Genomic DNA, 72,089 nt, shown 5'->3' with positions numbered 1-72,089 from the left:
TTATATTTGTTATTTTGTTAAAAGAATGAGTTTTCAATCATTTTTATTTGAATTGATATTTAATTAATTTATAACACCAATTGAGTTAAGCATTTAAATATTATTAGATTATAATACACCCATGATATGAATGAAAAGGAAATTATATATAAAATGTATTTATGTAACGCCCCAATTTTCGGGAATTCTGTGAATGTTGACAAAATTTCATGCTTTGATTTTATCATTTGCGAGTGAAATTATGAAATAAGACCTATGTGAAAATGTTTAAAAATGCTATAGGCTAAATTGAAGTGGCCAAATAAATAGGAGTGCAAAATAGGAGGATTTGCATGATAAACCTCCCATTTTACATGAAGTGGCCAGCCATCATGTTGTTGTAGACAAAATGTACACTTGATATCCATAATTTATGGTACAAATTGATACAAATTGATAATGGGTTAGGTAAATGTTCCATGACAATGGATTAGGTAAATATTCCATGATAATGGGTTAGGTAAATGTTTCATGATAATGGGTTAGGTAAATGTTTCATGATAATGGGTTAGGTAAATGTTTCATGATAAGAATTACATGTCTTTTGTATTAAAGAATTAAATGAATGAAATATGAAGTTTTATTAAAAGAAAAAGGGGTGAAAAGAACAAAGTTTTGTCCATCTTTGTTCATCATAGCTGAAAGTTAGAGAAGAGAAAGGAGAGGAGAAAGCTCTTGAGTATTCGGTCATTAGGAGGAGGAAAATTGAAGGTAAGTTCTTGGTACCTTGCTTTTATTTTGAGGTTCATGAGTTCTTCTTGATTCTACCTTAACTCTTGAAGTATATTTTGATTTTGGTTGTGTTGTGAGCATTTGGTCATGAATTAAAATGAAGGAAATGGTTGTTGTTTCATGTTCTTTTGATGAAAAATGGAAGATATGTGAAGTTGAGCCAAACAAATGAGCATGCATGTGCCTTAGATGCTAAAGGAAATCGGCTAACATGTTGTGCTTTAAAATGATGACATGGAGATTATGCTTAAGTAAAATCATAGATATGTGATGATTGATTGGTGATATACATGTTTAAATAACAAGCATGCAAGTTAGGTGTGAAAGAGTGATTTGGTAATAAATCTGCTTGGGACAGCAGCAGTAACGTGACTTTGGAAAATCACCATAAATTGTGGGAGATGAATTAGAAGCTGAATAAATTATGTAATTAAATCTTAATGAGTCTAGTTTCAAATGAAATAAACTAGAACATATTTTGAATTCTGTATAATGAGAAATTTGATTCGTAATAAAGAGTGGTCAGATTAGTCAAACAGTGAAACATGGGAAACTTTGAGAAAAATCTGGTATTTATTGGCTAAACCAAAAATTCTGAAAATTTTATGGATAGAAAATATATGAGTCTATTTTCAGGGAAAATTAACGGCACTTGATTTGGAGTTTCGTAGCTCCAGTTTTAAATGATTTAGTGACTGTTGCTCAGGAAGACAGCTTGCAGTGAAATTATGATTATGTGGTAAACATTGACAAAAATTTGTTAATGAGTTGCTTATTAATTTCTTATAAGCTCACTATGATCTGTAGGTGTGGTTGGCCGAATATTGTAAGGGGTTAATATGTAGTTTGTATTTAAATAGTTAGATTAACGTGTTAGTAATCCAATTGTAGGCGGTTCGTGTGTGGATCTCGTCAACATATCGTCGCAAACAGGTGTGTAACTAACACCCTCTTTCTTAGTCTAGATCGGAAAAAGTCGAAAAGCGAAATGCGAAAACCGGTATTTTGTAGATTTTGAGTGTGCGAATGCTCGTGAGGTAAATCGATTAATGTTTTGGTAAGCTGCAATGTTTGGACCGCAAAGTGCATGATTTTTGTGCCCTCGATATTTTTGGGCTTAATGGGCCAAAATTGGAATGATGGGCCAACGGGCCCAATTCGGTAAGAACCCTCGATAGTGATTCTGTTAGTACGTGAAAGGTAGGAATATGCATGAAAACCCTAAAATAGATAAATTACTGAAATACCTTTAAAAGTGAAAATTTTATAGTTTTACCCCGGAGATAAATTACCAAATACCCTAGGGTTAAATTGACCTAAATGCATGTTTGATGTTGTTATTTACTACATGCCATGTTGTTATTATCGATGCATGGGATGGGATATTGACGGAGGAAGTATCGAAAGTGGCTTGTCCACGTCTTGGAGGCTTTGCCTCAATTCTTGATAATCGAGCAGCAAGGTCGCAATCTGTGGAGTGTTAAATTTGGGTGGGTTGAGCTATTCCCACATGGAGTGTATGGCTGGTACGGGTGGAGTGTAGTGGTTGGTGGGTTGAGTAGTCTCCCAAATGGGCTTGCATATGTTTCTTGATGTTGCATGTATTTTGAAATGGGCCTGGGCCACATCATTATCTGAATAAGGGGCTAAGGCCCGTTTATTATAATCTGAAAAGGGCTCGGCCCAAGACCATTATTACTTGAATGGGCTTAGGCCCAATGGGCTTGAGTGACTTGGGCTTTGAATGGGTTTTCCTTACATACTGAGTTTCCCTAAACTCACCCTTCTTTAACCTTGCAGTGAGTCTTGATGTAGGTGACTTGGAGCCGGAGGGATTCAGAGTGGCCATTGTGAACACTTTTGGGTTTGAAAAGAGACTGGTTTTCTTAAGTTATTTTTAATTACTATTTAAGTTTTGGGGTTGTAATAAGGCCATTTTAACTTTATTTTCTTCTTTGATTTTCGAGATTATATTATTTTAAACAACTTTAAATTGATGGATAATAATAATTCAAATGGGCTAGATTTAGGCACGATTTCAAAACGATATTTTTAAATAACACGATGACACGAATATTCAATTTACCAAAGATAACCACTCAAAGAAATTTCAACTTGTTATAACCAAGTGTGGCAATGGATGTGGACATGTCAGGATTGGATCCAATCGGAGAGCTTGGTACTTAGCGACCTTCATGGCTCACCTCCTCGTTATGGATACCTACACGGTGCCCGACTTCCATTCACTTTAACCTATAATGAAATTATCTTTAAAACACTAAAAAGGGAACACGGGTTTTGACTTCAAAGTGGCATGTCGGATTTGGCCTTAACGTCTGGGCGGGTTTGGGGTGCTACATTTAGTGGTATCGAGCCTAGGTTACAATAACTCGGTACGTGGATCGGGTCCAAAAAGGGTTTTCAAAACTTTATGCCAAAAAAAGGGTATTTTGGAAAAATCGACTTTTGAAAATTTCCTATTTAAAGGAGATAATCTCCAAACTTGTTTTTTAAAACAAATGTTTGGAAAATGGATTTCAAAAGTCTAAATCTTTTGAGTTTATCTGAAAACCGATGAGGTGGCACATGAATCCCGGCACCAAGGTCGTAAGTACTATTCTGCTTTTATATCTTGAATCTGCATCAGTAGTTAGTACTAAACCTTAGAGATAGTACTATAGATAATATAGCGTAAAGGCTATGAAACCGAGGACCGTAGGGTAAACTAAGCCCTAGAAACCGAGCAGTGAGCTAAATTATGGTTACGCGAGAACAACCCTGAAACTTTATCTGTTCATAAGATATTCTGTAATAAACAGTGGAAACAGTAAACTAACTGCATAAAATTCGTAATCAGATAAATCAATATGAGTACGAGAGCTACTCGAGGTAGAGGCCGTGGTCGAGGCCGTGGTCGAGGCCGAGGTAGTACTCAAGCCGGATCTTCGTCTTCTGAACACATACCCGCTGGAGTAGCACGACCACCACCGGTGGATGAGAATGGGCCGTATGATTGGGCCGCGGGGGATGACGCTCGTCCCGAGCCATGTTAAGAGTTTTGGAAAGGGTGGTGGAGCTAATATCGGGCCCATGAATAGGGGTCCATTTCGAGTGACTCCGCCAACGGAGCGGAAGTTTTAGGGTGTATCTGGAGTAGCCCCAAATGTGGTGAAATCTTGGTGGAAGCCACGGAGCTAATTATGGATGACTTAGACGCTTCGAGAGAGCAAAAGTTAAAAGGAGCGATATCCTTACTACGGATGAGGCGTCGGTGGTGGATCATTTGTGAGAGAGGTACCCAGTGAGAGGGTAACACAGGAGTTGTTTAAGCAATCCTTCAAGGTGAAGTATGTCGGAGCTAGCTATGTGGATGCGCGAAGGAAGGAATTCCTGAACCTGACCTAGGGTGGTAAGACCGTTGCTGAATATGAGGCAGAGTTTCTACGATTAAGCCGGTATACTAATGGTATTGTCTCTACCGAACACGAGCGCAGTGTTCGTTTTGAGGATGGCCTCAGGGATGAGCTAAGGGTGCTCATAGCTCGCAAAGAGAGCGCGATTTTTCTTTGACTGGTAGAAAAGGCTAAGATAGTCAAGAGGTGAAGCAAGTGAACGAAAGAAGCTGTGATAGGGATCGAAATCGGTTCGGAGAGATCTTGGACCAACTGGTCCGCAAACCGGAATGTTAAGAGAGCTAGGATGGAAGAACCGATTCGGCGGTTCCGGTGAATCTTGTTAGACCACAAGCTTGTGGAGATTGTGGTAGAATGCATCTGGGGAATGTTGGAAACGTTCTGGGGCTTGTCTTCGTTGTGGATCAAAGGAACATAAGATCAGGGATTGTCCTAAGAGGCCAGCTCAGGCTCAAGTGGTTGACCAAAGGGCTGTGTAACCCGTGCAAACAGCGCGAGGTAGACCATCGCCGTCGAGAGGTCATGGCCGAGGTCGCGGTGGCAATGGCCATGGACGTGGGGCACCTGGCAAGGGTACTATTAACACTGAGGCTCGTTAGCCAGCTTTGGTATATGCTGCTCGTCGCCGCGAGGAGGGTGACGCACCTGACGTTATAATTGGTACGTTTTTTATTTCTAGCATGCCGTATACTGCCTTGGTGGATGTTGGATCTACTCATTCCTATGTTGCATGTGCCATATCTGGGTCGTTGGGTGTGCACTCTGAGGAGATTGTGAGTGGGGTATCTGTACTAAGTCCTTTGGGTCACTCGGTTAGGGTAGACAAACTGTATAGGGATGTACCCTTAGAAACTCAAGGTAAGATTTTCCCTGGAGATCTGATGGAGTTACCATTTGGAGAGTTTGATCTCATTTTGGGAATGGACTGGCTTGTTAAGCATAACGCGACTCTGGATTGTGCCACTAAACGAATGGTATTAAGGACCACAAAGGATGAGGAGGTTATGGTGATAGGTGAGCGAAGGGATTATTTGTCCAATATGGTGTCGGTATTAAGAGCCGAAAAGTGGATTCGGAAAGGTTATGAGGTCTATTTGGCATTTGTAAGTCAGTCAGAAGAGGAGGGACTGACAGTGGATAAGGTTAGGACCATAAAGGAGTTCCAAGATGTTTTTCCGGAGGAGCTTCCAGGATTACCTCCGAACCGAGAAGTTGAGTTTGGAATAGATTTGTTGCCTGGAACAGCGCCTGTGTCCATCGCACCGTATAGGATGGCACCGAAGGAGTTAGTGGAGTTAAAGGCTCAAATTCAAGAGTTGTTGGATAAAGGCTTCATTAGGCCAAGCCTGTCTCTATGGGGAGCACCGGTGCTATTTGTGAAGAAAAAGGACGGGACAATGCGTATGTGCATCGATTACCGCCAGTTGAACAAACTGACGATAAAGAACAAATACCCTCTGCCAAGGATTGATGATTTATTTGACCAACTTAGAGGAGCTTCGGTATTTTTCAAGATTGACCTTCGATCTGGATACCATCAGTTAAGGGTAAAGGAAGTGGATATTCATAAGACAGCATTCAGGACTCGATATGGTCATTACGAGTTCCCGGTTATGTTGTTTGGGTTGACGAACGCACCTGCCGCTTTCATGGATCTAATGAATCGAGTGTTCCAACCTTACTTGGACCGATTCGTGGTAGTTTTCATCGATGATATTCGGTATACTCGAAACCGAGGAGAAACATGAGGAGCATCTACGATTGTCTTTGCAAGTCTTTGAGAGAAAAGGAACCGTATGCAAAGTTTAGTAAGTGTGAATTTTGGTTGCAGAAGTGGCTTTTCTAGGTCATGTGGTTTCTATTGAAGGAATTAGAGTGGATCCTCAAAAATTGAGGCGATTCGGGATGGAAGCCACCAAAATCGATGATCGGAAATTTGGAGTTTTCGGGTTTGGCGGGCTATTACCGAAGGTTCGTAGAAGGATTTTCTCGATTCTTTGCACCATTGATTAAACTGTTAGGAAAGGGTAGCATTTGTCGGACCGAGAGTCGACAAAAAGCTTTTGACCATTTGAAAAGGTATTGATCAAGCACCGGTGTTGATTCAACCGGAGTTTGGGAAGGACTTCATCGTGTACAATGATGCGTCACATGTGGGGTTAGGATGTGTACTGATGCAAGAGGGTAAGGTGGTCGCTTATGCTTCCCGACAGCTTAAGTCTCATGAAGCAAACTACCCTACGCATGACTTAGAGCTAGCAGCAGTGATATTCGCGTTGAAAATCAGGAGACATTATTTATATGGAGAAAAGTGTATCATATACACGGACCATAAGAGCCTAAAGTATCTGTTAACTCAGAAGGAGTTAAACCTTAGGCAACGAAGATGGGTAGAGTTGCTTAAGGATTACGACTGTTCGATTGAGTACCACCTAGGTAAGGCTAACGTGGTGGTCGGCGCGTTGAGTCGAAGGGTTGTTTCGATTTGAGAGCCTTGTTTGCACGTTTGAGTCTGTTTGATGATGGAAGTCTCATTAGCGTAATTGCAAGTGAGACCTATTTGGACTGAACAAATTAAAGAAAAATAGTTGAAGGATAACTCGTTGATTCTTCGGTTTCAGCAAGTTGAGAAGGGTGAGAATGAGGATTTTGGACTGAATACTGAAGGAGTTTTATGCTTCCGAGGAAGAATTTGTGTTCCGAAGGACTCTGACTTGAGACAGTCAATATTGAAGGAAGCTCATGGAGGACTTTGTGCCATGCATCCTGGAGGAAATAAGTTGTATCACGACTTGCGAGAACTGTACTGGTGGCCTGGGCTTAAACAAGAAGTAACGGAGTTCGTGGGGAAATGTCTGACATGCCAGCAAGTGAAAGCTGAACATCAATTTCCTTCTAGATTACTGCAACCGGTGAAAATTCCATTGTGGAAGTGGGAGAGAGTCACTATGGACTTTGTGAGTGGGCTACCTTTGACACCCACCAAGAAAGATTCTGTGTGGGTAGTGGTGGATAGGTTAACAAAATCTGCCCATTTCATACCGATCAGTCTTGATTACTCCCGCAAAAGTTGGCTAGGTTGTATGTGGCAGAGATAGTATGACTACATGGAGTGCCAGTGTCGATTATTTCCGACCGAGACCCTAGGTTTACATCTCGGTTCTGGAAGAAGTTGCAGGAGGCATTGGATACACGTTTGGATTTCAGTACTGCCTTTCACCCACAGACAGATGGACAGTCGGAGAGGGTTATTCAGATTTTGGAGGATATGTTAAGGGGTTGTATCATCGATTTTCGTGGGAGTTGGGAGGACTACTTGCCATTGGCGAAGTTTGCATACAATAACAGCTACCAAGCAAGTATTCAGATGGCTCCATATGAGGCACTTTATGGGCGGAGATGTCGTACGCCTACGTGTTGGACAGAGTTGGGTGAACGACAAGTGCTTGGACCAGAGTTGGTGGTAGATACTGAAAGTAAGGTTAAGTTGATAAGAGATCGATTAAAAGAGGCATCTGATAGACAGAAGTCGTATGCGGACCTAAACCACAAAGAGATAGAGTTCGCGGTTGGGGATATGGTTTTCTTAAAGGTTTCACCTTGGAAGAAGATCTTGAGATTCGGCAAGAAAGGCAAATTGAGTCCGCGATTTATAGGGCCTTGTCGAGTTCTTAAGCGGGTAGGGCCAGTAGCGTATCAGTTAGAGTTACCACCAGAGTTAGACAGAATCCATGACGTTTTTCATGTGTCTATGTTAAGACGATATCGATCGGATCCCTCACATGTTGTGCCGTGGAGGAGATCAAGTAAGGACCGATTTGACCTTTGAGGAAGAACCCATACAAATTTTAGATCGAGAGGTTAAAGTTCTAAGAAGGAAGTCGGTTCCGTTGGTAAAAGTACTGTGGCGTAATCATGGGAGGGAAGAAGCTACTTGGGAGCCAGAAGAGACGATGCAACAGCAATACCCTCATCTGTTTGGATTAGGTAAATTTCGAGGACGAAATTTCTTTAAGGAGGGTAGAGTTGTAACGCCCCAATTTTCGGGAATTCTGTGAATGTTGACAAAATTTCATGCTTTGATTTTGTCATTTGTGAGTGAAATTATGAAATAGGACCTATGTGAAAATGTTTGAAAATGCTATAGGCTAAATTGAAGTGGCCAAATAAATAGGAGTGCAAAATAGGAGGATTTGCATGATAAACCTCCCATTTTACATGAAGTGGCCAGCCATCATGTTGTTGTAGACAAAATGTACACTTGATATCCATAATTTATGGTACAAATTGATACAAATTGATAATGGGTTAGGTAAATGTTCCATGACAATAGATTAGGTAAATATTCCATGATAATGGGTTAGGTAAATGTTTCATGATAATGGGTTAGGTAAATGTTTCATGATAATGGGTTAGGTAAATGTTTCATGATAAGAATTACATGTCTTTTGTATTAAAGAATTAAATGAATGAAATATGAAGTTTTATTAAAAGAAAAAGGGGTGAAAAGAACAAAGTTTTGTCCATCTTTGTTCATCATAGCTGAAAGTTAGAGAAGAGAAAGGAGAGGAGAAAGCTCTTGAGTATTCGGTCATTAGGAGGAGGAAAATTGAAGGTAAGTTCTTGGTACCTTGCTTTTATTTTGAGGTTCATGAGTTCTTCTTGATTCTACCTTAACTCTTGAAGTATATTTTGATTTTTGGTTGTGTTGTGAGCATTTGGTCATGAATTAAAATGAAGGAAATGGTTGTTGTTTCATGTTCTTTTGATGAAAAATGGAAGATATGTGAAGTTGAGCCAAACAAATGAGCATGCATGTGCCTTAGATGCTAAAGGGAAATCGGCTAACATGTTGTGCTTTAAAATGATGACATGGAGATTATGCTTAAGTAAAATCATAGATATGTGATGATTGATTGGTGATATACATGTTTAAATGACAAGCATGCAAGTTAGGTGTGAAAGAGTGATTTGGTAATAAATCTGCTTGGGACAGCAGCAGTAACGTGACTTTGGAAAATCACCATAAATTGTGGGAGATGAATTAGAATATGAATAAATTATGTAATTAAAGCTTAATGAGTCTAGTTTCAAATGAAATAAACTAGAACATATTTTGAATTCTGTACAATGAGAAATTTGATTCGTAATGAAGAGTGGTCAGATTAGTCAAACAGTGAAACATGGGAAACTTTGAGAAAAATCTGGTATTTATTGGCTAAACCAAAAATTCTGAAAATTTTATGGATAGAAGATATATGAGTCTATTTTTAGGGAAAATTAACGGCACTTGATTTGGAGTTTCGTAGCTCCAGTTATAAATGATTTAGTGACTGTTGCTCAGGAAGACAGCTTGCAGTGAAATTATGATTATCCGTAAACATTGACAAAATTTGTTAATGAGTTGCTTATTAATTTCTTATAAGCTCACTATGATCTGTAGGTGTGGTTGGCGAATATTGTAAGGATTAATATGTAGTTTGTATTTGAATAGTTAGATTAACGTGTTAGTAATCCAATTGTAGGCGGTTCGTGTGTGGATCTCGTCAACATATCATCGCAAAGCAGTGTGTAACTAACACCCTCTTTCTTAGTCTAGATCGGCAAAAGTCGAAAAGTCAAATGTCGAAAACCGGTATTTTGTAGATTTGCGAGTGTGCGAATGCTCGTGAGGTAAATCGATTAATGTTTTTGGTAAGCTGCAATGTTTGGACCGCAAAGTGCATGATTTCGTGCCTCGATATTTTTGGGCTTAATGGGCCAAAATTGGAATGATGGGCCAACGGCCCAATTCGTAAGAACCCTCGGTAGTGATTCTGTTAGTACGTGAAAGGTAGGAATATACATGAAAACCCTAAAATAGATAAATTACTGAAATACCTTTAAAAGTAGAAATTTTACGCTTTACCCCAGGAGATAAATTACCGAAATACCCCTAGGTTAAATTGACCTAAATGCATGTTTGATGTTGTTATTTCTGCATGCCATGTTGTTATTATCGATGCATGGGACTGAGATATTGACGGAGGAAGTATGAAAGTGGCTTGTCCACGATTGGAGGCTTTGCTTCAATTTATCGTTAAGCTGAGCAGCAAGGTACGCAATCGTGGAGTGTTAAATTTGGGTGGGTTGAGCTATTCCCACATGGAGTGTATGGCTGGTACGGGTGGAGTGTAGTGGTTGGTGGGTTGAGTAGTCTCTCCAAATGGGCTTGCATATGTTTCTTGATGTTGCATGTATTTTGAAATAGGCACATGGGCCATCATCATTATCTGAATAAGGGCTAAGGCCCGCTTTATTGTAATCTGAAAAGGGCTCGCCCAGACTACCACTGTTACTTGAATGGGCTTAGGCCCAATGGGCTTGAGTGACTTGGGCTTTGAATGGGTTTTCCTTACACACTGAGTTTCCCAAACTCACCCTTCTTTAACCTTGCAGTGAGTCTTGATGTAGGTGACTTGGAGCCGAGGGATTCAAAGTGGCCATTGTAAACACTTTTAGGTTTGAAAAAGAGACTGGTTTTCTTAAGTTATTTTTAATTACTATTTAAGTTTCGGGTTGTAATAAGGTCATTTTAACTTTATTTTCTTCTTTGATTTTCTGAGATTATATTATTTTAAACAACTTTAAATTGATGGATAATAATAATTCAAATGGGCTAGACTTAGGGCACGATTTCAAAACGATATTTTTTAAATAACATGATGACACGAATATTCAATTTACCAAAGATAACCACTCAAAGAAATTTCAACTTGTTATAACCAAGTGTGGCAATGGATGTGGACATGTCTAGGATTGGATCCAATCGAGAGCTTGGTACTTAAGCGACCTTCATGGCTCACCTCCCGTTATGGATACCTACCGGTGCCCACTTCCATTCACTTTAACCTATAATGAAATTATCTTTTAAAACACTAAAAAGGGAACACGGGTTTTTGACTTCAAAGTGGCATGTCGGATTCGGTCTTAACGTCTGGGCCGAGTTTGGGGTGCTACATTTAGTGGTATCAGAGCCTAGGTTACAACAACTCGGCTGTGGATCGGGTCCAAAAAGGGTTTTCAAAACTTTATGCCAAAAAAAGGGTATTTTTGGAAAAATCTGACTTTTGAAAATTTCCTATTTAAAGGAGATAATCTCCAAACTTGTTTTTTTTAAAACAAATGTTTGGAAAATGGATTTCAAAAAGTCTAAATCTTTTGAGTTTATCTGAAAACTGATGAGGTGGCACACTGAATCCCCGGCACCAAGGCTGTAAGTACTATTCTGTTTTATATACTGAACTGTACTGTAGTTAGTACTAAACCTTAGAGATAGTACTATAGATAATATAGCGTAAAGGCTATGAAACTGAGACTGTAGGGTAAACTAAGCCCTAGGAAACTGAGACAGTAGCTAAATTATGGTTACGCGAGAACAACCCTGAAACCTTATCTGTTCATAAGATATTCTGTAATAAACAGTGGAAACAGTAAACTAACTGCATAAAATTCGTAATCAGATAAATCGATATGAGTACGATAGCTACTCGGGGTAGAGGCCGTGGTCGAGGCCGTGGTCGAGGCCGAGGTAGTACTCAAGCCGGATCTTCGTCTTCTGAACACATACCCGCTGGAGTAGCACGACCACCACCGGTGGATGAGAATGGGCCGTATGATCGGGCCGCGGGGGATGACGCTCTGTCCCAGGCCATGTTAAGAGTTTTGGAAAGGGTGGCTGGAGCTAATATCGGGCCCATGAATAGGGGGTCCATTTCTGAGCGACTCCGGGCCAACGGAGCGGAAGTTTTTAGGGTTGTATCTGGAGTAGCCCCAAATGTGGCTGAGTACTGGCTGGAATTCAATTCAATATCAAATATACTATACTTACCTTAATTTTCTCACCATAAACATTTAAATTAAAATATAACAATTAATAATTAAATTCGGATTATAGAAATACAAGCCGCAATTTCCGAACTAACCCCCGTCGACTTTGCCTTTTTCCTTGTTTAGCCGAGGTTTCCGGCACAATGTTAGCTACGGAAATCAATTAAAAATTATCAATACACTACCATTTAATTTCACATTGAATATTACAATTTTTTTTATTCAACTTTTGTCTAAATTCCAATTTAGTCACTAAACCAAAACTAACTTTTATTCTTCACATTTAACTCAATACTTTCATTCAATTCCCACTTTAAACTAACTTCAACTCTCTAATTTCACCATAAAACCATAATTTCAAAATTCTTTCAATTTAGTCTCTACTATTCAAAACTTATAATTTTCTTTGTAATTCAATATTTACTTCACTTCTAGCTAACTTGAAATTCTATCAATTTAACCCTTAATTCTTCAATTTATTAATATGAACCATATCTAGAAATCTAATATCTTTCAAAATATCAACTTAATTTCACCAAAACCTTATTCCAAGGCTTCTAAAACATTAAAATTAAGTAAAAAGGGCTAAATTGACTTACCTATTATAGTTTAAAGCTTCAAAACCTCAATTTCTCCCTTTTTTCTTTCTTTCCCCTTTCTTTCCTTCTTTTCTTCTCTGTTTTCGTTTCATATTCTGTTTCTTTGTTTCTTTTCTATTTCTTTATTTCTTTTTATTTCATTTGTTTCATTTGCTTTATAATAATATTATAATAATATAATTTAATAATATACTTATATAATAAGTAAACATATATGTATTTTACAAATGTATGTATATTAGTATTACACATGTCACAAATTTTACCATACATTTGTTAAGATTTAGTTAAATATTACATAATAATATAATATAAATATATTTAAAACATAAAAAAATCTAAGATTTTATCATACTTATGTCACCTCATTTGTGGGACTTGGTAGATTTACCTATTTAGTCCCTTTAACTTTTCTTTAATTTATAATTAAACTTCTACACTTTATTCAGTTTAATCCTTATACCTAATTTAACCTTAATTTAAGCTAAATTCACTTAATTAAAGTCTAATTAACCACTCGATTAACTTTATAAATATTTTTAATAAATATTTATGAATTCATTTTTCAGAAACGGAGACCTGAAAATACATTTTTCGATAACCGTAAAATTTGGGTCATTACATAACAACTAGTAGTTAGCTGGTTTGTCAAGTCAGTTAGTAGTTAGTTGAAGTCAGTTGGTTGTTAGCTAGGTAGTTATTACTTTATTATGATAGTTACTACTCAATGTTGTATAAAAGGGTGCTAATGACTTGGTCTAATCAAGATCAGAAAATGATTTGTTTCTTTATGTGAGTTTCTGTCATTTGCTGTTATGGTATCAAAGCTAGGTTTCGATCCTGGGACCTGTGGGTTATGGGGCCACCACACTTGCTTTATAGGATGCTCACGCAATGTGATTTCTGCCCAGTGCTTTGAATGTCAAAGTGTTATAATTGACAACTCATTTGTTGTTGAGGTTTGTAGCTCCTCTCCCTCTAGTGAGAAGCTTCAATATGTGGAACCTAATGATACAGATTAGAGTCTCGACACTGGAGTCCAGTTCTTGCCTAAACATGTTGCAAATGTTGAACTTGAGCATGCTACAGGTCCTGTTGAGTCTAGTTCTTGCCTAAGCATGTTGCAAATGTTGAACTTGAGCATGTTACAGGTCCTGTTGATGTTGTAAAATCTTTGCCTAGTAATGTACATCCCATGGTCATAAGAAGTAAGGTGGGAGTGTTTAAGCCTAAGATCTATATTGCTAAATTAAGTATGATTGCACCGAAGAGTGTTCATAAAGCCATGATGATCCTTTCATGGTAAAAAGCTGTTGATGAAGAGTATCATGTTTTAATCTAGAATGGGACATGGGAGTTGGTACCTGCTCCAGAGCATCAAAATTTAGTAGGATGTAAATGGTTGTTTAAAATAAAGAGGAATTCGGATGGGAGTGTTGCTAGGAATAAAGCTTGATTGGTGGCACAAGGTTTTTCTTAGACTGCTGGTTCAGATTACTATGAAACCTTCAGCCCTGTTGTTAAAACCAACACTATTCGCATGATGCTTGTTGTAGCAGTGTCTCAGTAGTAGAAAATTTGCCAAATAGATGTGAACAATGCCTTCTTAAATGGCAAGCTTGTAACAACCCATTTTTCAGTAGTGTCGGAAATAGTGGTTTTGGGGTCACCAAATTCAATAAGTAAGTTCTTAAATATTATTATTTAATATTTACGAGTCAAATGTGATTTTTAAAAATGTTTTGATTTGATAATTTATGTTATATAAGTGATTTATTAAGTTTAATTAGTTTTAGAAAATGAGGTATCGGAATCTTTTTTTTTATAAACCGAGACATAAATATTTTTATAAATATTTACAGAGTGTCATTAAGGTGGTATTAAAGTTTCGTTGAGAAATTTTAATGTTTCAATAGTTAATTAATTAAAAAGGACCAAATTAAAAAAAATTACATTTTTGGGACTTGATTCCTGTAAATCAGACTCGTAAATATTTTTAGTAAATATTTACGAAGCTAGTTGTGTAGTTAATTAGATTTCGGTTAAGTGAATTTGCATAAATTAAAAGTAATTAGGTATAAGGACTAAATTGCATATAGGGTGAAAGTTGAATTATAAATTAAAGAATAATTAAAGGGACTAAAGAAGCAATTTTACCATTGTTTCTTTAGTAGGACATTAGGTAAGATATTTGTAAATTTATTATATATATTATAATAATTAAAGTTTTCTTAAGTATTAAGTATATATATTATATAATTATAATAAAACAAAAGTAATAAAAGAAATAAAGAAAACAAAAGCTAAACCAAAATTTGAAAGAAAAGAAAGAAAGAAAAAGAAAGAAAAGGGAAAGAAATAGACGCGAAGGCTTAGGGACTTCAAAGTTTTCAAGTTCAATTGGTTAGTTAATTTAGCCCTTTTTTTGTAATCTTTATGTTTTCGAAATCCCGGTGTTAAGTATTACGTGATCCATGTCAAAATTTTAGTATTGATTGAGTTTTTAAATGTTGTTAATGTTGAATAATTTCAGTAATAGGGATTAAATTGATATATTTTTAAGCTAGAAGTGAAAAAGGATTAAATTGTAGAATAAATTGTAAATTTTGAGTTATAGGGACTAAATTGTGAAAATTTTAAAATTTAGGAATTTAAGTGAAAATAGGGAGTTAAATTTAGTTTAAAGTGGAATTTATATGAAAATATAGAATTAAATGTGAAGAATAAAAATTAGTCTCGATTTAGGGGCTAAATTGAAATTTAGGCAAATATTGAGTAAAAAATTGAAATATTCAATATGAAATTGAATTGTGTTATATTGATGAATTTTAATTGTTTTAATTCCATAGCTAACATCGTACCGGAATTCTCGACTAAAAAGGGGAAAGATAAAATCGACGTTGAATAGCTCGAAATTCCTGACTTGTATTTCTATAATCCGAATCTAGTTGCTAATTGTTGCAATTCAATTTAATGCATATGGTAAGTATTGAGATGAGTAATTGACATTTGATAATTGACTGAAATGGATTGAATTGGTAGATACATATTGAATGTATTGATTATTGAATTGAAATGAATATATGTGCTAATGTGAAATTTGGATATTTATTATTATAGATTGAATCTAATTCATGTGTATATATGTAATTATATGAAAAATTAGTATTGAATATTGGTTATATCTGAAATGTGAAATTAAGCCCTATTAACTATATCGGGCTAAGTTGGATATAAATGGCATGCCATAAGATAGGAAGAATTCAGGGAATTCTTCGATTTCGAAGTCGATGAGGCACTGGGTGCTAATTTACTTCAGTTTAACCGATGAGACACTGGGTGTCAAATTTATATAGCGCTGGGCACAGTTACTACTTTGGATTTATCCGATAAGGCACTAGGTGCCAAACTGGTGTGTTGGTTGGATCCATGTATCTGTCCGAGTCCGAGTCGTGTTAATAGGGGTAAATAAATAAAGTTCTATAATTGATATTGAAATGACATGGTATGAGAAATGGAAGTGATATAGTGAATTGAAAATAGAATGTGAAATATGTTGTAAATACATAGAATATATGAGTTATATACTCATTAATTGAATATGGAATAGCTAATGCTATTGTTTAAATGATATGTGGATCAAATTGTGAAAAGCTATTGTATAGCAAGTGATGAGAATTGAGTATGGTATGAAATGATATATTCATGAATTAAGTATTGAATGGCTAATGTCATTGTACAAATAAATATGGTTTGATATGTGAATAATTATTGATATAGCAATTGTGTGAATTGGGACATTATTTAACAAATGAAATATGATAACATATGATAGTCATGATAGTAGACATTAATATGTGCTTAAAATTCAATTGTGCATATTATATTATCTTGTCTTTAAAGATTCGGATTATAGAAATACCACTGAGTTTTACTCGCATACGGTTTTGTTTTCTGTGCGCGGGTTAGGTACTTAACTTTTGAACGCCGATTCAACATCTAACAACGATTCCAAACTCAAATGTGGTGATGTTTACCTTTGTGTTGGCATGTACCTAGGGTGTCTAAATAATAGTTATTTTGTGGATGGATTGTAAATGAGGTTATAAGTTTAATATTTGTTTGGTATATATATATATATATAATCTTGTGTTTGTTTTTGAAGCCATACTATGAAATGTAATGCCCCGAAAATTTTTACAGTAAGATATTATCCTTGATATAGTAAAATAAGAAAATAAAGTGACAAAAAGGGAAATTTTGAGTTATGTCAATATTGGGAAGTATATTATGATATATTAATTCAAGAAAGGACTAAATTGTAAAAGAGAGAAAAGTTTTATTGCACAAGAGTAAATACTCAAAATTTGAGGGGTTAAAGTGTAAGTATAAAAAAGTTGAAGGACCAATAGTGTAAATATTTTAAGGGTGGAATGACCTAGAAACTAAGGAAAATGGATGAATTAGGACCAAATTGAATAGGTGAAAGACTATGATGGACTAAATTGTAATTTTACCAAATTAAATGATGACTTAAGGATGGAATTTTAAAAGATAATAAAGGGCAAAATGGTCAATTGGAAGAGAGAGAAATCTAGAAAGTAATAATGATGCTAGAGATATTTTGATATTTTATTATTATTTAATTAAATAAATATTATTTTATTAATATTTTAATAAGATATTTTATTATTTTATTATTATTTTATTAGCATATAAAGAAAGAAAGATGAGAAATTCTCATCCTTTTTTCCCATGCAAAACCAACGTGAGAAGAAGAAGAAGAAAAGAAATTTTTATTTTTTTACAATTTGGTCCTTTTACCAAAAATTCACCATTTTCACCCAAAAATCAAAAGAATTTCCATAGCTACCAAGAGAGAAAAATGTTAAGGAGACTATGGTAAGTTAGAATATCAAGTTGGATTCAAGAAAGGGAGCTGAAGGGGAGAGAAAATCAAGATGAAGATTGAAATCAATAGAGCAAGGTAAGAACATCATGATTTCAATATATCTTTAAGTTTGATATTATTGAAAAAGCATGGGATTAATGTTAATGTAGAGTTTCCTTACATATGGTCCTATGTTATTGATATGTTAGTGGAGATAAAATAAGAGAAAGTGATGAGAAATAGTGTAGAAAAAGAAAATAAGGGTGTTATAAACATGGTAATTAATATCTTGCACTAAAACAGTTTTGGACAGCAGCAGTAGTCTAACTTTGAAAAATCACCAAAAATTTTAGAAATCAAATTATAGGATGAATAAAATATTAAATTAAAACTTATTGAGTCTAGTTTTTTATAGAATAAATTATGTAAGCAATGGAATTGTAAATAATGATATATAATAAATGTTTTGAGACAAGGTCAGAATGATTTTGAGTTCCCCTGTTCTCAATTTGGAAAATCATAAAAAATTGGATAAAAATAATTATGGGCTTAAATTTATATTTTTAGAATCTTGAATGAGTCTATTTTCAAGAGAAATAAATGGTAACATCATTTGAATTCTGTACGAGGAGATAATTAATTTTTAGTGAAGAAGGGTCAGAACTATTAGACAGCAGAACAGGGGTAACTTTAAAGAATAAACTGTACTTATTGGCTAAACCAAAAATTCTAAAAATTTTATGGTAAGAATATATATGAGTATAGTTTTAGGGAAAATTATAGGATCTTAATAGCTCCAGTTATAAATAATTTAGTGACTATGACACAGATAGACAGCTTGAATATTCATAAAAGTAAATAATAAAAATTATAGATAATGTTACTTACAAGTGTGTTATATACATTAAGGATGTGGAATAGAGAGGAGGAGGAGGAGGAGGAAAATATATATGAATATTCAGCTAGCATGGCTAATTTGCATGTTTTAGGCTTAGGGACTAAATTGAATAAAAGTAAAACTTGAACGGGTAATTTTGTAAAAATGTCAAAAATGACCAAATTGAAGGGAATGAATTGTTTTATTATTTAAATTAATAAATTGAATGAAATTATCAATTTAAGATCGAGTGAAAATTAGGAAAATGGTAAATTACCAAAATGCCCCTGAATCTTGATATTTCTGCAATTTCGCCAGGTAAGTTCATGTAACTTGAATTATATTCTTAAATGCTTGAAATGTATGTTATTGATGTGAATATGATTTGAATGTTCATTGTATGAAAATTGATGAAACATTGATATATTTGATAAAAAGATAAAGAAATCCTGGTTGAATGAAAGGAAAATTCGATGGATCTCTGAAAAGGAATTGACGATAAAAAAGGATCTGGCCCGGATGGGTGATCCTATCCTGATATAGCCCTCTCAAAGAATATGTGTAAAATGATTTAGCCCGGACAGGTAATCCAAATTAGGGTCTGAATTTAGCCTGGACTGGTAATTCAGATCCAAGCTCATTAGAGTAATTGTCGTTACAGGGGATTTAGCCTGGATTGGTAATCTCGACAATACTCTATGAGTTTATATTACAGGGGATTTAGCCTGGACTGGTAATCCCGCTATAAGGATGAGGTTCGCGGGAATGTGCTCTCTGAAATGAAATGTGTAAGACCATGGTTGAAAGCTACCAGGGTAGCATGATATGAAATGTGTAAGACCATGGTTGAAAGATACCATGGCAACGTGACATGAAAAGAATAAGACCATGGTTGAAAGATACCATGACAACATGACAAAAAATGAGTAAGACCATAGTTGAAACACACTATGGCATCATGTCAAAGATAAATAAGACCGTGGATGGGAGACGCTATGACAGTTGTTGAACAATTGATATTCAGGTAATATGTATCAGATGACGAATGGTTATATGAAATGGTTGTGTGAAATGTTTACAAGAACTGGTCATATGAAAATATATGTACAAAATAGTTGTATGAAATAATTATGAAGATGGATAAACGAAATAAGTATAAGTACATGGAATATAATTTATGTTAAGTTTGATATAAACTATTACCGGAATAAATATACATAAAATATATGGAAATGATGGAGCATGAAATATTGATATAATGAAATGAATGATATATACTTATAAAGAAACGGTAAGAGAATGATATGTTTCATGACATGTACATATATGATTATCTTTGATATGTTGATATAAGAAAACTATGTAGGTAAAGACAATTATTAAACTCAAGTGTGACATGTCGAGAAAATAAGTATATCAATGTTGAATTTATATGAAATATGTACTAGTATACTAACAATGTCGCTGTTTGATGCTTATACAAGTGCCAAGCTGTTGATTGAATGGTAATATATTTATTTATATGATATATTGAATCAGTAAGTATTTAATTGAATTTTTTTCTTAAGTGATTTGCAAATTCTAGTAATGCCCCGAAACCTTGTTTCGACGTTGGATTTGGGTTAAGGGTGTTATATGGCATGATAAATTGAACCTAATTTAGATATGTGCATGTGAATTTAAGTTAGTGTTTAAGTGCTTATGAACTAGGCAAAATGGATTGAATTTGGCATGTTTATAATTTGGATTTGAATTATGCTTTGATGATATGTTTTGATGATATAAATATGATACCAATGATAGTACATTGGTTAGGCACCTAGAATGATTGTTTTGGTATGTTTTGAATGTATTTGATCATGTTTTGAACTGGTTAAACGAATGGTTTTGAGTTGTTTAATGACTGAGCATGTAGAGAATGGTAAATTGGTTATTTAAGGCATCTTTTAAAAGGGTACATACTGCTAGCACACGGGCGTGCGAGGCATTTTAAAAGGGTACATGGTCTGGCACACGAGTTGTGGCTTGGCCGTGTGACCCAAGTCAGAGAGTTACACGGGCAAAGACATGGCCGTGTGTCCCTATTTCGGATGCCCACACGGCTTGGCCACACGGTCGTGTGAACCTTGCGGCTTTGAAAAAATTTTTAGTGTATTTCGAAAAATTCTTTGAGTTTCCGAATTAGTTTCGATTTGTTTCTAATGCGTATTTTAGTCCTCGAGGGCTCGAATAAAGGACAGTATGTATGAGTTTGATTGGTTTCTGACCTGGATATTATATGTTATGAAATGTTTGAATTTTTTGTCTGTTTGATCTATAAATTCTGGTAACGCTCCGAAACCCTATTTTAGCGACGGATACGGGTTAGGGGTGTTACAAAGCTATTTGAAGAAATATATATGAGGTAGCCTCCTAGGTTTGAGGTTTGTGATTCTGAAGGTAATTTTCTAGTGTGTAAGCTAAAAAAATAACTATATGGACTTAAGTAAGCCCCTCGTGCTTGGTTTCATACTCACAAGAACTTCTTGACTATTGTATTGGGATTTCAAAATTGTAGAGCTGATTCCTTTTTATTTTTTAAGAAAACCTCAGTTGGATGTGTGTTTTTGCTTTTGTATGTTGATGATATACTTGTCACAGGAGCCTAAGAAACAGATATAACTGCTGTGGTTCAAGCCTTGCATCAACAGTTTTCTCGTAAGGATGTTGGGGATCTTCATTATTTTCTTGGTCTCGAGGTCAGTAGAGAAGTGAGTGGCATGTACGTCTCACAGCAGAAATATGCTCGTGAGTTGTTGGAACGGGCAAATATGAGCAATGCTAAGCCAGTGGCTACTCCAATGGTTAATGTGCCTACATTGTCTTCACTCACTGGAACCAAGCTGTCAGATGGAACTTTGTATCAACAGGTTGTGGGCGGATTGAGTATCTGTGCTTAACTCAACCGAACATTTCCTTTGCTGTCAACAAGGTCAGTCAGTATATGCACTCTCCTCATGATGAAGATTGGTGTGCAATACAAAGGATACTAAGATATGTTGAAAGCAATACTGATTTTGGGCTGAAGTTTCAACCATCTGTAGTTACCTTAACAGGCTTCTCTTATGCAGATTGGGCAAGTTCATTGGATGAGGACAGGAAATCAATATCTAGTTACTGTGTGTATCTTGAAGCTAATCTTGTTGGTTGGTCCTCCAAAAAGCAAACTGTTGTGTCTCATTCTACAACAAATGCAGAATATTAAAGTCTAGCCAATACCACTTCCGAGCTTGCTTGGTTTCAATCTTTGCTTACAGAAATTGGAGTTATGTCTACTGGAGTGCCAACAATTTGGTGTGATAATGTGAGTGCTGTCTCATTTGTACCAGATCCTGTTTTTCATGCTCGAGTCAAGCATATTGAGATTGACTAGCACTTTGTTTGTGATAGAGTGTTGTATGGTCAATTACAGGTTAACTTTGTACCAGAGAATGATCAGGTTGCAGACATTCTTACTAAGCCTTTGTCTGCTGGGAGCTTTCAACGCTTTAGAGATCAATTAAGTGTTATAACTCTTACTGTTTTTGAAAAAGAGAGTAGGGAGAATGTTAGATAACAACTATCAGTTAGCTGGTTTGTCAAGTTAGTTAGTCTGTTAGTATAAAAGGGTGCTAGTGACTTATTCTAATCAAGATAAGAAAATGATTTGTTTCTTTATGTGAGTTTCTGTCATTTACTGTTGGTGAAATTTACTTACACTGGTGTATAATTAAAATGGCTTTACACCATTCCATAATTTACTTTAATATATATATTTTAACAATTTAACTGTCATATTTTATACTCTATTCATGTGGTTCATATATGCGAGATTGAAATAAAATAAAAATCGATTGAAATAAAATAAAATCTACTTATTTTGTGCAAAAATTCTAACTATTATACATATATATATATATAGACAATATTTTCAATCGATATAATAGAAATATCATATTGATTAAAAAATTATATGCATAAAAAGTATAACTATCTTAATGAATTCAACAATTGAATTATTCAAATATTATTCATATAAAAATTATGGAAAGATGTAAAACTTAGTTTTACAACTGTATATATTAAAATTTGGTGTTAGTATTTTATAAAATTGACAAGTTAATTCAATTGACTAACATTGTTAAACGTTGATTTAAAAATTGTAATTCAACAATTTATATGTAAATGCAAAGATTAATAAAAGTAAATAATTTAATAATATGTATAAATTAGTAAAAATAAATAATTTAATCATTTATATGTAATTCCTTTCAACAAAAGATGGATTAAATTTATCGAACAATCAAATTATAGTAGGTTATAAGCATGGATTTTGCGTAAGTAAAAAATTAATAACATTATTAAATCCGAAATCAAATTTTAGTAGCAATAAAACAAAGTGAAAATAGAGTTTCACGATTGGAAATTTTGTTGTACATACATTCATTCAATTATATTTTATATAAAAGGAGTTTAAAAGCCAATTAAACACAGTGATGCATCTTTCAAATATTGCAAATTCTTGTATCTAAATTCCACAAGAACACATCAAGGTTTCTAGTAACATCTATATGTGAACAAAAATTACTATTTCCTTTTTGTATCTGCCATTAATACATTTACATTTTTATACCTTGTATTACCGAACAAATATATGTATTCCCAACATACTTTTCACCCAACCTTTTACAACTCTTTTTTGGTATCAGAGCTCTCGGTTGCGCACCCGAACATTGGTCTCGCTTGAACCTTGTGTTTTAGGATGATTCTCTTCTAAAATACCAAAATTTGCAGCATATGGTCGTTGAATATCTTCTTTGTAATTACTGTCCAAACTGTTACTGCCAGAAAGAAAAAGGGTAAGAAAATGATGAAAGCAATTATAAGTGAATGCTAAGAGAATGAAAGGGTTTCAGGATTACGGAAGCCTGTTGCAATCCGCCGATATCCAACCAATCCGCTGCTCCTCATTGTCGTAGACCACCATTTTGCCTATCAACGAGATGTCTGAGGAGAAAAAATAACAAATGAGGAAGAGTTAGATGACAAAGAACAACGAAAATGGTGGAAACGATTCTTAATATTATTTATCACCTCCTATTACGTTCAAGTCTCCCAATCCTGCTTCCGTGCCATTCAAGATTCCAAAGCAAGCATTGCCATCTTCCTGAGAACGGAAGAGCATGTTAGAAATGTTGTTGTAACCGTGTCCATTGATATCATTTTGTTGGAGAACTAGGGATCTGCTTACCGTGACAATAAGATACGCTTCTGGCTGTAACTCTAGCTGAATATTCTGGGTGTCTTTAAACTTCAATGTCAAGGTGCTGAAATAGTTCTTGACATCATGAACAGATTTGAAAGGTTTCGTTCCTTTCCAGCAGATTGGGAGAGCTTTATCCTGCACTGTGTCCAACGTCTTCTCGGTTAAGCTTTCCCTTACCTGAGACATGAAATACAAGATCAGTTCCTTAAGAAAAGCTTAAAGATTACTCTCAACAGGAACACTCCCACTCGTTTACTTACCAGATTGAGCACTCCTTCGTAAACTTGGAAGCCAAAGTAAGTGTACGAACTCCCACTGTCAAATACTACTTTAAGGTCCTTTATACCAGTCGGCTTTCCGTCAAATAAGACTTCTGCTGGACTTGACAAATAATGTTTACTGAAACAAAATGATCAAGGAAACAGAGATGAGAAAACAAATGTTAAGGGTAGGAGGAGTGGCTGGAATTTAATAGTACTTACGAGTTGGCCGATACAGGCATCCAAGACATTCCAGAAGGGACGAGATCATCTCCTAGGAACAAAAATCCTCCACCTTTCCCACTTAAACAATGGCCTAATACATTTCTTGTGAGATCAAAGCTTCGCAGCTGTGACAATATGCTTGCTTTGCCATTGCCAAGCCCGAGGACTCCAGCTGCTGGAGGATCATATGGGCCAGGATTTTTCAGATCATAAGCACATCTGTTGAAAAAGGATAAGAAAATATGATATTGGTTATAAGGAAATGTGCACTTCCGCAGCCATTTCAACATATCAGGAAATTATATTCATTATGGTTTAGGTTTCTTATTGAGGTAAAGAGCAAAAAATACACACCCGAAAGTCAATGGGAGATGAATAAGAGAGCCATTCATAAATCTAAGAGAAAAGACATCAGCGACCACCACACCAAGAACTGAACCATGATCAACGTAGTCAATCTCAAAGTCACATTGGTCATCCGGTTTCTCGCAGTGAGGACTTTCAGGGAAGTGAACCACGCCGCAGGAAGGATGCTCACAGCTTACAAGGATGTGTTTTTGGGGCTTGTAAAGATGATCGATTGGCTACAGAGACAAAGACATAGCAAGATATAATTTAGGACATGATAAGATTCAACATCTATCGAAAATTTTACCTTGGTGCAACCAGTGCAAGGCGCATCGCATTGGACCCATGTGAGGTCACTGCCAGTATCAATATCGAACTCGAAAACCTTGGGTGGATTGCCTATGGACAGTGATATAGAATAGTACCTGCACAAAAGCATGGTTTTCAACCCTTTGAGACAATGGCAAAACAATAGCACTAAAGATTCTAGAGACAAACAGAGGAACTATATTTCAATGAAACTACACTCTCATAGACCCTAAGATAAAAAACCCAAGGAAAATTTTCAAGAATTTCTTCCAAAAGGTTAAATAATCTCTAAAAAGAGACCAATTTATAGCCAAATTAATATACAAGATTCAGAAGAACATGTACATATAAAGCCAAACATGCACAAAAATTAAAACTTCAAGAAACCTAATTCAAAGAAAGAGCTTACCCAAGAGCTAATCAAGTTGATCAAATAGTACTAAGATTTCTCAGTAGAAAACAAAGACTGAGAAGAAAAATCAATAAAGAATCTCATTCATGCAATAAAACAAACAATTACCAGACTTAAAAAAATTTAAAAGAAACCCAAAGATCGAGCGAAGCAAACATAAACAAATTTCACATTTCAAAGAAAATGAGAAAGTACCCAAGAGGATAAACATTCCCAGTGACAGGAAAAAGAAAAGATGATTGAAACCCATTATGAGGCTTAAGATGGGTTGACTTTTTATTGATGGGTTGCTGACTGGCAGCCGAGAAACACCCTGGAAAATTTACAAGAAACAACATCATGAACATCATCATCAGTGCCACTGTTGCTTTGCTTTTCTTTACATCCATCTTCTTTTTTTTAAAACTTGGACAGAAAGTTGTATTCTTGGGAAACTAACAAGCTAAAAAGGTCAAAAAGAGCAAAAAAAAAAAAAAGAAAGCAAAAGGGCGTTTTGTTTGGATTAAAAAAGGGGATTTTTGTGAGGAAAGGATTTAGGAAACAGCTAAAAAAGGAATTTAATTTCTGGGTTTGAAGTGAATTTATAAATGTGAGTTTGCAGCTTCCTACAGCCTCCACGTTTCTTTTTTGCAAATAAAATATTTGTTTTTTTAGTCAGACAAATCGATTTTCGGAACTTTGTGGAAAATATACACTGTTTTATGGAAAAGCCAATTATTATTATTATTATTATTATTATTATTATAAGAGTGATTGATAAAAAAACTTATTAATAAACACAATTTTTAAAAATACAAATATTGGCGTGAAAGATTTTGTAAATATATGTTAAATATAAATATATTTAAATTTTTAAGTTCATAAAATGTCACATAATATATTAATTATTAATATTTTTAATATGGCAATGATGTCTTTTATTAAAATAAATAAATATATAAATAATAAAAACTGATTATTGGAATATGTATGAAATGTTTATTGTTTTCGAAGTTATTTTCACACATTCAATCAACATTTAAAAGAAATATATCAGAGTTTAGGTTTCATTCCAAATAATTCTACTTCTCTCCTTAATTATAAAAAATGTAAAAATAAATTATTAAAAATATGAAAAGATTTATTTTATTCTTATAAAAATTAATGGCTAAAAAATAGTAGTGTTGTAAAGAAAGAATAATTTTTCAACCGAAAAGAAAATCAAAATGAAATAGTGAATACTTGAGTCCTGATAAGGTTTTTTTCTTAGAACGTGTCCTTTTTAAAAGAAAAAAAATATTTTTAATATTATTGAATAGTTTGATTTATTATTTTTGAAAGTATTTTAGTAATTTAATTCATGACATCATAATTACTCAATTTCTTGTAAATGACCCAACTGTAAAGAAATCATGGAAATAAGAGAGGCTTCTATTACTAAACAAACACTATGTACCCTCCGGCCTCTGCTAAATGAAGAAGCTATGTATTTTTTTTTCTGCATTTTATTTAGTTTTTTTTTTCCAAACAAGTTCCTATAGCATATTACAAGAAAAAAAGATTCAAAATCAGCCAAACTTGCGATTACAATCAGCATTAGCCCATCCTATCATCTGATTCTCGTTGTCGTATATCACCAGTTTGCCTTGCAATGAAATATCTGCACAGCAGCAACAACCCAATGTTCATATATTCCAAGTAACATGAATATATATACACATACACGCTCTTATTACCTCCAATCACATTGGTAGTTCCTAGTCCGGCTTCCGCGCCATTCAGAATTCCAAGGCAAACATTTCCTTGTTCCTGAGAAGCATGAACTTGTTAAATTGGATTCTATGGATTTATTATCTTACTTCCGGTAAGTTTGATTGTTTGCAGGGGGTTTTTCGGGTACTTACAGTGACAATGAGATAATTTTCAGGTGGTAGCTGTAGCTGAACATTACTTGAGCCTGTAAAACTCAATGCAAAGGTGCTGAAATAGTTCCGAGCATCTCGCACGGATTTGAAAGGCTTAGTGCCTTTCCAGCAGATCGGTAGAGCTTTATCTTTCACATCATGTAGTTGCTTTCCACTGAGATTTTTCCTTATCTGAAAAATGAAGTAGCAATCAAATTCCCTTAATGTGTTTGCATTCATAAGGTTTTATGCATTGATGGTTGTTGATGTCTCACCAGATTAAGTACGGTTTCATAAACTTTTAAATTCAAGTAAGTGTAAGTGGAACCAGTATCGAAGATAACGTTAACGCCTTTAATACCAGTAGGCTTCCCACTGAAAAGAAGTTCTGCTGGACCGGATGAATAATGTTTACTGAAATGAAAATCAAGAAGAAAGAAACATATGTTAAGAGGCAATAAGAAAGAACCAGTATATTGATTCATTGTGCTTACTAGAACCAGTATATTGATTCATTGTGCTTACTAAGAGGAACTTTGTAACATCCGTGTCCAAGTCATTCCCGATTTTGGGACGAAATCAGCCCCAAAGAACAAAAACCCTCTATTATCACCGAGGCAATGGCCAAACACATTTTTGGTTACACCCATGCTACTCAATTGTGATGAGATGCTTGCTTTACTTTTGCCAAGCCCGAGGACTCCGGCAGTAGGAGTTGGAGGGTGAAGACCGCGGTTTTGAAGACGATGTCCACACCTATGGATGAGGGGAAAAAAACAAAGATGGTTGAAATCACTTCCAGAATTCATAAATGAGAGGAAGAGTTCGAAATAACTACCCGAAGGCCAAATTAGGTTTAGAAAGGGTGCCATTGACAAGTCGTAGGGGAAAGGTGTCTAAGACAATGAAACCAAGAACTGAACCATGATCAGCATACTGAACTTGAAAGCAACATTTTTCATTAGGGTTCTTGCATTGAGGTGGATTGGGAGAGTTAACTGCAAGACATATGGGGTCCTTGCAGTCCACAAAGTTGTTCTTAGACGGATTGTAAAGTTGATCACGACGCTGCAAATCATGAAGATCAAAGGCATTAATCATCATAAGAACCTAGCAGTGCATATCATCATATTTTGAGTAAGAAATTTTACCAAGGTGCAACCAGTACAAGGAGCATCACATTGGACCCAAGTGAGGTCACTGCCAGTATCAATATCAAGTTGAAATGGCTTAGGTGGGTTGCCTATACCAATTGTCACAGAATAATACCTGATGATTGATAGAAACACAAATTCCATGAAGTTCAGTAATGTTGTACTCTACATAAAGAGCAAATTCAAGCCCAAATTATGATGAACAATCAAATTCCAAAACAGTTAGAAACCCAAAAAAGCTATCAACTTATAATGGGGAATTGCTGATTTGGCCAAAGAATTCAACTTGGAAAAACAAAGGATCCAAAATGACAAATATTTAAACAAAATTAACCAACATATTTATCAGATGATCAAATTCAGAACAAAAGCAGCATATTGATGAAACCAACAAAATAAATAAACTTGGAAAGATCCAAGAAACTAAAGAAAACCAACATTTCAAGAGAACAAAAAATTTACAATAATTAAAAAAAGAAAGCAGTACCCAAGAGGATAGACATTGCCAGAAACAGGAAGAAAAACAGAGGAGCGAACACCGGCCCTAGGATGGATTGAGGTAGGCTTCCTAGGAGGTTGACCTTGACCGGTTGCTGCAAGACAGCCGTGAAGAGATGCAGAAAGAACCTGAAAGATCAACACCATGATCATCAATGATACTTTTCTTCTCTCTTTCATTTTCTGATCAGCCATTTCAGCTATAGAATCGAAAAAAAATCGCAAAAAAAAAAAAACAGAAAAGAAAAGAAATAATGGAAATTTGGGAATCAGAGACGAAAAGGGTACTTAAAAAACCATTGAAAAGTCTGGAAGAACTTGGCCAGGAAGGTGTGAAAGATGACTGCTTGGGCTCCTTTGACTTTTTACGCGCGCTCTTTTCAATTTCTTTTCTTTTTTTTTTTAACTAAAAAATTATTAATATTGTAAGAAAATGGGAAATGAGAGGGGATTTAGAAAGGGGAATGGAATCTTTAGTGATATGCTAGTTTCAATTCAATTCAACTACCATGCCTCACGCGTTTCTCTACGCGGAAGCTTATCAGATGAAAAAAAAATAAGTGATTTTGTAACTGGAAAATTTTTATTTCTACGGTGGTGAGAAAATAAAATAAAATTGATTTCGATAATAGTGCTTTTATTCTATTTTTATTAATATGGCTTTAATTTTATTTAATTATTAATTAAGTTTATATTAAGTTGATATTTAAATTATACTTCATTAGCACTTAAACTATAATCATTATCCAAATTATTCCAAAAAAAAAATCTATTAATTAATTATTTTGTGATACATGACACTTTTAAATTAAAATTAAAATTAAAATTAAAATTAAATTATAAAAATCAATTTTAATTACATTAAAACTTTTATTTTGTACGCACTCTCCTCCTCACATTCTTTCATCTCTTTTAATGTATTCTTTTTAATTATTAGGTAATTTTTCTTTACAATTCTCTTGCCAAAATTTTCCACTCACTTCTTTTTAGTATTTGGATTTCATGATATATGTAGGTTTTTTCATTATAGAGGTTCGCACAATATTAATTATTTTATGCAAAATATGTAAAAAGAATGAAGAAAATTGTTTTTGAGAAAAACAATACATAGGTTTTGATCGGGATGAGAAATAAATTAAAATTGAGATTTAAAAACAAAAAAAGAAACTCGTAGGATCTAGGTTTTGTCACCAAAAACTAGGTTTTGATGAATTTTTTTATTGATTTTTAAATTTTCTATCACCGAAGTTATTAGGTGAAAAAAAAAAGAATATGTTTATAAGTTTTTATAAAAAAAAGCGCTTAAGGAAATATTATTGAAACTTTTTGAATTTTTTTAGTTAAAATTGTCATGTGTCACAAGATGATTGGTTAAGATAATTTTTTAAATGGTTCGAGTAATTTGGATAATGGAGTATAGTTTAAGTACACCACCTTGGGCAACAAAAAATAGTTTAGGTATAACGTGTGACAAAAAAAAGTTTAGGTACTAACTAGGGAAAAATGGTATAGTTTAGGTACCACTTAAGACCAAAAAATAGGAGTAAACTACACCCGATATCACAAAACTATTAGTAATTTTATATTTTCGTCACTCAACTTTAAAAAGTTACAAAATAGTCATTGAATTATTCGAAAGTTTTTATTTAAGTCATTAAACTATTTGAAATTTTTTATTTGAATCACTAAGCATTTAAGGTTTTTTTTTTCCTAACCTAGCTAGCGAGCACCAGGTAAGATTAGATGATCGGTACGATAGATCAATACCCATTGACGAGTTTAGGAATATACCTTAGATCCAAGTTGATTTGATAGTCAGTGGAAATCAGAGAAGAAAATTGCTTGGATTTTAGTTAACATATTTGTGATATTTAAAGCTGTTTTATAAAAAAAAACTGAATTGTAGAAGAGTAGAGGAATTAGATCTTTTGATTAGTGCAGGCAGTACAAACAGGGAAGGCCTTACAACAACGATTTTAACAACTTAATTATTTAAATGTAAACTTTCGAACATTTCAGTAACCATTTTATAGCCTTTTGAAGTTGAGTGAACAAAATATAAACTTACTATTAATTTAGTGACTTTGAGTGTAGTTTACCCATAAAAAACTTAAGTACCAATTTGAAAAAAAATAGTTTAAATACCGATTTATGATTTAAGCAATTATTTAAAGTGAAATGAATTTATTTTTAGTTAGCTTTTATCTTTTATAATATAAACATGAAATACTGGACAACAAAATTTTTATAAATTTTATAATATAATATAAAATATTATCCACTTAAGATTGTTTAAATCGATGTACTTCAAGTTATTTGTAACAACAATGTTAATTAAATTAAGATTTAATCAATTAATTCAAGTTATATTTGACTATAAATTTTAGTTGATTTAAAGTGTCTCTTTAAATAGATAGTGAGATTAAAAATAACAGTGAGATTAATTATTGTAATGTTAAATTAAAGTTAATTGTAGAGTGTATATTTTAATTCAGACGAGAATAAAAATTGACAATTAAAAACATTAAATTATGTATGCAAAACAAATACTTGAAAATTACATATCATATCATATATACATGTATATTATATTACAAGGTTGTATATAAAAATAATAATAAACAAGCATACTCACATTAAGGTTTTTTTTTAACACCTGATTCTTCCATTTGAGGTACTTATTTCTAATTTGGATAAATTACTGTTTGCTCCATGCCTTTTAAATTATATTATAAATTACTGTAAACATTACTTAATAATTACATGTATATTAAACTTTATTGTTATTGTTTTTATGATTTTTTTTTTGTTATTGTTATTGTATCATTTTGAACATGCTACTAAAGAAGAAGCCGTGAGGCACGTAAAAGCCTTCGCCATCCTTGATTAAATAAAGAAATTATATTTTGCTCACTTTCAAAATTTAATAATATAATTTGAATCTTTTAATATAAAAATTTTAACTTTAGATGTTAAAATTTTATTAGATTATGATACCTCCATAATGTAGGTGAAAACCTTCTTGTAATATATATAAATAATATAAAAATTAAATATATTTTTGGTTGAAATAATAAAATTGAATTAATAAAAATATTATGGTTTGGGTTCAAATCTCTAATATTCCCACTATATATATATATTTATTTATTTTATCAAAATACAAAAAAATTAATCTAAATACCCTCAAAATTATATTTGTTACTTTATAAAAGAAAAGAACTTTTGATAAATTTTAACTAAGTTGAGACTTGATTAATGTCAATCTATATAAATAATTTTATTTTAATAATAATACAAATTTAATTTTAATTTGATACTAATACAAAATTTCACCTACCTATAAATAATCAAACGCAAGTATAAAAATATAAGATAAAAATAATACTACAAACACGAATATGTTAATAATTTTTATAAATGATTAATTTGTTAAATTTTATATAAATATATAAAACATTAAATTCAATCATATTCATAATCAAATAAGTGATTGAATTGGTCAAGCTATCGGTTCATCGCTTCAACCGGTCTACTCGATTCAATTAAAAGACTATTTAAAAAATTCATAAAAGAATAAAATTAAAAATTCTATTCAACTGGTCCGTATCGATTGTAGAGTTAACTGTTTCAATGTCTTTCTTTGAACCGTATTCTGACCGATTCTCGATCCAACTAATTCGATCGACCATTTTGTTTCAATTCAAACAACCTCGATATATGTAACACCCCAAACCCGGCCTAGACGTCATGACCAAATTATGAAAGTTATAATGATACCCAAAGCTTTGATCATTTTGATTTTAACAAAAAGTATTTGTCACAATAACATATGAGTGTATTTTGAAATATTTGCTTATATAATTAGTTATTTGAAACCATTTTGCCATAGTTCCTTATATCGTAAAACACTAAGTTTTGATTATATATATATATATATGCAACAAAAAGATCTCTTAGAATTATTATTTTTGGAAAACATTAAATTTAACAAATCGTTCGACTCGTTCAGTCGATCATAAATCATGCCGACTTATCAAAAATAACCATCTAAAAGAATATTTTGCAAAACCCAAAACCAAAGTAAATGTCCCTAAATTAAACAGTTTAAAAAGCCTGTAAAGTCCGAGATAAAGTTCCAAAACTAGATTAAAGTTCAAATAACCAAACCGAGCTCCGAGATTGCTGCCAAATCCTAAGTCCGAGGATTACCTGAAAAATGGTAAATTAACAAAGTGAGTTAGAAGTCCAGTGAGTGCATTGACCCATATACAGAAATCATACAGAACATGCTTATATGCAAATATCAGAATAACATATTAGAACATAATAATTTTACCCCCTCCGCTACACATTATCTCCGTCCAACCTATTATACCAATTAGGACTACAATAGCCCATCTATCCATCTGACCATGTCGTGGTCGTATGCCACTCAGAAATTATGCAGCTGAGCTGCCAAATTGACATTACGAATGTACCGTCAGAAATGCAGTAATACTACCAAACTCACACTTCCTCCAACACATATCCTATCTACATGTATTATCATACTAATATCTCATGCAACGTATTTTCGTGAAAAAATACCAATTGAAGTGGAGGGTTTCTTCAAACAACAAGGAGCTGGGTCAACTATTCAATCAAATGATATTGTAATATTATCGAAATATAAATATGACATGTTCATCAGTGTCATTAATACAGGCTTATCACAAAACTTAAACAGAGTTACTAATCACAACCATGCTTACTAACATACAATTACATAAAATTATAGTCTTCTATACTTACAGAGTACTTAAAGATCCAATTTCAAAACCTTATCCCCTGCCAAAAATTGGCCCCACAAATAGACCAAAATGGGCCAACATGACCCAATAAGCCAGACCGTGTAGCCCACACACCCTATCTCATTTGCCCGTGTAATCACACAAGCCCATGCGCTCTACACGGCTAACTATACACCTGTGTGGTGTACACGACCTGCCACATAGCCGTGTGACTCATGCTGCAGTTAAAAACAACTTAATTTTCTAGTTTTTTTGAGTTTTAGATCGATGTTTTTGGGTTAGAAACACACACTTGATGCTACTACGATATTGACACTAACACAACAATGAGATCCTGAACACAACATACATATCTAGGATTAATAAAAACTCTAATATGAAACCGAGACATGAATTCAACGCTTAACACCAAAAATTCAATCCCTAAGATTGATGTTTCACCACTCACTTTAAGGAAAACAATAACTTTAATGCGTACTTAATTCCTCGAGGGATCGTTGAGTATCGTACAATTATCTCTTATCAGTACATTAAAACGATCAAACCAGACACCACAACCAATTTAAGAGATCACTTACTTTTCATTAGAACAAAATAGCAAAAAATGGTACTACACTACTAAAGGAAATGCCATTGTTCTTACCCGTGATATAACACCTTAACCCAACACTTCAATCCACAATGAGCTGACACCCAAAACAGGGAAACGACAGTAGTGCTTACGTTGGATAAACATTAAGATGCTCATCATGCTCGGCCTTAGTCTTAGAGTATACCAGAATATCATTGATAAACACTATGACAAACTGATCTAGATACGGCTGAAACATCTGATTCATAAGATCCATGAATGCAGCTGGAGTATTTGTTAAACCAAATGGCATAACCACAAACTCAGAATTACCATAATGAATCCCTAAGGCGATCTTATGCACATCAGACTCCTTAACCTTTGACTGATGGTACCCAGAATGGATATCAATATTTGAAAACACATATGCCCCATGAAACTGAATAAACAATTCATCGATCCTTGGAAGGGGGTACTTATTCTTTACCGTCAACTTATTCAATTGTCGGTAATCCACATACATTTTTACGGTAGCATCTTTTTTCTTGACAAAAAAAACCGGTGCTCCTCTCGGAGACACACTAGGTCGATGAACCCTTTATTGAGAAGTTCCTGAAGTTGTATCTTCAATTCTTTTAGCTTATTCGGTGCCATACGATATGGTGTGATGGACACCAGAGCTGTCCCATGCAAAATATCAATTTCGAGCTCAACTTCTCTATCCAGTGCTAACCCAGGAAACTCCTCAGAAAAGACATAAAAAAAACCCCTAATTGTTTGAATTCTTTCCACAGCTGAACCCACCACACTCGTGTCATATAAAAATGTCAAATACGCATCACACCCTTTTCGAACCAACTTTTCGGCTACCATTGCAGAGATCACATTAGAGAGGTAATCTTGACGCTCGCCAACCATCACAACTTCCTTTCTATTCCCAACCTTTAGAGTTACCCTCTTAGAAATATAATCCAAACCGACTCGATGCTCCATCAACCAATCCATACCCAATATCAAGTCAAACTCTCTAAATGAAAACTCCATCAACTTAGTTAGAAACACAAACCCCTGAATCTCAAGTGAACACATCCTAAATACCTTACTGACTTACACTGACTACCCTAACGGACTAACCACAAAAATCTTACTAGTATCTTCAGCCAAAATATCAAAATTACCAGACAAACTACTAGCAATATATGAATGTGTAGAACCGCTATCAATCAAAGTAAAATAAAAATGCGAGTGCATAGCAAATGTACCGGCTATCACGTTAGTCACATCTCTATCCTCGTGGCGCCTCACCGTATATACCAAAATTGGTTGTCTTGTTTTAGTCTGAGTCGCACCTTTGCATGGTGCCCTCTGTCTATGACCACCTCCATTACCACCACTGAATTAACCATGACCCCAGCAGGCTGTTGAATTGCTCTCTGAGGCTGAACATGATTGTGAACCGGAGCTCGCACCGACTTAACCAAATAAGGACACTTACTAATCTGATGCTAAATAGACCCACAAATCGCTCGGATGGCATCTATTACAATACCCCCAAATTAAAACTCGCTCAACCCTAATAGCCGCCTCGACCTGCTGAGCTTTATCAAATTTGGCAATTTTCTTAGGCTGCAAAGTTAAACTAGAGGGATCCGAATCCCTTTTACCATTATTTAGATTTTTCTCCTCCTCATCTTCTTGCGCCATGCGCTTAATCTCCTCAACCACTTTGGTATTTTCCACTAATGCTTCGAAGATTGCTCCTACTGAAGAGCAACCAAAACTTTCAAATAGTAGCGAAGGCCATCCTCAAATCAAATACTCTTGTCATAATCAATTGCTACTAAACTCTGAGCATACTTGCTCAGTCTAATAAACTTGACCTCATACTTGGCCACTAACCTCTCACCCTATTTAAGCCCAATAAACTTCAACCTACATGCCTCAATATACCTCGCCCCCACATACTTTCTTTGGAATGCACTCTGGAAGAAAGCCCAAGTCACACGTTCAGCCCGTGTGCGCTGCTCAACTAATTGCCACCACTAATATGCTTCATCGCGAAGCAAAGATCTTGCACCCTTCAATTTTTCCTCAGAAGTGCAGCATAAATCATTCATAATTCTCTCTGTAACCTCTAACCAATACTCAGCCTGCAACGACCTGATATTTATAGGTATCGAAAAGTGTACTTTCAGGTCTCCATTTTCGAAAAATGGATTCATAAATATTTATTAAAAATATTTACGAAGTTAGTTGTGTGGTTAGTTAGGTTTTGGCTAGGTGAATTAACTTGAATTAAGAGTAATTAGGTATAAGGATTAAATTGCAGAAAGGGTGAAAGTTTAGTTATAGATTAAAGAAAAAGTAAAGAGACTAATAAGCAATTAAACCATAAATTTACAAGTGGATGGTGTTGGATTAATACATATGTAAAAATAATAATCATATGTATATAATAATATATGTATTGCTTATTATTTAAGTAAAAATATATTATTATATTATTATAATTAAATATAAAACAAATAAAAGAAAAAAAGAAAAAAAGAACAAGTTGAAACAAAAATAGAGAAGAAAAAGAAGGAAAGAAAGAAAAGAAAGAAAGAATGAGAAACTAGGGTTTAAGGTTCAAAGTTTAATTGGTAAGCCAATTTAGTCATTTTTCTTGTAATTTTTATGTTTTAGAATCCTAATATCAAATATTACTTAATTTATGTTGAAATTTTAGAAATTATTGGATTTTTCGATGTTTTCATGTTGAATAATTTGAGTATTTGGGACTAAATTGATAGAATTTTAAGTTAGAAATGAAAAAGGGATTGAATTGTAAAATAAAGTATAAGTTTTGATTTAAAAGGACTAAATTGAAAAATTTTCAAAATTTAGGGATTTAAGTGAAATTGGAGAGTTGAATTTAGTCTAAAGTGAAAATTGAATGAAAATATGAAACTAATTTTGAAGAAATAAAGTTAGTATCGGTTTAAGGGCTAAATTGAAATTTAGGCAAAAGTTGAGTACAAATTGAAATATTCAATGTGAAAATGTATTGTATTGATGAATTTCAATTGTTTCAATTTCGTAGCTAAAGTTGTGCCGGAAACCTCGGCTAAGAAAAGAAAAGAAAAAGTCAATGAGTAACTCGAAAATTACGGTACGTATTTCTACAATCTGAATCTAAATATTAATTGTTGTATTTTTTATTTAATGTTTATGATAAGTGAATAAGGTGAGTAAATAGTATTATGGCATTGAATTGAAAGTATGTGATTTTGTGATATTTGAATAGTGGATGAATATGACTTTTGAAAAGTGCATTAAAACTCTATTAACTGTATCAGGCTGAGTCTGATATAGATGGCATGCCATAGGATTGAAAGAGTTCAAGGATACTTTGACTTCAAGTCGATGAGACACTGGGTGTCACATTATTACTTTGGATAATTTCGATGAGGTACTGGGTACCAATTTACTTCGGCAAGGCCGATGAGACACTAGGTGTCAACTTGTTACTTCAAATTATCCGATGAGGCACTGGGTGCCAAAATAGTGTGTTTGGTTGGATCTGTGTATCCGTTCGAGTCTGAGTCGAGTTAATAGGGGTAATTGAATTAAACAGTGACATGATTGATATTGAATGATGAATTGAGATATGGATAGAAACATATGAATTGTGAATTTATGAGTTGGCTACAAATGAACAACTTTGTTGCTCAAATGAATTGAGTCTACATTGTGAAAAGCTATCTGAGATGGCAAATAATAATAATTGAATGTGTTATAAATGCATCTCTATGAATTGATTAATTGTATAACTATGGTTATTGTATGATTTAATGTATATGTTATATTAGTTTACCTTTAAGCATTCGGGTTATAAAAACACCACTGAGTTTATACTCAGCGTACAGTTTGCTTTCCGCGCGCAGTTAGGTGTTAAAGTTGATCTTTGATTTGGCATCCACAACAATCCCGATCTCAAAACGTGGTGATGTATACTTCTTTTTGGTAATGGTATGTACCTAGGATGTCTTAAGTTGTCATTTTGGGAAAAATGAATGTAAATATTGTTATAAGATGATATTGGTTACTTATATAAATGAATATATGTGTGATATTTAAGTTTATGTATAAATAAGTATGAAATAGGTAAAAATTTGGTTGAAATGGTTTGAAAATTTAAATTAGCTTAAATGGTGTTTTTAATGGATTGTTTGGATAATATATGTGAAATACCTATGAGTATACTTTGGATAGGTCATTAGGTTGATAGTTTTGACATTTTTTTAGATGTATTTGAATATGTTTTGGATTGGTTGAATGATTGGTTTTTGAGTTGCTTGTTGTTTAAGATTGTAGGGTATGGTAAACTTGATGCTTAAGGTGCATTTTAAGTCCACACAGCTAACACAAGGGTGTGTGATTTGGCTGTGTGTCCCTTGCAACCTTAGAATTTCAAAACAGAATGCCCAAGTAATTTCACACGGGCAGAGACAATGGCATGCGTCTCAGCCGTGTGAGGCACACGGCTTAGCACACGAGCATGCAGTTGGTTGTGTGGCCTAAGTTAGAGAGTTACACGGGGTCAAACACGGCCTGCGGCATGGGTGTGTCCCTTGACCACACGGGTGTGTGTGCCTTGTATCTAGGAAAATTTTTGAAATTTCACGAAAATTTTTTAGAGTACCCAATTTAATCCCGATTTGTTTCTAACATATATTTTGGGCCTCGATGGCTCAATAGAGGGACAATATGATTAAATTATGATGTGTATACTAAATGATTATGTAAATAATCATATTTGATCTGAAAAGTCTGGTAGTGCTCCGTAACCCGATTTTGGTGACATATAAGGGTTAAGGGGCGTTACACGGCTACAGTTGGGGTGACCCCAATGACACTCCAAAACAACTCAACACCGTTAGCTCGGAGTCACTTAGTTACCGACTCTCAGCCCCTTGATTCGGATTAGGCCTCAACAACTCTTTCTAGAATCCTTATTATAGCTTGGGACAGTGCATCGTCCCTAACAGTTTGAGCTTGAGACTCAGTCTCAATAGTAGGTGTCCCAATAGTCTCACTCGTATCTAAATTGGGCATGCTGCCCATAGAAGATGGCTTAGCTTGAACCCCCTACGGCGGCCACCGTGCCCATGATTACGTCCTCAGGTTCCTCGCGTACTTATTATCTTATCTACAATTTCAGATTTTTATGAATTAGCTTAGGTTTATTAAAAATCCTAAGTTTAGAGTTTTATCAAAGTTACTTATCAGAGTTTAGAGAATATTTAATTTGCTATAATCTCTAGAGGCAAATAGTTTTTCCTAAGGTAACTGATGTAAAAGTATCTAAAGTGTATCTAAAGTTTGAAGTTTCTTACTTGGATTGACATCGGAGTCTCGGTTTCACTTTACAAAAAATCAAAATATCAAATTTTAAAAAAAAGTTAAATACTTAAAAATTAAAAAAATTGAACCCAAATTTTTACAGCCCGAGTTTAGAATCTAGGCTCTAATACCACCAAATATAACACTCCAAATGTAATAGCCCGTTTTTCAGTAATAATGGAATATTAGTTTTGGGACCATAAATTTCCATCGTATCGGCCCGTAAATATTATTTATAGAATATTTACGGAGTTATTAGAGTCGTATTAAAATTTGGTTAAGAAATTTTAATGTTTCGGTAACTAATTAATGAAAAAGGACTAAATTGTCAAAGGTGCAAAACTTAGCAATTATTGCAATTAGGTGACTTGATAGATTAATTAATAAAGGAGGGAGGGTTTATAAGGCAATTAGACCTTGTTGATAGATAATGGACAGTAATGGAGTTAAAATTGAAAGAAAATTATGGTAATGACAATTTTGTAAAACCAAATTTTCTAACCTTTTCCATATCCTTAACCTAAGCCCCATTACAACATTGTAAAGACCTCCTGATTAGTGTGTCATCTCATTTATAGTGGTAGATATTTGATTTTCTAGCAAGCCCATGGTAATAACATTTCTCGTTTGACTATGGAGTGCACATTGTTTGAACCTTAAACACTTTGAGTGCTTTGAGTGAATCTTTAGTGAGGATGTTAATTCTTGTTGAGTTCGAATTTCAAGTAATTTTTGAGATCAGAGAGATACCTAATGTTTTTTAAAGCTTAAAATTCTCTGCTTGGATTGCTTGTGCTGTTTAGTGTCATTTTACTGTGAATTTTCATTGGATGATTATCTGTAGATTATCCTAAGACATTATCGGTGAAAATGATAAATTGATGGAAGTTAACTTGATTGTGGGTTGAGAATTTTGCTTAAGGACAATCAAACATTTAAGTGTGGGGGTATTTGATAAGTGCTAAAAGTAACATGTTTTAATCCCGTTCTTAATGTGTTTTTGGGTGATTATTTGATGTAAATTGTGAATTTTATGCTTCTAATCCTTTAAATTCATGTTTCTATACTTAAGAGAACATTTGGGAGCAAAAGGAGTGAAAACTGAAAAATCAGAGCAAGTTATAAGAGCCATACATGCTGAATCATTCCACACGACCTGTACACATGGTCGTATGAGCCACACCTCCATGTGGAATGCCGTGTCGATTTTGCGAATTGCATTCCAAACAGTAGAAAAATGAGATTTTTAGGGTTTTTCAGGCATTCTGAAATCTATATATGACAAAAAATAAGAAGATAGGAGTGAGCCAACATAGAATATTCAAGAAAACAACTAGAAAAACACCATTGAAACGAATTCTGAAGCAGATTTCTATCAAGACTAAAGACTTCCAGTTGATTTCTCAAGAAGCCATCATGAGTTTCTTTATTTTTTGTGGTTATATTGTGTTTTAGATGGTTTTATTTTCAAGCATGAATTAATTTTCTAAATAACTAGGGAAATGAATCCTATGATGAATTCTGTCTTTTGATTTTTATTTACGCAAAAAATACTTAGATTTTGTTCTCAATTATGTGTGCTTAATTCTTAGTTTGATATTTCTAGAGTATTGATTCATGTTTGATATGTTTAAATCATAGGAGGAATAGACCTCGTTTAAGAGTAGATCTAGCATAATTGAGTGGAGTTGCATGTAATTCTAGAAATAGGACGAGATAAATCTATCGGATTAGAGTCAAATCTAATAGGGGAATCCATAAATCGAGTCAATGCAATAATAGAGATTTTAATTAGAAAGAAATTTCAATTAATCAACCTAGATTCAGTTGTTCTTATTCTTGAAGAGAGATATTAGCATAATTTAGGGATTTTTACTTGCATAATTTAGATTGATAGTAACAGATGAAGTCTAGGTGAATTCTTTCCTAGGTATTGTTTTGCTTCTTGGTTGTTAATAGGTTATTTCCTGAATTATTCTTTGTCGTGTTCATAGTTAATTAATTTAGTTAATTTTAGTTTTAATCAATCACTCGAATTTATTGGTTAAATAATAAAAAGATGGTGATTACTAGTACTTTTAGTATTTGTGGGAACGATATCTTTGCTAACCGTAACTATACTATTAATTGATAGATGCACTTGCCTTAGTCAAATATTTAGTTGGTTTACAACTGCATCAAAACAAAAATGGAGATGAGAAGTGAGAGCGAAAATCAATAGTAGAGAAAATTAGCAAAAGAAATTAAGCAGTTCAAATGGAAAAAAAAATTGAATAATGGAGAATATGGAAGGAGTAAGGGAGTTGGATGGTTAACAAAGGATGAATTTTAGGGATTTTTTTCCCCAAAAATTCTATTTAAAAAGAAATAGATAATACTAAAAAAATGTTTAACTAATCAAATATTATCAAATTTAATCAGTTGTTATCCTAACAAGCTGTTAAGAGTTCAAACACAGGATCTCTAGGTAAGCAGAAGCCTTACCATTGAATCATCAGACTCATTCTTAATAGTAATCTTATAAAAATTAAAGATAATTCTTACAAATTAAGTTGGATATATTTTCAAAATTAATGAAAGAATTTTAAAAAGAAGAAATTCAAATATAAAACTTAAAGCATACTTCCAAGGCACTTAACCATTAGAACAGATTAAATCACTTAACATAATTTTAACAATTCAGAAAATTGGGGCATTACAATATAATATGTTACGTGTCACAAACATATATTAATTATTGGAAATTAATAATTATATTTGCTGTTTTTATATTGACAAAGATGGGCATTTGGTCTTTAACTTGGGGATTAAGGAGGTTAGGGGACGACTTGGAGTGTTGACTTGGATACACTGTTTGCTGATTTTGAAACGTGCATTGAATTTGGAATCCAAAATCGATTCTATATTTTCTTTTCTACCAAAATAAAACTAAATACAGAATCAATTGCCAATAATCTTTTGGTGCAATATCTAAGAGCTTGATTAAAGTACAATTCTACTACCCTAAATTGTTATGAATTAATTAATTTGTTCATTTTTTCAGAGAAAATAATTTATATAAAGTAATTTTTGTGTTTATTTTATGAAAAACAATTTGATCAATAAAAATTAATTTATAGATTAACAAAATAAATTAAACATACATGTTAAATTATTTATACTTAATAATATAATAAAATATTAATATAAATAAATATAATTTACTATTTCAATAAAATATTAATATCATAATTTTATTTTAATGATCAAATTTAACAATAAAATTTTAAATTTCAAAGTGATGATTTTTATTAAAACAAAATTGTGTAAATAATCGATTATGCGTGTGATTCTTATCATCACTTAATTTTTTAATATTTTTAGATCAAAATAGAAAAGTAAAGATGATAGAATCAATTGAAAAGAAATTTGATAAATTTAATAAAATTATAAACCTTTATCTCATATATTCCAACCATTTAAAATCATTGTTTGCAATAAAAATATTATGGTTAGACCACGTTACAGAGTGACTGAATTTTTCTATACCAAGTAACCGGGACACATGCAAACGCATGTGATTAATTTCTACAATAACTTTTTTTCCAAAAATATATATACAATGAGTAATGAAATATTATTTAGAAATTAATAATATGATTTATGCATATGGGCGGGATCTATAATTTGATTCAAACGGGTGAAATGCAAAATATAATCCAATAATAATAAAACTTAATATTTATTAAGTGTTAATAAACATAAATAGAAGTAATTTAAGATATAATATTGTTTCTATCGTGTACTTTTTGATGTTTTATTAAACTCAAGTCATTGATGGGAGAACTAGTTAAAAATTGTCGAGTTATGTTCTTTTTAACGTATGCCACCAAACAAATTAAAAGAAAATTACTCTTTTCTTAAAAAAAAGCAAGTGGTTCATTATCACTCTCAAACACTCATTTATTTATAGAAAAAGATTCAATTTTTATTTCCCATGATCATATAACCTAAAATAACAATTAAGCAATTCTATTAAAATTGCATCAAATTTTCAATAAAATTGACTTAAGATACATAACAATTATCAAGAACTTAATAATCCATTAAATATTGTATGATAAACTATTTGACAAGCCACATGATACGCTCTAAATTTTTACAATGATGAACAAATAAAGCTCACAATTCATACTAAATTTAAGTGATACATCATAGAATGCTTCAGTAAAAATCTTATAACACAAATTGTAACACCCCTTGTCTAGTCCGATCATTGGACCTGAACGAGATGATGTCACCACTGAAACTTAAACAGTTTTTGAAATATTCAATATATTGAAATGTACAATGGCATGAGTTGGCACTTACTTAAAAATTTACAAAATGTATATTTAATCCAACCATAAATACTGTCTTGAATTCAAAAGAGTTTCGGTTAAGTACAGTGAAATCAAATTCTTAATTTACTAGCCTGCAAACCACCCCGATATGTACATGTTACTAAATACAAATAAAAGGCTCACAACTAAAACCCACAACTTCTGGATTAGTCCCTTTCTTGAAGTTCAAAATGGCTTTTAATACCAGGAAGAAATAAATCGAGAAACATGATAAGTTCCTGATGAACTTATTTACTTACCCACACTGATAAACTATAATTTATACATATTTTTACCCCATGCTTAACACATTTTATGGATGGTTTCTCCTTAGAATTGGTGAATTCAATGCTCCTAATCCTTTAATTTCATGTTTTATACTTAGGTGAGCATAGGAGGGAAAAAAGGGTGAGAAACGGGCCAAAAACAGAGAAAATAGACCCACGTAGGAAATTAACACGGCCTGAACTTCCTCACACGGGCGTGTCACACGGCCATGTCCCTTTGGTAAGATTGAAGCATGACTTACGCGGGTAGATCACACGCCCGTGCCCATTTAACAGCCTTGACCACGACCTTAAGTAATCGTACACGGGCGTGTCCCTATCGAGCCCAAGTTTAGTCCAATTCAGAACAAGCCAATTTTGGGGGCTCCTAGGCATTCTAAAGCCTATTTAAACACCTGAGGAAGTACTTAGAAGAAAAACGCGGAGTAGGAAGTAAGGAATTACTCAAGGAAAGCCGATTGATCCATCTTAGAACCCGGATTCATCATCAAGACTGAAGATCTCCCTTCAAATTCCCTCAGGAGTTTTGGGTTTTCTTATGTTTTGTTATCTTTATGATTTTGAGATGTTTTCTTTCATAAGTATGAACTAAAACCCCTAAATACCTAAGGGGAATGAAACCTAAGACGGATCTTGTTATTATTGTCTGAATTGTATGATAAATATTTGATTTGTTCTTAATTATGTGTTCTTAATTCTTGTTTTAATATTACAGGATATTAATTCAAGTTAACGCTCTTATTCAGAGGAGGAATAGACCTTGTCTAAGAGTGAAATTGTCATAATTAAGTGGAGTTGATTGCGCGCATAGAGATAGAGTGATAAGATTTTTTCGGATTAGGGTGAAACCTAATAAGGGAATCCATAGATCAGGTTAATGCAATTCTAGGGTGTTAATTAGAAAGAGATTTCAGTTATTCAACCTAGGGTTAGACGTTATTAGTCTCGAGAGAGATAATAATATAACTTAGGGATTTCTACGGATCAAGTCAAATGAATAAATCGTCTGATTTAGAGTCAAATAACAAGTGAAGTCTTGGTGGAATTTTCCTTAGGTATTGTCTCAATCAATCGAATTTTCCCAAAAGTGTTTTCCCAAGTTTTCTTTTTGTGTATTCTTAGTTAATAATTAGTTTAAATAACCAAACCTCTTAACTTTTAGGCTAGATAATAAAAAGGAAGTAAATACTAGTACTCGTAGTTCCTTTGGGTTCGACAATCTGGTCTTGCTGAACTATACTACTGTTCGATAGGTACACTTGCCTTAATCGTGATAATAAGTTAGTCTCAAGAACGATTCATTTATAAATTTTTAAAACCCGTCACGAATATCACACATCACACACATACAACTTGTATGGAGAATAATTTATACATAAAGACAACTAACAGTTCACGTATGAATATAAGCAAGACGCATACAATACACTTTGTTCAAATAACAATTTGCCTTAACTCTCTGCGAACATGTGTGTTACGATAAATCTTGGTGGATTTACCCAATGCAACTTTTATAAGGTGAATTATCTTGGAAAAGTCATATATGACTAATATGCCTCAAACACACACCCGTGGAATCGCATTCGTAGTTTTATGTCTATGGACACTAATATGTGTTTTTTGTACTAACTAAAATTTACGATAAAGGCAAGCGCACCTATCGAACAATAGTATAGCTACGGTGAGTAGAGATATCATATCCACGAGAACTAAAATTATTAGTAATTACTATTTTCTTATTATTTAGCAGATAATTTGGAGTGATGAGTTTTAATCTGAAAGTACTAAACTAATTTAAATAAGAGCGCAATAGAGAACGAATCAAGAAAATAATCGAAAGGTAACCAATGAGAGAGACAATACCTAGGAAAGAATTCACCTAGACTTCTTTTATTATTATTAATCTAATTTAAACAATTTATTCAATTGGTGTCTTAATTCATAGAAGTTCCTAAATTATGCTAATATCTCTTTCGAGAGTAGAAGCAACTGACTCTAGGTTGATTAATTGAATTCTCTTTCTAATTAAAACCGATATTATCGCATTAACTTGATCTATGGATTTCCCTATTAGATTTGAATCTAATCCGGTAGATTTATGTCATCCTATTTCTAGGATTGCATGCAACTCTGCTCAATTATGCTAGATCTACTCAATTATACGATACTATAATCACCGTGTGTCTAGACCGTGTGGGTTAAAAACATTTTTTTAATTTAATTTTAAATTAGCATGCCATAAAATTAAAAGAATTAGAAAGAGCTAAACACTCAGGTTGCCTCCTGAAAAATGCTTATTTAGAGTCTAAGCTTGACCTACCTTATATTCACGCGGCTATGGTGGTTCGCGGAGCCTAAGCTTCTCTTTCTTGTTATCAATTCTGTTACCAAAATAAGGTTTGAGTTGAGTATTTTTTACCTTAAACCTGCTAAGCTCAGAATGAATTACTTCAACTGTACCATATAGAAAGATATTCCATACAATAAATGGGGTTGATCCGTTCGACTTAAGCTCTGAAAGTGAAATTCATGTATCTGTTTTGTCTAGCAGTACTTTGTCCCCAACCTTAAATTGGTTCATCCCATTCACTTGCTCCACATGGCATCGATTTGGCTCTTCATTGTGCTTTTTTCGATTTCTCTCTGACATGTGTTCGCCATTCATCTAGTTTATCATTTTGAACCATTCACTATTCATATGTTGTGTTGTTTCTGTTGCATTCACCGAAACATGGCTCCATTATGTTTTCATAAGGGATTTCTTGCAAAGAAGATTGAGCAACATGGTTACTCACATTAACAGAACATTTCATATCACTTAGCTCACTAGAGACTTTCACAAAATCATGTGCTTGGAGAGTAATCATTTCATCACCTACACGAAGTACTAATTTACCCATACCAATATCAATAATAGTCCTGGCAGTGGCTAAAAATGGGCAACCTAAAATTAAAGGTTTCTTACTGCCCTCATCCATGTCCAACACAATAAAGTTAATGGAGAATATGAATTTATCTATTTTATTAAGCACATCCTTAAGAACAAACCTAGGATATCTAATGGTTCTATATGCTAATTTAATACTCATCCTAGTGTGTTTGGGTTTCCCAAGACCAAGTTGTTTAAACATTTTGCAGGGCATGACATTAATAGTGACCCCTAAATCAGCTAAGGCATTATCAATATTTAAACTAACAATGATACAAGGAATAGTAAAACTGCTTGTTGGGTAGTTTATTTTGAAGAATGGTTGAGCAAACAACGTTGAGCTCCACAGTTGACGAGTCATCTATCTTCCTTTTGTTTGCCAATAGTTCCTTTAAAAATTTAATGTAACTTGGCATCTGCGAAAGAGCTTCAACAAACGGTAAGTTAATATGTAATTTCTTTAAGAGCTTGAGGAATTTACGAAATTATTCATTTTTGTAGTCTCTCTTTGTCGCGTTAGGATATGACACTAGAGGTGTATATTCTTTGACAGTTAGCTTTTGTTCTTTCTTATCTTCCTCAACCTCATCTTTGTCCGCCACATTTTCTTGCCTTGTTTTATGTTCATATTCAACTAACCCATCTGCGTTTCGAACAATAATTGCGTGGAGTTGCTCCATTGGGTTAGTTTCAGTATTGCTAGGCAAGCTACCTTGTGGTCGTTTTAAAATTAATTTAGGAAGTTGACCTAATTGATTCCCGAGTCCTTGAATTGATGCTTGCTAATTTTTTAGTGCTACCTCAGTGTTTTGAAAATGAGTTTCTGACATCGAGATAAACTTTATAAACATCTCCTCAAGGTTCAGCTTTTTCTCTTACTGATAAGGTGGTTGTTGGAAGCCTGGGGGGTTGTGCTATTTGATTTCCTTGACCACCCCAAGAGAAGTTGGGATGATTCCTCCAACCTGCATTATAATTATTACTATACGGGTTGTTTTGAGGCCTAGAATTATTACTCATATAATTGATTTGTTCATTCTCTATGCTAAGAGCGAATGGTAAACATTTTAGATTATTTATTCCACCTCCATTTGTATCGTATTGCATTACCGAATGTACCTACGTAGAAAGATATAAACCATCAATTTTCTTATTTAATACCTCTACCTAGTTTGATAACATGGTGACCGCATCTAAGTTAAAAACACTGGCAACTTTCATCGGCTTTGTCCTCATGATGTACCACTAATAATTATTCAGTGTCATCTCTTCAATTAATTCATAAGTTATTTTGGGTGTTTTATTTTCAGAGTTCCATCGGCTGCCGCATCAATTAATTGCCTAGTTGAGGGATTCAAACATTTGTAGAAGGTTTGAACTTGCGACCATAAAAGTAACCCATGATGAGGGCAACATCTTAATAGATTTTTGTATCTCTCCCATGCATCATGTAGAGTCTCTAAATTGATCTGCACAAAAAAAGAGATGTCATTCATCAACTTGGTTGTTTTAGTCAGTGTGAAGTAGTTTAGCAGAAATTTCTTAATCATTTGAGCCCATGTAGTGGTGGAACCTCGTGGTAAAGAGGTTAACTACTGTTTAGCTTTGTTCCTCAACGAGAAAAGGAATAATTGTAAATGATGTGCCATTTATCTTGAAAGTGTCGAAGATTTCCAAGAAATTGGCCAAATAAGTATTTGGATCTTTGTCTTGCAAACCATCAAACTAAACAAACTATTGTACCAACTGAATAGCTTTCGACTTCAGTTCAAAATTATTTGTACCAATAGTGAGTCTCACAATACTTGATTCAACCCCAGTCAGAGTGGGCTTGGCATAATCGTACATAGTAATAGGGACATGAGCAGGAATTGCAGGAGGCCGCTGAATATTCTAGTTATTACCCATCTCTTTAGTAATAACAATGTCCTCTTGTTCGTCTACTAAATTCTATCGACTCTGCCTTGCATCTCTATGATTTCTGCGAGCAGTACTTTCAATCTCACAGTTGAAAAGTAATGGTCCCGACGGGTTTCTTCTAGTCATAAACCAAAAGAACCTGCTAAAAGCAAAAAGAAGAAAAAAATTAGAATGTAAAAATTAAACTAAAAACAAAAATATATAACAAAATAAAAATGACTAAATTAATAAAAATAAAGTGTTCCTAATATTTTAGTCCTTGGCAATGATGCCAAAAACTTAATGTTTGTTTTCTGTACTAATTAAAATTTATGACAAAGGCAAGCGCAACTATCGAACAATAGTATAGATACGGTGAGTAGAGATACCGTATCCATGATGACTAAAATTACTAGTAATTACTGTTTTCTTATTATTTAGCTGACAATTTAGAGTGATGAGTTTTAATCTAAAATTACTAAACTGATTTAACTAAGAATGCAACAGAGAGCGAATCAGGAAAATAATCAAAAGATAACCAATGAGAGAGACAATACCCAGGAAAGAATTCACCTAGACTTCTTCTATTATTAATAATCTGATTTAAATGATTTATTCACTTGGTGTCTTAATCCGTAATCCCTAAATTATGCTAATATCTCTTTCGAGAGTAGAAGCAACTGACTCTAGGTTGATTAATTGAAATCTCTTTCTAATTAAAACCCTTATTGTCGCATTAACTTGATCTATAGATTCTCCTATTAGATTTGACTCTAAGCCGGTAGATTTATGTCATCATATTTTTAGGATTGTATGTAACTCCACTCAATTATGCTAGACCTACTTTTAAACAGAGACTTTTGCTCCATTGAATTAAGCACATTAAACATGAATTAATATCCCAAAAATATTAAAACAAGAAATAAGCACACATAATTTAGAACAAGAATCAAGTATTTATCATGTAAAACATAAATTAAATAATAGAATTCATCATAGGTTTCATCCTCATAAGTATCTAGGGAATTAGTTCATAATTTTGAATAAAAACATCTCAAAGTTATAAAAACCATAAGAAGCAAATAAACTCATAAAAAATTCAGATGAAATTAAAAGGAGGTCTTCGATCTTGATGGAAATCTACTTCAGAAGTGGCTCTAATGGTGTTCCTTGAGTGTTTTCTACGATTTTCTCTGATGGTTCTCATATCTCTTCTTCTATTTGGTATTTATAGACTTTAGAATGCTCAAAAAGCCTAAAAGTTGTGTTTTTCCGTGTGTTTGGGAAGCAAGGTGCGAAATTGACACGAGCTAGCATATGGGCATGTGCCCAGCTCGTGTAGCTCACAAGGGCGTGTGCCGAGCCTGTGTGGCTCTTAAAATCTATTCTTTTTCTTTGATTTTCACTCATTTTTCACTCCTTTTGCTCCTGAATGCTCACCTAAGTATAAGAACATGAATTCAAAGGATTAAGAGCATCAAATTCACCAATTTACATAAATAATAATCCAAAAACGTATTAATAATGAGATTAAAATATGTTAGTTTTGTCATTTATCAGACATGTACCTGCAGACTCAGGTTTTTAGATTTGTACTTGCCCTCGTATATACAAATCTATTCTTAAAGATAATTCTTACAGAATCTCATTCAATAAATATTTCTTGTGCAATCATGCTTGGAGAACTTAGACCCGCAAACTCGCACTATGCGAACTTGTTCTAACGGACCTGCTTGGAGGACTTATTTCCATTAATTTTCATATAGCAGAGTCCTAGAGGATTGGCTTAGTCTAGGAGCTTGAGGAGAAGTCCTACAGACTACCTTATCTTGTAATATAGTCCTTACAAACTCATAATTGGGGACGATTCAAAAAACTCATGCCTAAATGGTAATCCATGTGGACTTTTGATTGAGTGATGGTATTGGCTGACTCACATTCGCTAAATTTCATTTAAAGGAACCAGACTTGTTAATAGCTACTTTTACATTTTAAGACAAATCCTCCAGACTATCTGTTAGTATTTTAACCCGATTAAGTAACGAATAAGAAAATAGCAGAATAAATTGAGAAATTGAACACACTAATTTAACGTGGAAAAACCCCTCCAAAGAGGATAAAAAACCACGGGCAAAGATGATTTTACTATAATGGAAAAAGAACGAAGAGTACAAAAGATGGAGATAAAAACTAAACCCCGAAAACCCGAAAACAAAGAACCCACAAAACGTAAACACAAAATTCTTTAAATATGTTATGAGTTCTAATCTCTAATGGGTGTATTTTCTAAGGTTGTAAAAGAGCCTATTTATAGGCTAAATTCATAGATCAAATAATAATAAAATAATCTAAACTAATCAGTGTTTGATTGAAACAAGTAAACAGAGTTTAACTGAAAGACTATTTTTCAAATTTGACTGAAAATAGGAGTCATATTTAACACTATCTTATATCTACATACATTAAGGCAAGTCCTTGCAGATTGTCATAACTTGCTACTTGAGGACAAATCCCACCAGAATGCCAATCCTTTTTCAATCAACATTCCACCACAACACTGATACTTTATTCATAATATATCTTAATGTTGGACACAACTTTAAATGTTAAGAAAGCATACGCCATCCTTAATTAACTTGCATTCTACTTCAAAATTTACAGTTTGCCAACATAAAAGCAATTCATATACCATCTAGTCAAATTCATTCAACAACCATAAACTTATAAACAAACAATAGTTCATTATCGATTATTACTTCACGACTTATCAGACAATAATTATACACACCAAAATCTTCAACTTAAACTACATATTCACTTTCAAAATAGAACAACATCGACATCACTTTCACACAGCAACATTAAGGTTCTATATCTCTAGATTGTGTAGTTAAGTTTTTAATCAAACATAACCTTGCCACATACAAACTGAAAACTAAAAATTAGAGTTCAAAAACTCACCCGTAGAACACCCAAATGCTAAAACCTTACACCAATCTAGCTTTTCCTTTGTCACTCCAGCCTCCTTCTTAGTTAACTAACAAAATAACCATTCATCAATCAAAACCAACTTTCACAAGTTAGACAAATGAAATCCATTAACATGCAAAAAATTTTTATGGGCTATCTAATGAGTTTATGTTCACAACCATGAATAATACTGTAGCTTATCATTTTCTTACCTTTTACCTTCACTAAAAAAGGTATAGGAAAGTTTAAAAAGATTATCAACTCACCAGATTCTTACTTTCTCAAGCTAATATGCCTACTTTCCCTTCATGCAGATTAATCCTTAATTCCTTACTATTCTAGAAAAGTAGAGAAAAATAAAAATGATTATTTCTAGAATAAGAGAGAATGACCCCTTAGCATTTTCAGTTCTCCTCTTTATACCCATCTCACTTTTGTTCACTAATTCCCACATTCAAATATAAAATATTTAAGCGGTAATTATGTTGTTCCCCACTCAATCTATCTAGTTCAAATGCAATGGAACCAAAATTGAAATTCAACTATCTACCAAATGGGTTCACAAAATTCCATAAATCACACTAAGGCCCTCATGAACTATCTAAAATTCAATTATCTACCAAAAGTTTCATAATTTGATATCTCTGCTTATTGTGGATTTTAATTCAAGATAATCATTTAATAACTGTCATCCCTGAAATTAAGACCAAACTTTAATTTAACAGTTTTAGGCATGACACAACTATACTTCAATTGTTATTTTTCGTATAAATAACCTTAATTGGTGTAATTAATGCCTTTTTTTTCTTTTAAAAAATTGTTTTGGAATGATGAAAGAGGTTAGAGGGGGTTAAGTCATTGATGTTAAACTCGTTTCCCTGACTTAGGGAGAAAAAATAGAAAAAAATTAAAAAGTTGTTTAGAGAATATATTAAATAATTATAAACAAGGACCTAAAAAAGTCTTTAGTTTGAACACGAAATATAGCTTCTTTAAGGAAAAAAGTGAAATATAGTTATTGAACTATAATCTTAAATTTGAAACCCTAATTTACATCAATATTTGGTATAAATAATATTAACTTTTTAAATTTAAGACTTAAAATTATACTTCCAATAAATGATACATAAAACTAAAGCCAATAAAAACAAGTTGTTAAGAAATGAGAGCTAAATCAAGAATATAATAAAAATTTATATAATTAATTTGAAAAATTAAAAAATCCAAAAGGGCGACCGCTCATGCGCACACGATTCATTAGTGTATAAAACTTCCTTTATTTGTCAATTGCCTTTATTTTCCAAGATTTTGGTGTTTACATGGAGACTAGGTTGCATTGGAATCTACTCTTCAGTAAGGGAGTTCACTGATAAAAATAATTGCATAATAATGATAACTTTTGTATAAGAGTGAGCCTTTAGTACTTGAAGTTTCTGATACTAACCGAATTATGGTGCGAGTGTGAACCTCAGTGAATGCACATAGTTCAACCATGAAATTTTAATTTCCTAGAGAGATCTAAACATGCATGAAGGTTTAAGTCTTTAGAATTGGAGTGATAATCCCCTTGATGTGAAATCCTAGGAGGCTTAGCAATTTCGAGAGGATTTAGGCAATTTTGTTACACTGTTTGAGCCTTTTCAAGCCTACCTTGTTGATTATTATCCTTAGAAACCCCAATTTGAGCTTAATGACCTATTTTTATTGACTTAACCATACATTAAGTAGCTATTCCCCTTTTTTGAGCATTCCAATTTATTTTCTACCAAATCTTACACTTAGTTTATCTTGGATATCATTTTGCTAAAGATTTGGAGTTTAGAGAGAGATATCTTTTTCTCATTGAATGTTCCTAGTGTTAAATCATATGCTAGTGTATGCTCAAATTATCTTAGCTTTAGTTTTTACTATTTTTAGTTTTTTAAAAAAGAGAAAAACAACAGAAGAAAACAAATTGTGAATAGTTTGTTTTGTATTGTTATTATTGAACATAAAATTGTAGTTGGGGAAATTGGGAAGAAATTAGGTAACTTTGAAGGATATCTCCATTTTTAAAGGGTTTGTGTATAACTATTCATGAGCTCCAAGGCAAGCTAAATTCTAAGATTTTTAGCCTATAAATTTCCATCTTAATCCATAACTTGAACCTAGCCACATTACAACCATGTGAAGATATAATAATCTATATCGCTATGCCAACTACATTAGTGGAGAGGAGTTATTGAGTTCAACTTATGAAGACATGAATTGAACCTTAGGATTGTTGCTTAGCTTAATCTAAGGAATAAAGATTGATAGGGAAAAACTATTCATACACTTACGGGGAACGCATTCAAATCATGGCTGTGTTAGCATTTTAATTCTTGAGGAATTTGACTTATAAATATACATGAGTTAGATATTTGAAAGTTGAATTGAGAGCATCATATCATTGTTGCTTGATCATTTAGGAGAGTTGATTATGATTGGCTAGTCTTGTTCGTTTTGTTTTTGAGTCTCGATGTGTTTCTTGTGTGTAATTTGTTATTTGGGTTGTGTTTCTTAGGTTAGATAATGTCATCACTCGGGACGAGTAGTAAATTGAGTTTGAGGTGTGACAACTCTAGGATATAGAGTTATTTTATTACTTTTAAGCTTATATTTCAATCAAGTTAGAGTGGTTTAGAGTGTTTTTATAGTTGTTTTAATTTAGAGTGGTTTAGAGTGTTTTTATAGTTGTTTTAATTATGTTTATATTAAGTAGTTTACTTTTGAAAATTTTATTTTAATAATGTATTTCTGTCAAATGAGACACTAAAAATGTGAAATTTTATTCTTGAAGGTAGGGATACTAGAAAGTTGGAAATGTGGAGAGAAAAGATGTTGAATTTTGACATTTAAAGACCCAGTGTTACAGCAAAACTGCAACATCGAGCCTGATGGGAATAGATTGGAGACCTACGTTTAAAGAACGCCAAATTAGCTTTTGGGCTTAACCCTTCTCAAGTGCTGATGATGACCAAGAATCAAAATGGTTATGACTATGCAAAAAATGTAAAGACCTAAACACTCCCAAAAGGACAAAAATAGAATAGAAAGGGGAATTGACCTAGCCTACAATCTTTGGAGGATATAAATACCACTGTCAGAACATAGAGAAAGAGAGAGAGAGAGTTGTCTGGTGCATAAAGAAAAACATCAATTTTCAAAAGAAAACAAGTTGGAAAAGAAGGAGAGAAGAAGGGAAAGAAAGAGAAGAACGAATTGAGGAGAACCACCTTATTCAATTTGAAAGCTCTTCACTTTTCTCTTTGCCTTTTGTGTTTTTTTTTTCTTTTGCTATTGTGAACCATGATTGAGTTGTTCTTAATTGTTTTTAATTTGGTGATTTTGGGCTAAATGTTTTTTAGCTAGAATAATTATGAAACCCTAATATAGGATTATTGGTATTTTACTAAGGATGCTTGTTATAATATGAGGTTTATTCTGTAACAGCCTGAAAGTCAATATTATCGAAAAATGTAATTTTCGGGACTCCATTTTCATAAATCGAGTCCGTACATATTTAATAAAAATATTTACGGAGCTATTATATTAGTGAATTGAATTTTGGATAGACAATTTAGTTGAATTAGTGATTAATTAAGGTATAAGGACTAAATTGTAAAAGTCCAATCGTGATAGATTTTTAAATTGCTAAAGGACCAAAAGAACAAATGGACCAATTTCAATTAAGTGGATGGTGGAAATGGATGTTGACATCCACTAACTTGGGTAAGTATGATTAAGCTTTAATTAACTAAGTTTAATTAAGGTAAAGCATGATTAATTAATTTTAATTAAAGTATATATATTAATTAAAAAAATGAACATTCTTATGTTCATCTTCCATTTTCACAAAATGAAAAAAGAGATAGAGTTTGAAACTTTCCAAACTTTAGTCCTTTGAGTGGTAAGCAAGTTCTACCCCGTTTCTTGTAATTTTATGATTTTGAGGTTCCAGGAGTTTGATTTAGCTAACCTGTATATCAATTTGTAAAACTGTTAAAATTTTCAAAAGTTTCCATTGTTGATTTCTTGAAGTTGGTGTTAAATGGTTAGATTTTAAGATTAAATATGAAAAAAGGCTATTTTGTAAAGTGAAAATTGTTAGTTTTAAACATAGGAACTGAGGTGTAAATATTCGAAATTGGCATGAAATTTCTATAATTATAGATAATATTGAGCTGTAGAAGGATGGAATTGAGATCAGTTTTGAAATTGAAGCTCAAATTTGATAGGTATGACAATTTCGATTTTAGGGGCTAAATTAAATAAAATAAATTTTTTTGTATAAAATGACAATTAAGTATGAATTTGGTTGTATATTGATGGTTTTTTGTGTTTATATTAATCCGTAGCTAACGTTAGCCTCGATTCCTCGAGAGGGAAGGAAAAGTTAAAGCCGTTGATGAATAACTCGAAGTTTCCGGTATGTATTTTTATGATTTAAAACCTATATAATTTTCGCATTTTCATGTTAGTCTATATTGTGCATTGTTAAGGTAAGTTAGTAAGAATAATTGAATTGGTTTGGCGTAATTGAGATTTGATAAAGGTTGATTGTTTGATTATGGGAATTTAGAAGTTAAAGAAGGTGATTGGACCAATTAAAATGAATAGTGAAAACCATCATTTTCGGGCAATTCGGGGTGGTAAGTCATCATTGTCAGGCAATCCAGGATGGTAGAATTGAATGAGAAAACCATCGTAGCCGGGCAATCCGAAGTGGTAAGTCATTATTGCTGAGCAACCCAGGGTGACATTATTGAATGAGAAAACCATCATAGCCGGGCAATCCAAGGTGGTAAGCCGTCGTTGCTAGGCAATCTAGGGTGGCAGGTCATCGTTGCCGAGCAATCTGGGATGACAGATATAAATGAGTTGATAATGAGCTTGTGAGCTTGGAATATCATTGAGAAGATAACACAATTTGAGATTTTACGCATTAGAAATGTATATTGAACGATGAATCCATGTTTAAAATATAAATAAAAAAATTCTTAGATAACAACTCTATGTGTTGTGAATTATACCATATCGTTATATTGTTTCAGATTTATAGGAATATTGTTGAGTGATATAATAGGAATATTGTTGAGTGATATACTTGTCATACAATTTATTTCTCATGCACAAGTTAGGTTTAAAGAAAAGTTTCAAGTATTGACTTCAACATCCAATAGAGACCCCAAACTCTATAAAGTTTGTGAACTTTTTTTGTTGGTCAAATCGACATGTACCTAGTGAAGTCATTTTGGTATTTTGTTGTCAATGACATCGAATATGAATGTTAGTATGAGAACTTCATTGTGCATACATATATGTGAAGCTACTATATGTAATGCTTGATAAGTTATGCTTGGTTTTATTGGTAGTAACCTTAGGTGTAAGCTTGTCACTTTATTTGATATTTAAGTTGGCTAAGTAGATGGGTTGGTATGTAAGCTTGTTAGATGTTATGTATAATGTTTAGGTATGAAATTGGTATCTTAGTTGTCTTAAGTCATGAATATGTATGTTTACTTGTGATTGGATTAGTATAAAAGTATTTTATGATATGGTATGTTGGTCAAATGGAAAAGTTTGGAATTATGGTGTGAACTTTGATAAAAGATTGAGCTGTATGTGATGATATGGTTTAAATTGAAATGAGTAAATGATCTAGATTGACATGTTTTAGTGAGCTTTGACTTAGGTGGGATTGGTATCTAATGAGTATATTAAGTACTTGAAGCTATGTTTGTTACTTGTAAAGATTGTATGGTTTTTGTAGAAATAGTATGTGACATCGCGACGTCGTTCAAACGATGTCACCACGGGAGTTTCACGTTGCGACATTGGATTGTTATCGTCAGGATGGGACTTAGCCAGACAATGTCGAGATGAGGGACCTCGTTATCATAATGAGGCCAAGTCAGTTTGTCAAATTGCGATGAGGAAGACCCTCACGTCGTAACGTTAGTTCTGTAAATTTGAAATTTTTTACATTTTAGTCCTTATTCATTCTTATGTTGATTTTTGAGCTTTCGTAAGCCTGAGTAGACCTGATAACTATTGAATACCATGTTTAATACGTGTTTTGTTTAAATGTAGCCCTTTTAATGTTATAAATTGAATGTATCGATCGTAGTTACTCCGGCAATGAATGTGGCATCTCGTAGCTTGGACCTTGCGATCGGGTTGGGTATGAGGGTGTTACATATTCATTCAAGTGTTATTCATGTTTAATGCTTGCTATCACCTGATCAACATTAGTGGTAATCGAGCTAATTGATAATTCTGAAAAGGTTATGATTAATGGACGTAAAACTTGAATGATTCACGTTTAATTTCTTTAATTTTAAATGTGTAATAATATAGACGTCTATTTTTATGGTGCATAATCTTATAGGAATATGCTTGCAATTGGATTCTTCGCATTAAATTGGTATAGACATATGTTAAATTAGTTAAATAATTGAACATAGTGACTTCAAGAGAAGCTTATAAACTGTTGATTCTGAATTAATAAATTGTCATAATGCCGCAACATCACTGCAACATCATTACCAGTAGTTGCATATTAAGGGGAAATAATTATTCTATGATAAACCTCAAAAGTAACATATTTTAATCACATGCTTGACATATTTTTGGATGATTTATCATAAGATTTAGTGAATTTGATGCTCATAATCCTTTAATCTCATATTTTATATCTAGATGAGCATAGAAAAGCGAAAAGTCTAAGAAAAAGGCCAAAAACGGACAAAATAGGTTTATTTCAGTGCTGCACATGGCCCAGACACTTCCACACGGGTAATCCACACGTCCTTGTTATACACACGGTCAAACCACACGCCCGTGTGTAATGGCCGTGTCGACTTAAAACCATATCAGAATTGCACACGGCTTGAGCACCACCACACGAGCGTGCCGTACGGCCGTGTCCCTATCAAGACCTATTTTAATTCTACTCGGGAAAGGCTAATTTTGGGCTATTTTTGGCATTCCAAAGTCTATTTAAACACAAGAGAATAGGATCAAAGGGGACAGGGAGAGTAGAAGGCAGAGAATACTCGAAGATAGCCAATGAAATCAGCTCGGAAGCAGGATCTACTTCAAGCCTAAAGATCTCCATTCAATTTCCTTAGAAGTTCTTTGGGTTTCTTTATGTTTTGCTGTTTTCCCAATTTTGAGATGTTTTTCATAATTGTTAGGAACTAAACTCCCTAAATACCTCTGGGAGATGAAACCTAAGACAGATCTTATTACTATTTGAATCATATGATAAATACTTATTCTTATTCTTAATTATGAGTTTTAATCCTTGCTTTAATATTCCAGGATATTAATTCAGGTTTTGATGTGCTTATTCAGTGGAGCAAAAGTTCCTGTTTAAGAGTAGATTTTCCATAATTAAGTGGAGTTGCATGCAATCTTAGAGATAGGACGACATAGATCTACCGGATTAGAGTCAAATCTAATAAGGGAGTCTATAGATCGAGTTAATGTGATAATAGGGGTTTTAATTAGAAAGAGATTTCGATTAATCAACCTAGAGTCAGTTGTTTTTAGTCTCGAGAGAGATATTAACATAAGCTATGGATTCTTTCGGATTAAGTCAAGCGAATAAATCGTTTAATTCAAAAGTAATAAGTGAAGTCTAGGCAGATTCTTCCTTGGGTATTATCTTCTCCATCGGCTTTCCAAAAGTATTTTCCTACTTTAATCTCTGTCGTGTTCTTAGTTAATTAGATAGTTAGTCTTAGTTTAAAAACATCCCTTCAATTCTTAGGCTAGATAATAAAAAATAGTAATTACTAGTACTTTTAGTCCTTGTGGATACGATATTTCCGGTCTCACTATAACTATACTACTGTTCGATAAGTGCACTTGCCTTAGTCAAATTTTTAGTTAGTTTAGCGACCATCAAGTTTTTAACGTCGTTCCCGGGGACTAAGATATTAGGAACACTTAATTTTTATTACTTTAGCCATTTTTTATTTTTATTGCAATTTAATTTAATTTTTAATTTTAATTACTAATTTTTCTTTTATTTGCTTTTGGCAGCTTTTTATAGTTTATGACTAGAAGAAACCCGTCAGGACCTCTACTTTTTGACAGCAAAACTGAAAGCACAGATCGGAGAAATCGTAGAGAGATAAGGCAAAGTCTACGGTATATAGAGGAAGAGCATGAGGACGATACCAATAACACAGAGGAGATGGTCGAAAATCAAAATAATCCGCTACCTCCTGTGGTTGCCGCAAATCCAGTGAATTAGAATCCTACTCCTCGTACTATGTACGACTATGCTAAGCCCAATTTAACAGAAGCTAAATCGAGTATAGTTAGACCTACTATTGGTACAAATAATTTTAAACTGAAACCTAACACGATTTAAATGATACAACAGTTTTTTCAGTTTGATGGTTTGCAGGACGAGGATCTAAACACTCATTTAGCAAATTTTATGGAATTCTGCGATGCCTTTAAAATCAATGGCATTTCTGACGATGCCATTCGCCTTCAGTTATTTATCTTTTCATTACGGAATAAGACTAAATAGTGGTTGAACTCGTTACCACGAGGGTCAATCACTACTTGGGAACAAATGACTGAAAAATTTTTGCTTAAATATTTTTCGCCGGCTAAAATGAAAAAGTTGAGGAATGATATCTCTTCTTTTGTGCAGATAGATTTAGAAGCACTTTATGATGCATGGGAGAGATACAAAGATTTATTGAGAAGGTGCCCTCACCATGGTTTACCTCTTTCGCTACAAGTTCAAACTTTCCACAACGATTTGAATCCCTCAACTAGACAAATGATCGACGCAGCTGCTAGTGGAACCATCTACAATAAGGCACCTGAAGAGGCTTATGAGTTCATAGAAGAGATGTCACTGAACAATTATCAGTGGCAACTCATGAGGACAAAGCTAACAAAAACAGTCGACATTTTTAACGTTGACTCGGTTACTATGCTTTCAAATCAGGTAGAACTTTTGAATAGAAAGATTGATGGTTTATTTGGTTTTACGCAGGTACATCCAGTAATGCAGTGCGACGCAAGTGGAGGTGGAACAAATAATTTAGAATACCTACCCTACGGCCTTAACATAGAGAAAAAGAAAATAAATTATATGGGTAATAATCCTCGAACTCAAAATAATCCTTACAGTAACAATTACAATGCAGGGCGGAGGAACCACCCAAACTTCTCATGGGGAGGCCAAGGGAATCAAAGACTACCACCCCCTCTAGGCTTCCAACAATAACCTTACCAACAAGAGAAAAAGCCGAACCTTGAAGAGATGATGAGAAAGTTTATTTCAATAGCGGAAACTTGTTTTCAAAATACTGAAACAACACTTAAAAATCAACAAGCATCGATTCAAGGGCTCGAGAATCAAATAGGACAGCTGGCTAAGATAATTTCAAAAAGACCACCAGAGAGTCTACCTAGTAACATCGAACCCAATCCAAAAGAGCATGTGAAAGTAGTTACACTAAGGAGTGGGAAAGTGTTAGCTGAATCTGAAAAGAAGCTGCCACAAGAAGCTGATAGGAAAGAGGACGAGGAGGTAAAACCTGAAATAAGTGAAAAACCAGTGCTGAGGGAATATAAACCACTAATCCCGTATCTAGCAAAGTTGAAGAAAGACTATATGGATGGAAAATTCGGTAAATTTCTTAAACTTTTTAAATAGTTGCATATTAACTTACCTTTTGTTGAAGCTATCTCGCAGATGCCTACATATGCAAAATTTTTGAAGGAGCTTCTAACAAATAAAAGGAAGTTTGAAGAGTTGTCTACAGTAGAGTTCAACGAGGAGTGCTCGGCCATACTCTAAAATAAACTACCAACCAAACTGAAAGATCCAGGAAGTTTTACTATTCCCTGCTTAATTGGTAGTTTAAATGTTGAAAAGGCACTAGCTGATTTAGGCGCTAGCATTAATTTGATGCCTTACAAAATGTTCAAGCAACTTGGCCTTGGGGAACCAAAACCTAATAGGATGAGTATTCAACTAGCTAATAGATCTGTTAAATATCCTAGGGGAATTATTGAAGATGTACTCGTAAAAGTAGATAAATTCATATTCCCTGTTGATTTTGTTGTGCTTGACATGGATAAGGATATTGAGGTGCCTTTAATTTTAGGTCGCCCATTTTTAGCCACTGCTAGGGCTGTTATTGATGTGGGTGACAGTAAACTTGTGCTTAGGGTAGGTGACAAAGAGACTATTTTTAAAATTTATGATGCCATGAGATTTTCTAGAGAACAAGATAACTCTTGTTATTTTATTGATTCTATTGATCATGCTAGTCAAGATTCTTTACAGAGAATCATTCATAAGGACACATTGGAACTATGTCTTGCCCAAGGAGAGGAGGTAAATGATGATAATTCTGCGTTAGGAAAGGCAAAAGCTGAATTAAATTCTAATGAGTCTTCACTGAGACAGAAGAGCTATGAGGATATTGAGGTAAACAAGGAATTAAAATTAAAACCCTCTCCTAATTTGGAATTGAAGCAATTACCAAATCACCTAGAATATGCGTTTCTTGGAAATAATTCCACATTACCAGTAATAATTGCTTCAGATTTACAGCCAACCGAAAAAGACGAGTTACTTCAAGTTTTGAAGGAGCATAAAAGAGCTATAGCTTGGAAGATTTCTGACATAAGAGGGACCAGTCCTTCTTTCTGCACACATAAAATTTTAATAGAAGGTGAATGTAAACCTTGTGTGCAAACTCAAAGACAACTGAATCCTAACATGAAAGAAGTCGTAAAAGCTGAGGTAATTAAAATTTTAGATGCAAGAGTTATTTATCCTATTTCTGAAAGCTCTTGGGTGAGTCCTGTGCATGTTGTCTTAAGCAAGGAAGCATGAATATTGTAGCTAATGAAAAGAACGAATTGATCCCAACACGAACAATCACGGAATGAAGAGTTTGCATTGACTATAGTAAATTGAACGATGCCACAAGAAAAGATCACTTCCCTTACCATTCATTGATAAGATGTTGGAAAGATTATCTAAGCATATGTATTATTGCTTCCTAGATGGACTCTCTGGTTTCTTCCAAATCCCAATAGCTCTTGAAGACCAAGAGAAAACGACATTTATATGTCCATACGGTACGTTTGTTTATAGACGAATGCCTTTTGGATTATGTAATGCTCCTTCTACTTTTCAGCGATGCATGTTGTCCAATTTTTATGAGCTCGTAGAAGACATTATAGAGGTATTTATGGACGACTTCTCGGTATTAGGTAACTCTTTCCATCTTTGCCTTAAAAATTTAAAACGAGTCCTAATGAGATGTGAGGAAACTAACCTTGTACTGAACTGGGAAAAATGTCATTTCATGGTTCGTGAAGGGATTGTGTTAGGCCACAAAATTTCTAGTAACAGGATCGAGGTTGACAAAGCGAAAATTGAAACTATTGAGAAATTGCCTCCCCCTAGTTCAGTTAAGGCTATTCGATGATTTATAGGTCATGCTAGATTTTATAGAAGATTTATCAAGGATTTTTCTAAAATAGCTAAGTGGTTAACGAATTTACTAGAAAAGAATATGCCTTTTAATTTCAATCAAGAATGTTTAGAAGCATTTAACACTCTGAAAGATAAATTAATTATCGTTCCAATTGTAGTTGCACCTGATTGGAATTTACCCTTTAAACTAATTTATGATGCGAGTGATTTTGCAGTAGGTGCGGTTCTTAGACAGCGAAGAGACAAGCATTTTCAACCAATCTATTATGCTAGCAAGACATTGATAGCCGCACAAGAAAACTATACGACGACTGAGAAAGAATTATTGGGTGTGGTTTTCGCATTCGATAAATTTAGACCATATTTAATATTATCTAAAGCTGTCGTATACACTGACCATTGAGCTCTTTGATATCTCCTTTCTAAATCAGATGCAAAACCTCGACTAATAAGATGATACTATTTTTGCAGGAATTCGATTTAGAAATTCAAGATAAAAAGGGAGTAGAAAATCTTGCAGCAGACCATATTTCCAGATTAGAAAACCCACATCTTAAGGAGCTTGATGAACATGAGATAAACGACTCATTCCCTGAACAACAACTTTTTTCTATATCTCACTCTGAGGTGCCTTAGTTTGCAGACATTGCAAATTATTTAGCTGCTAATGTTATGCCAAAAGAGTTGACACATCAACAAAAGAAGTGATTCTTTACTGATGTTAAAAACTACTTTTGGGAGAAGCTTTTTCTTTTCGTATATGTGCAGATCAAGTCATCAAAAGATGCATTACAAAGTCAGAAGCAATTAAAATCTTGGAACATTTCCACTCAGGACCGACTGAAAGACATTACAGTGGGACTAGAATTGCACATAAAGTGCTCGAATCAAGTTTTTATTGGCCCACACTATTCAAAGATGCCAACAGGTATGTTACTTCTTGTGATAAATGCCAACGAACAGGTAATATCTCCAAACATTACGAAATGCATCAAACTATATACTTTTATGTGAAATATTTGATGTATAGGGTATTGATTTTATGGATCCATTCCCTAGATCATTTGAGAATAAATACATCTTAATAGTCGTTGATTATATGTCCAAATGGGTAAAAGCCCAAGCTTTACCTACTAATGATGCTAGAGTGGTGGTAAGGTTCCTCAAATAACTCTTCTCTCGATTTGGAACACATAGAGCAATTATCAGTGATAGGGGTACTCATTTTTGTAATGCTCAATTTGATAAAACCCTTAAGAAATATGGAGTTTACCACAGAACAGCCACCTTTTACCAACCTCAGACTAGTGGTCAAGTTGAAGTAGCAAACCTAGAAAAGACTGTATAGTCAAAAAGGAAGGATTGGGCAATGAAAGTAGATGATGTTTTATGGGCCTATAGAACTGCTTTTAAGACCTCCATAGGAACATCTCCTTACAGACTTGTTTATGGGAAAAGTTGTCATTTACCATTTGAACTAGAACATAAAGCATTTTGGGCTATAAAGTTTCTAAACTTTGATCTCAAACTTGCAGGTGAGAAAAGGTTGATGCATTTGAATGAGAAAAATAAATGGCGAGCTAATGCATATAAGAATTCACAATTATACAAGGAAGCAGTGAAGCGCCACCATGATGCTCGTTTAAAGCAACATAAGCAATTTGAAGCTGGAGATCTTGTCCTGCTATACAACTCAAGGCTCAAATTGTTTCCTGGAAGTTAAAATCATGATGGTCAAGTCCATTCATAGTCCAAATCGTTTTTCCATATGGCACAGTAGAGGTAAGTCATCCAACCCACGGCACTTTTAAGGTAAATGGACATCGTCTTAAACTTTATAACGGCAGGGATTTTAAAGATTATAGAGAGGAGCTATGGCTCCATGAAGTTGCCTAAATATACCACAAGGTAAAGTCCAGCTTAGACTTTAAATAAGCGCTCCTCGGGAGACAACCCGAGCACTAACCCCACTAAATAAGTTAATTTTTCTTTCATTCAGTTTTCATAATTTAAATACAGGTATTTTTGACACCTACAACCTAACACACGAGTGTGTCCTAAACCGTGTGCTCACCACGGGTTGGAGACATAGGCATGCTTTGAGTCGTGTAAACTATTACAACCTTAGTATTGACATTAAACAGTGGCGAACATAGCCTAGACACACGGGCGTGTCCATGGCTGTGTTAAAATAGGATAAACATATTCCCAAGATAAGATGACACACGGGCTGCGATAACTAGCCATGACTGTGCAATACGGCTGTGCGAACCACACGACTATGGGACACGGACGTGTCTCAGACCGTGGTGAAATTGCACTTTAATTTCCCAAAAATTGGCAGAGGCACGGAATGCGATAAGTCACCACGACCGTGTAACCCACACGGTCATGAAACACGAGTGTGCCTGAGGCCATGTGGGAACCTGAGCACACACTTCAAAATTTTTAAGTCAGAATGGAAAACGGGCATACCCCACGGCCGTGTTCAAAAGCTATGGGCAATCCTGACTATAGAACACTGGCATGGTGGAAGACCCACAGGCGTGGAAGAAGCGAACGAGAGAGTACACGACCGTGCGATGCGACCATGTGTGCCACACGGCCTGGACACACGGGCGTGTCCATAGGTCGTGGACGATACTGCCTAAAAATTTCACGAAAAAAACAGGCTAGGAGTGAGACACACGGGCGTGGACCACGGCCGTGTGGTCTAAAAAGGGACCTGCACGACCGTGGGCCCCTTTTTATTTGAAATTCTAACCCTAATTTTCCCCCATTCCTATTTAAACTCCACTATTCACCCATCACACCCCCATTCACTATTCACCTATCACACCTCCTTTCACTATTCATCCTTCCTACTGTAGCCACCTTTTTCTGACGAGCTGCCAGGGACCTACACCTCTACTCCCCTTTCTTCCTTCTTTCTTTCTTCCTTTCCTTTTCTCTCTCTTTGCTCACCCCTACAGCCCACAACCCACAACCCCCTCTCTTCCCTTGCTCACACAACCACCCATCCCCTCAACCAGGCTCCCACTATTCAGCAACCATAAACCGTCGCGACCACCGCCAACCACCACTATCGGTTTCCTCTTTTGCACCTCAATTCCTTTACGTTATTTTAATTTTTTTATTATTACTATTATTAATCTTATTATTATTATTATTATTATTATTATTACTCTTATTTCTTTATTACTGTTCTATCTTATTTCTATTAGATTGATATACTGTTATTATTACTAATGCTTTACTGATATTGTTGGTTCTTACTCAGTTATAGTTTTTCTTGATAATTTTATGCTTAAGTTAGTTTTGGACATTCGCAATATTCTGCATATATATTTTAGGGTCATTTGTTTTGTTGATTTAATTCGTATTTTTCTTGCTCATTTATTTTTATATATATTTATTTAGTAAGTAATTATTTAGTTTTCTACTAGGTATTAAGATTCTACTTATTTCATCTGCCTGATTAAGCTGCACTTGGATGCTTGTTTCTTATTCGTTTGACTATTATGTTGATTCGTCCAATTGAATTATGTGATTACTTTCGTAGGACACTATGACAAATACAAGAGGTAAGAAAACTGTCGTCCCCGCTTCGAAAAAGCAGAAGGGACCAGGAGCGACGTCCTCAAGTGCGACCACTGAGATACGCCACCCCTTCCTCCAATTTCCACCAGGACCTTAGGAGAGTTGTTTCAAATTCTACGTGCCCGACCCCTTGGCGTGGGTCGGTGCATCGACTGGGCTGCATTGGAACAAGTCCACCTAGCTGACTCAGTTCGGGCCCTCCTCGCTACTGCTCATTGGGACCGCTTTTTCAACATTATTGAGCCGACGTACTTAGAGTTCACTTTGGAACTTTGTTCGACATTTCAATTACAGACGGCTATGACAGAGTTCGACGACCCAGGCACAGTCCAATTCCGTCTTGGCGGTCTAGTACATCAATTAAGTATCCCAGAATTCGGAGTTGCCTTGGGACTTTATACAGACGAATGGAGGCAGACAATTTCCCCCATCTCCACCGTCACATTCATTATGCATCTTCCTCATGTTGGGCGGCCCTCATTCCTGCTATGGGCATCTATGACCCCAGTCGCTCTAAGGTATCGGCTCTATCTCCAGCATTATGATATCTCCACACCGTTTTAGCTCATACCTTAACAGGGCGACGAGAGAGCACCGACGTCGTTAACAATCATGACGCCTACTTCTTATGGAGCATGAGGTAAGGGCATGTTTTCGATCTCGCATACTTTATCGCCCTTGCCTTCCGCCATTAGACCAAACGACATCGAAAGGGAGTCATCAGCATTGGCCCTTACGTGACTCGTCTAGCTCGACACTTTACGCTCCTGAACGCATCGGCGCAGTCCTCAGCGCTCACACTCATCAGCCAGATGCCCCCACAGGGCATCTCAAGTATGCTCCACATGAGGATGATAGAACGTTGTCGTGGTTCGATCCTCCTCAATATCGACTAGCACGAGCCACCAATGAGGATGACCCCGAGGATATTCCTGATGATATCTCTTCATTTCATGAGGACCCACCCTCTCAGCCACCACCGAGTCACAGACCAGTTCATGCGGCTGCTTCATTGACAGACATTTCTGACCACCTGACTCGATTCGAGCAATATTATACTCAGTGATTCGACAGTATAGAGGCGACTCTGCAACAGATTTGTCAGTATTTCCACATTTCGCCTCCACCACCACCACCTCACCATCTAAATGTCGATGAGGACTTTTGAGTCCATTTACTTTACTTTGTTTTTCTTTTCCTTTTGTTTTTGTTTTTATTTTTATTTTAATTCCATGTTTAAAAGACTTATATTATTATATTTTGAATTCCATGTGTATATGGTTGTTTCTTTATGAGTAACCATAATGAGCTTGTAATATCCTGATTTTGGGCCTAGTCGGAATAGTGGTTTCGTGACCACAAAATTCGAGATAGAAATAATTATTTTATGATTATTTTAAGGTCTATGATATGATTTCATGATTGTGTGAAAATTTCGTGAAGAAATTTTATGCATAAAGTGCTTAAATTGAAATTAGGGACTAAATCGAAAAATTTGCAAAACTTGCATTCTATAAGTTTCTAGTATGAAATTGTTTTGAAATATTAATTAGGAGGTTTTAAATAGAAATTTTACCAATTTCTAATTCTATGGACAAAAATAGGACATGGATGGAATTTTTGGAAAGTTTAGTAGTAAGGGCATTTTGGTCATTTAGGGGTAAAATGAATTAAAATACAAAATTAAAAGCCAATTTTGCTCATCTTCAACCCCATGGCCGAATGTGGCAAGGAGAAACCATGGCTAGGGTTTTTCAAGCTTCCAAGCTCGATTGTAAGTCCGTTCTAGCCTCGTTTTTAACGATTTTTACGTTTTTGGAGTCCCGATAGCTCGATTAAGCTTATGCTAGCAATAATTCAACCTAGGGTTCATATTTGGAAAAATACCCATAGGTGAAATTTGTGTATTTTGGTATTTTATGATAGAATATGAGGTTTTAAATTATGTTAGACAACTTGTACTACTCGGTTTTAAGCGAAAACGAGCAAAAGGGCTTAATCGATAAAAATACCTAATAGTCATAAGTACATGTTAGAGTGAGAATTTGATGTTTCCATAGAAGGGGAAAATGATCAGAATGTCATAAAACATAAGAAAATAGGCTGAAGTTTAATTTACGAGAACATTTAGGGGCAAAACTGTAATTTTACCAAAATATGAGTTTGGGTCAATTTGAATAATGTGAGTCCTAATTAGACTATATTTTAAATGATAGAGCAAGGAAAACTAAAATTCAGGCTAAAATGGGGAAAATACCAAGTTGTGGACGAAATGGTAAAAGTAGCCATTTTCGCATACGAGGTAAGTTCATGTGTAAATAATGTAGTATAATTGTTATTTTTAAGTTATTGATGTTAATTATATGATATGCTGATTTTTATCATGAAATATATGCTTTGTGGTTATTTTTGAATAAAATGCAAATTATGTGAATTATTTGTTAAATATAAAGTGCTACCGAGTATTGGTTTCGGTATTTTACGGAAGATAGCATGGAGATGTATTCGAGGAAAATCCCGTTTGAACCTTAGGAATAGATTAGGATACAAGTGACATGTTACTAGGATATTTGGGCATCCGAACTCGTTGAGTTGAGTCCGAGTTCACTTATGGATGCAAATGTCCGAACTCGTTGAGTTGAGTCCGAGTTCGAGAGATGTAACTAGGCATCCGAGCTCGTTGAGTTGAGTCCGAGTTCACTTATGGATGCGAACGCCCGAGCTCGTTGAGTTGAGTTCGAGTTCACTTATGGGCGGGTTACATGGTAGCTTGGCTACATATGTGGCACTTATGTGCAAACTTTTCATGTATCTCAATTATATTCGATGTGTTCAACGGTAAAATTCTACTCAAATGGAGGAATACTCGAGATGAAAGGGACGTATTGGTAAGTGTTGTGAAATGGGTACTTTGAATGGTATGTACTTAACCCTCGGGTTGAAAAATCGATATAACAACAATATGGTAAGATGATAAATGAAAATGTGATATGAATGTCTCGGTGATGATTATGCAAATGATGTTTTATGTTTGCTTATATAGTTATGTTACTTGCTATTTGCATGTGAACTTACTAAGCATTTATGCTTACTCCTCCTTTTCATTCCTTGTAGTGTTGACAAGCCAACTCGAAATCGAAACGGTCGGAGGCACGCCACACTATCCGTATACCATCTTGGCATAATGGCTTGTATATTTTGAGTATGGCATGTATAGCATTATAATCATTTTGTGTATATGGTCTTATGATATGGTTATTGAGTGGTATGGAAATTCTTGGTAATGATTAGCCATTGGAATGGCTAATCATGATCATATTTGGTGTTATGTATGCTAAATTGCTAGCTAATCCATGGAAACCATGAAATAGGTAAAATTTACCATAAAATGGATTCAGACAAAGAAGAATGACGTGAGTTTGAAAAATCACTAAAAATAGTAGAGATACAATTAGATGATGAATAAAATATGGAATTGAATAATTATGAGTCTATTTTCATATGGATGGAACAAAATAGGTATATGAGTTATATTTTATGCGATGTTTAAATTTTTGTGAAATAGGGCCAGAGCAATTTCTGGATCCCCTGTTCTGACTTTAGAAATTCACCATAAATTTTTCAAAGATAATTATAATTCATGATTTATATATACATAAACGGCATAGTCATTGAAACTCTGTACAGGGAGATATCTGATTTGAAATACACAGAGGTCATAGCAGTCAAACTCTGAAACAGGGGATACTTTAACTAATAAACTGTACTAATTTGCTTGACCAAAAATTATATAAAAACATTACTAAATAGATATATGAGTATAGTTTCAGGAAAAATTTACGGAATTGGATTTTGAGTTTCGTAACTCGAGATATGAATATTTAAGCGACTATGACGCAGATTGTTAGCTTGACTGAAAATTTAAAAATAAATTGTTTGAGCTGTTTAAGTAATGAATTAAGTCTATTAACACCTCTTGTTTGACTCCGGCGACGGTCTCGGGTATGGGGCGTTACATTTGGTGGTATTAGAGCAGGTTTAGTCAGTTCTCGGACGAACCTAGCATGTGTAAAAGTTTAGCTATACATGCCACTGATCTGTGATAGTGTGATGTCTTCCGACGCGTATGAGTACCGTCTTATTTAGACAGGGTACTCTCCAACCGAGCTGCGCTGACCATGTTCAATGTTATGTGAAGGTATTTGAGTAAAGTTATGATTATGATAAGTCTCGGTTCAGAAAAGTATGAATAAAAGTTTATGATACATATGTGATAAATATTCATATTTGTTTAATGCTCATATGATGTAGTGTATGTGGCTTACTTGATAAGATGAACGGAATAAATAGAAAGTAGTAGATGAATAAAGGTCATAATATTATGATACGAGTGAAAATGTCCTTGTCTTGATTTGGACGTCGAATGTTGATAAATGTTAATGATATATAATTTTTATGAGATAAAGGATTATAATGAAATGAACTTATCTATGTTAAATTGTTGGACTGAATTATATGATTGTAATGATATGTACATGATGATGCACGAAATGAAAGTTGTGATTGTGATGCAAATATCTATGTTTGTTTGGTCTTATATGATGTCATGAGCATGAATTAATTTAATTAAATGAATGGATAAGTAAAGCTATCTAGAAAACATAGAATGTATGCATAAGTATATTGTCTAAATGGGACAATAGGAAAATTTGTGTAAGCCAACATGAATGTTGCATTGCCTGAATGAATGACATGATTTTGATGATGTTGCTATGATGATGGAAGTTGTGTCATATGTGTATGTATAAGAAAGTCGAGTCAGAGGTCCTACAACCCCTCCCCCTTACCGAAGTGGTACTTATAATGGAATTTCATGAGATTTGTTTTGAATAAGTTTCCGGTTGAGAACCCAAAGAGTTCAAATGATAGAATAATTATAAGTATGATCGAGATTGAAAATGAGCTGATAAGTAAAGTCGAGCCAAG

At 34.0% G+C, this 72,089-nt stretch overlaps 2 protein-coding genes and 2 non-coding genes across 7 annotated transcripts; 1 reads left to right on the top strand and 3 right to left on the bottom strand.

The window, feature by feature from the left end:
- Positions 1-22,864: 22,864 nt before the first annotated feature.
- LOC108465054 (aspartic proteinase Asp1-like) lies at positions 22,865-25,927 on the bottom strand. Of its 3 annotated transcripts, none has more exons than XM_017765364.2 (9): positions 25,454-25,927; positions 24,845-24,962; positions 24,544-24,773; positions 24,187-24,408; positions 23,965-24,103; positions 23,690-23,881; positions 23,533-23,605; positions 23,361-23,445; positions 22,865-23,279 (listed from the first exon to the last, which is right to left on the bottom strand). In XM_017765364.2, exons 1-9 carry the CDS (start codon positions 25,645-25,647, stop codon positions 23,144-23,146), a joined length of 1,389 nt encoding a protein of 462 aa, XP_017620853.1. In that variant the 5' UTR covers positions 25,648-25,927; the 3' UTR covers positions 22,865-23,143. The 3 variants fall into 3 exon arrangements, with proteins under 3 accessions (XP_017620853.1, XP_017620854.1, XP_052882326.1); XM_017765365.2 differs by having other exon boundaries at positions 22,865-23,273; XM_053026366.1 differs by lacking the exon at positions 22,865-23,279 and having other exon boundaries at positions 23,357-23,445.
- Positions 25,928-26,580: 653 nt separating this feature from the next.
- LOC108465058 (aspartic proteinase Asp1) lies at positions 26,581-29,315 on the bottom strand. Of its 2 annotated transcripts, XM_017765371.2 has the most exons (9): positions 29,091-29,314; positions 28,783-28,922; positions 28,293-28,410; positions 27,980-28,209; positions 27,667-27,897; positions 27,417-27,555; positions 27,142-27,333; positions 26,974-27,046; positions 26,581-26,897 (listed from the first exon to the last, which is right to left on the bottom strand). In XM_017765371.2, the coding sequence occupies exons 1-9, from the start codon at positions 29,091-29,093 to the stop codon at positions 26,806-26,808; spliced, it is 1,218 nt and encodes a 405-aa protein (XP_017620860.1). In that variant the 5' UTR covers positions 29,094-29,314; the 3' UTR covers positions 26,581-26,805. The 2 variants fall into 2 exon arrangements, with proteins under 2 accessions (XP_017620860.1, XP_017620859.1); XM_017765370.2 differs by having other exon boundaries at positions 28,783-29,315.
- A 19,199-nt stretch (positions 29,316-48,514) lies between these two features.
- On the top strand, positions 48,515-48,621 carry LOC128291079 (small nucleolar RNA R71). Its single transcript, XR_008280855.1, has one exon. It is a non-coding gene; the product is annotated as a small nucleolar RNA R71 (small nucleolar RNA).
- A 12,032-nt stretch (positions 48,622-60,653) lies between these two features.
- On the bottom strand, positions 60,654-60,760 carry LOC128290917 (small nucleolar RNA R71). The gene has a single exon (XR_008280696.1). It is a non-coding gene; the product is annotated as a small nucleolar RNA R71 (small nucleolar RNA).
- Between the last annotated feature and the right edge of the window lie 11,329 nt (positions 60,761-72,089).

This window comes from Gossypium arboreum, chromosome 3 (assembly GCF_025698485.1).
Source record: "Gossypium arboreum isolate Shixiya-1 chromosome 3, ASM2569848v2, whole genome shotgun sequence".
Lineage (NCBI taxonomy): Eukaryota > Viridiplantae > Streptophyta > Magnoliopsida > Malvales > Malvaceae > Gossypium > Gossypium arboreum.
The sequence above is the reverse complement of the archived record's forward strand: the minus strand, read 5'-3'. Positions and strand labels throughout refer to the sequence as shown.

Excerpts from the sequence above, each read along its gene's own strand:
- LOC108465054 (XM_017765364.2), bottom strand. The coding sequence starts at position 25,647 with ATGGATGTAAAGAAAAGCAAAGCAACAGTGGCACTGATGATGATGTTC. Across the intron at positions 24,774-24,844 it reads CTTGCACTGGTTGCACCAAG|CCAATCGATCATCTTTACAA; the intron begins GTAAAATTTTCG and ends TTGTCTCTGTAG. Across the intron at positions 23,446-23,532 it reads AGACTTGAACGTAATAGGAG|ACATCTCGTTGATAGGCAAA; the intron begins GTGATAAATAAT and ends TTTTCTCCTCAG.
- LOC108465058 (XM_017765370.2), bottom strand. The coding sequence starts at position 28,988 with ATGGCTGATCAGAAAATGAAAGAGAGAAGAAAAGTATCATTGATGATC. Across the intron at positions 28,411-28,782 it reads GGCAATGTCTATCCTCTTGG|GTATTATTCTGTGACAATTG; the intron begins GTACTGCTTTCT and ends ATCAATCATCAG. Across the intron at positions 26,898-26,973 it reads AACTACCAATGTGATTGGAG|ATATTTCATTGCAAGGCAAA; the intron begins GTAATAAGAGCG and ends GCTGCTGTGCAG.